At 41.0% G+C, this 72,089-nt stretch overlaps 1 protein-coding gene and 1 pseudogene across 1 annotated transcript; one reads left to right on the forward strand and one right to left on the reverse strand.

Moving 5' to 3' along the window:
* The first annotated feature begins 33,110 nt into the window (after positions 1-33,110).
* On the forward strand, positions 33,111-57,562 carry LOC110585333 (T cell immunoglobulin and mucin domain containing 4). Its single transcript, XM_021695548.2, has 7 exons — positions 33,111-33,128; positions 34,731-34,814; positions 35,925-36,008; positions 53,945-53,991; positions 55,360-55,453; positions 56,213-56,252; positions 57,380-57,562. Exons 3-7 carry the CDS (start codon positions 35,975-35,977, stop codon positions 57,462-57,464), a joined length of 300 nt encoding a protein of 99 aa, XP_021551223.2. The 5' UTR covers positions 33,111-33,128; positions 34,731-34,814; positions 35,925-35,974; the 3' UTR covers positions 57,465-57,562.
* Positions 44,528-44,612, reverse strand: LOC123325336 (annotated as a pseudogene).
* Positions 57,563-72,089: the final 14,527 nt, after the last annotated feature.

The raw sequence follows: 72,089 nt of genomic DNA on the forward strand, positions 1-72,089 counted from the left end.
TCCTCTTAAGTAAAATTTCAATTCATGTCTTTTGTTTATCTTGTGATTGCAATTTTTTGTTTTGTGTACTGAGTTTTGAGAATTTTTCATACATTCTAGATACTAGTCTTTTGTTGGATATGTGGTTTGCAAATATATTCTCCTAGTCTGTAACTTATCTTATTTCCTCTTAACAGGATCTTTCACAGAGAAAATGTTTACAATTTTGATATAGTCCAGTTTATCAATTCTTCCTTATGTGAAGCATGCTTTTAGTGCCTAGTCTGAAAAGCCTTTGCTGAGCCTTAGATCCAGAAGATTTTTCTCCTATAATTTTTCCTAAACACTTAATAGTTTTATGTTTTATATTTAAATTCATGACCCATTTTAACGACTAATTTTTGTATAAGGTTTGAAGTTAGGTTGAGGTTCATTTTTTTTTTTTTTTTTTTTTTCCTTTGGGTTTTAGTTTTTCTAGCACCATTTTTTGAAAGGGTATCTTTTTTCCATTGAATTGCATTCGTACCTTTGTCAAAAAATTTATTGGTCATATATATATGGGTTTATTTCTGGGTTCTGTTTTTTTGTATTGAGGTATAATTAACATTATATTATATTAATAATGACATTAATTTCAGGTACACAATGTAATGGTTTGATATATGCATATATTGCAAAATGATCACCACAATAAATCTAGTTAACATCTGTCATCATACATAGTTACAAAATTTTCAAGGTTCTTTTAGCAGCTTTCAGGTATGCAATACAGTATTATGAGCCACACCATCAATTAATGTGGTCATATGATTTTTCAGTGGATTATATTGGTTGATGTTTTTTTTGTTGTTGATCAGTCCTGTACCCTTGAAATAAATCCCATTTGGTCATAGTGTGTAATTCCATTTATATGTTGCTGAATTCTACTTTCTAATATTTTGTTAAAGATTTGTGTGTCTATATTCCTGAGGGATATTGGTACATAGTTTTCTTTTTTGTATGTCTTTGTCTGGTTTTGGTATCAGGGTAATACCGGCTTCATGAAATGAATTGGGAGTTTTCTCCTCTTCCATTTTCTTGAGAATATTGTGTAGAATTGATATTAATTCTTCTTTAAATGTTTGGTGAAATTCTCCAATGAAATCATCAGGCCTGGAGATTTCTTCTCTCTCTCTCTCTCTCTTTTTTTTTTTTTAAGATTTACCTATGTATGAGAGAGAGAGAGTGAGAGAGAGAGAGAGAGCATGGAGGAAGAGGCAGAGGGAGAGGGAAAGAGAGAATCCTGAGCTGACGCCCCACTGAGCATGGAGCCTGATGTGGGACTCGATCCCAGGACCCTGAGATCATGACCTGAGCTGAAACCAAGAGTCGGACACTTAGCTGACTGAGCCACACAGGTGCCCTGAGATTTCTTTTGGGGAAAGTTTTAAGTTATGAATTCAGTTTGCTTTAATACTTAGAGAGCTAGGGCGCCTGGGTGGCTCAGTCGGTTGAGCGACTGCCTTCGGCTCAGGTCATGATCCTGGAGTCCCAGGATCGAGTCCCACATCAGGCTTCCTGCTCGGCGGGGAGTCTGCTTCTCCCTCTTCCCCTCCCCCTGCTTGTGTCCCCTCTCTCGCTATGTCTCTCTCTGTCAAATAAATAAATAAAATCTTTAAAAAAAAATACTTAGAGAGCTATTCAAATTATCTATTTCATATTGGGTGACTTCTGAAATTTGTGTTTCCCAAAGAATTGGTCCATTTTAAATAAGTTGTCAAATTTATCTGGGTAGAGTTGCTCTTAGTATTTCCTTATTATTTTTTTGCAGGCCCTTCAGTGGTTTCCTGTTTCTTTTGTGATATTGGTAGTTTGTGTCTTCTCTGTTTCTCTTTCCTTTTACATTTTTTTGGTCAGTCTTGCTAGAGGTTTGTCAATTTTACTGTTCTTTCAAAGAATCAGCTCTTTGTTTCATTGATTCCCATTATTGCTTTTCTGTTCTAAATTTCATAGATTTTTGCTCCTTTCTTTTTTTTTTAAAGATTTTATTTATTTATTTGAGAGAGAGAATGAGATAGAGAGAGCATGAGAGGGGGGAGGGTCAGAGGGAGAAGCAGACTCCCTGCTGAGCAGGGAGCCTGTTGCGGGACTCGATCCGGGGACTCCAGGATCATGACCTGAGCCGAAGGCAGTCACTTAACCAACTGAGCCACCCAGGCGCCCTTTGCTCCTTTCTTTATTATTTTTTTCCTTCTTTTGGCTTAGGTTTCTTTTACTCATCTTTTTGCAAGTTCCTGGGGTAGAAGCTCAGATTACTGATTGAGATTTTTCTCCTTTCCTAATGTATGCCTTAGTGCTATAAATTTTCCTCTCCACGTTGCTTTAGCTGTGTCCCACAAGTTCCAGCATGATTTTTATTCCGCTCAGCATATTTTTTTACTTCCTCGAGAGATCGTCTTTGATTCATGGACTATTTAGAAGTGTGTCGTTTAGTTCCCAAGTGTTTGGAGATTTTCTTGGTAGCTTTCTGTTACTGATTTCTAGTTTGATTTCACTGTGGACAGAGAATATACTCTAGATGATTTCAATTTTTAAACATTTGTTGAAGTTTGTTTAATGACCCAAGATATTGTCTATCTTGGTATATGTTCTGTGATAACTTGAAGAAAATGTGTATTCTGCTATTGAGGGGCATTTATAAAGGTTGATTAGATCCTGGTGGCTGTAGTGTTGTGGAATTCTTCTATATCATTGCTGATTTTATGTCCAGTTACTCTTTCAGTTATTGAGAGAGGAGTCTTGAGGTCTCCAACTATAATTGTGAATTTTTCTACTTCTTTTAGTTCTGTCAGTTTTTGCTTCACATATTTTGCAGCTCTGTTTCATGCATATACATTTAGGATTGCTATGTCTGGCTAGATGGGTCATTGTCCCTTCCTGTCTCTGGTAATATTTTTTCGTCTGAAGTGTACTTTATATGATGGTAATATAACCACTCATGCTTTCTGAGATTAATGTTTACGTTAGTGTTTGCATGGTAGTATCTGTATTAGTTTGCTAGAACTGCCATAACAAAATACCATAGACTGGGTGGCTTAAAAAATAAATTTTTGGGGTGCCTGGGTGGTTCAGTCAGTTAAGCTTCTGCCTTCATGGCTCAGGTCATGATCCCAGGGTCCTGGGATTGAGCCCCATGTCAGTATCTCTGCTCAGTTGGAAGTCTGCTTCTCCCTCTCCCTCTGCCCCTCCCCCTGTTCATGCTTTCTCTCTCTCTCCTTCTCAAATAAATAAATAAAATCTTTAAAAATATATACATGTATATTTTCTCATAATTCTGGAAGGTAGAAGTCTGAGATCAAGGTATCAGCAGGTTTGGTTTTTTCTGAGGTCGCTTTGGCTTAGAGATGGCTGCTAAGTCTTACTGTGTCTTCACTTTGTCATCCCTCTATTTTTGTGTCCTATTCCCTCTTCTTATAGGGACACTAATCATATTGGCTTAGGATCAACCCCATGGCCCTTTTAACTTAGTTACCTCTTTAAAGGCCCTATTGCCAAATACTGTTACATTTTGCCTTACTGGAAGTTAATATATGAACATGAATTTGGAGGCAATACAATTCAGCCCATAATAGTATATTTCTATCCTTTTATTTTCAACCTGTTTATCTGTGTACATTTGAAGTGTAGACAGCTGATCATGCTTATAAACTGATCATGCTTTTTATTTATTTATTTATTTATTTATTTATTTTATTTTTTTAAAGATTTTATTTATTTATTTGACAGAGAAAGACACAGCGAGAGAGGGAACACAAACGGGGAGTGGGAGAGGGAGAAGCAGACTCCCCGCCGAGCAGGGAGCCCGACGCGGGACTCGATCCCGGGACTCCAGGATCATGACCTGAGCCGAAGGCAGTCGCTTAACCAACTGAGCCACCCAGGCGCCCTGATCATGCTTTTTAATCCACTCTTCTAATCTCTCTTTTTATGTGAGGTATTTAGACCATTTTCATTTAATGAAATTATTGATACATTAAGACCTGAGTCTCCCATTTGATGTTTCATTTTTAAATTTACTCTGTTTTTCTTTCTCTTTTCTTTTTCTTGACTTCTTGTGGGTTACTTGAATTTTTTTTAGAGTTCCAATCTGATTGATCTGTCATGTTTTTGAGTGTGTCTCTTTGTATAGATTTTTAGTGGTTTCTCTATGTATTGCATAATATATGCATAACTTGTCACAGTCTACTAGTGTCAATATTTTACCAGTTTGGATGAAGTATAGAAACTTAATCTCCCTTCACCTCCTCCCACTCATAATTGTTTTAAATAGTTCCTCTACATTAATTAAGAATTTCCTTCATCTGAGAATGTTTTTTTTAATTATTTTTATTTATTTTTATTTTTTAAGATTTTATTTATTTATTTGAGAGAGAGAGAGAATGAGAGACAGAGAGCACGAGAGGGAGGAAGGTCAGAGGGAGAAGCAGACTCCCTGCCGAGCAGGGAGCCCGATGCGGGACTCGATCCCGGGACTCCAGGATCATGACCTGAGCCGAAGGCAGTCGCTTAACCAACTGAGCCACCCAGGCGCCCTATTTTTTATTTTATTTTATTTTATTTTATTTTATTTTTTTAAAGATTTTATTTATTTATTTCAGAGAGAGAGAATGAGAGAGAGCACATGAGAGGGGGGAGGGGCAGAGGGAGAAGCAGACTCCCTGCCGAGCAGGGAGCCCCATGCGGGACTCGATCCGGGGACTCCAGGATCATGACCTGAGCTGAAGGCAGTCGCTTAACCAACTGAGCCACCCAGGCACCCTGAGAATGTTTTTATTTCCCCTTTGTTCCTGAAGGTATTTTTGCCAGATATAGAATTCATGTTTGACAGTTCTTTTCTTTATGACTTGAAAATGTGTCACTTCCTTTGACCTCTATGGTATCAAATGAGGAATCCACTGTCACTCAAATTAGTGTTTTCTCCCAAAGCAATGAGTCATTTCTCTCTTCTGCTTTTAAGATTTTTTTCTTTGTCTTTAACTTCAGATATGTGACTATGATTTTTCTTGGTGTGGAATGATTTTTTGATTTCTCTTATTTGAGGTTTTCTCAGCTCCTTGAATATATGTTTCTTTCTTGCCTAGTTGAAAAGTTTCTAGCCATTATTTCTCCCCATTATTTCACTTCCACTCTTTCTATCCTCTCCTTCTGGACCTCCAATGATATGAATGTTAACTCTTTTGTTTTAATAGCTCAGGTTGCTAAGACTCTGGGTTTGTTTTTTGTTGTTGTTGTTGCTGTTTTTGTCTTTTTTCTCTTTGTCACTCAGATTGGGTAAATTCTATTAATCTGTCCTCAAGTTCTCTGCTTTTCTCCTCTATTACCTCCACTCTAGTATTGAGCCCATCTGTCAAGCTCTCATTTCAGTTATTGTATTTATTGTATTTTTCAGTTCCATGATTGCCATTTGCTTCATCTTTGTGTATGTGTGTGTGTGTGTGTGTGTATGTATGTATGTATGTATATGTATATATACTGGCCCATATTTGAATTTCCTGATTTCCCCGAAGTGTCTGTTTATAATTGACTCATCCAAAGTAGTATCCCAACAAGACCTATAGAATGTATTTTGTTTTTTTGTCTTTTAGTTTCTTCTCATCTCGAATAGTGACTACTCCCTTTTGTCCATGCCATTGACTTGTTGAAAAACTAGATGAATTGTTCTTTGAAATGTCCCACCTTGCGGACTTTTCAAATTGTTTCATTTCCTGTAAACTGGAAGTTACAATAAGTGCTTGGTTAGATCCAATTTCAATATTTTTGTGAAAAATACTTCATAAGAGGTGTTATTAAAGTGCTGTTTCTAACAGTGAAACACTGAAGGGAAGAACTTAACTATCTAGTAAAGGAGACTTATTTAAATAAATTATGACATACCCATAGTGGGCAATCAATCCTGAAGACATTAAAAAATATGCAGTAAAAAGAGCATTTAAATAAAAATTTGAGAATATGGAGCATGTTCATATTGCAAGAAATGAAAAAAGCTGATCACCAAAGCTAAGATATGCCCTGTGTGATTATGAATGGCAGGATCTACATCACAACACTATCGATTAGTGGTGGGATCAATAAGCTATTTGTCCCATTTTTCCTTTGTAGGAAATAAAGAAAAGAGAGATACATAATGATCATTCATTATTTGGTGATAATACTAATATAAAACCAGTGGATGTCATCTTATAATAAATATTTTAAATACTAATAAAAATAATAAAATCTTAAAAATTAAAAACTTAAATAAATAATTTAAATTTGCACCCCAGAAATAAAATGCTATAAAGTGGGTATAAACTGTGGCTTCCTGCAGGTCCTCCAGTGCTTCCAGAGTGAAGCCAAGCGACACATGCCTGGCTTAGGATCCTCTTACATCAGGAGCCCAGAACCTGGGAAAGAAGGCAGACAAGACAAATTAGAAACAAAATGTAAATGTCCCCCAGTTTAACAAGTAGGGTTGTTAGCTGCTCCTTTTCAACCCAGAGATTCAGGGAGCCTTCAGCACATGAATGCCCCACCCCGTGACTGAGACACACTGGGCAGTCACCCTAGGCACAGTCCAGGCTGTGTCATGTGGGCACCCCTCCCCCATGCCCACGGTAAGGGGCACCAGAGGACAGCCAGGCCACAGCTGTGAAGGGAGGACCTGACTTTGGAGGCCTCACCATTTCCTCTCTGGGCTCCTTCTCCTTGTATCCCCCCAACCTTTCACACTTCTTATTTCCAGAAATCTTCCTCCTCCCAGACTCCCTCACCAGACCCACATTGGTTCTTACTGTATATGTATTCTGCAGAAAGCTTCTCTTTGAGGCAGAGTAGGGTGGTGACCAGGTGTCCAGGCTCCAAGCACGTGGAAGCATCTGGCTCATCCCACTTGCTAGCATGAGTCTTCAAGCAAGTAATTCACAGCTCTGAGTCCGTTTCTCTAAAGTGTGATTAGAAACAGAGAATGTGAGCGTGAAGGTTTTCCAAATATGCGACATCCAGTGGCAGTTTTGGAGGTTTCCAATGGCAGGTTTTGGAGTTGAAACTGAGGATGTTTTTTCTCCTCTCTACTTTCCAACTAAGTATTTAGCAGAGAAAAGAATTAAAATAATTTGAAGGATATATATTTTTCCCCTGAACTGTTACGGAAAATTTAACACTGCTGAAAAGAAAAAGGAACAGACAACAATTATTCTTTTTTCTCTTTGCTTATACCCACTCCCCCATTTATCAAAGGGAAATTGTCATTAGCTGAATATATTCCAAGGTAGTTTCTTTGTGCTTTTTTTAGTTTTAAGAGAAATAAACTTAAGAAAAATTCCTTACATTTCCATAGGGCTTTACATTTTACAATGCATTTTTACATACTTGGCTGGATAGTGTTTCCCCTTAAGTTCTGCTCTGTGCTTTTAAAAGCAGCTAAATGAAGGTATAATTTACATATAATAAAATTCAGTCATTTTAACCATATATCCTATTGGCAAATATGTACGATTATGTAACCACCACCACATTCAAGATACAGAGCTTTCCATCACTCCAGCGAGTTCCCATGGACCTCTTCGCAGGCAGTCCCCTCCCTTCCTCTCCAGCCCCAAGCAACTACTGATCTGTTTCCTTATCTCTACAGTTTTGCCTTGTTTTAGAATCTCATAGAGATGACACAGTATATAGTCTTTTGTGTGTAGATTTTTCACCTGACCTCATGTTTTTGAGTTTCATCGATGTTGTTGTATGTATCGGTAGTTTCCTCTTTTTTATTGCCGACTAGTATTTTGTTTTGCGAACATTCCAGTTTTTGATTACTGGGAATATTACAGGCACTTATGTACTTGTGTGGACAGATTTTTATTTCTCTTGGGTAAATACCTAAGAGTGGAATTGCTGTGTCTTTGGCAAGTGTACGTTTAACTTAGTGCTAATTTTTTGCAGGAAGATGTTTTGCAGGAAGATTTGTTGCATAACAAAAACTCTGTACCAGAGGAAGGCAACTTTTCCTACCTTACGGATAAGAAATTAAGGCACAAGGAAAGTTCGGTGCTTTACTCAAACTTCTCTGCCGTTAAGCTTTGGACTTGCTAAGACTAAGACATAGATATCTGGCGTTCATTGCCTTTTCATTTTTTATGTTTTCTTTCTCTTTGGATCTTTTGTTTTAATGTGAGAATATAAATTAATTGTTACACAGAATTTAAAAATATAGATACGTAAAGAAAAAGGAGCCCAAAATTGCCTGTTTCCTCTGCTCAGAGGGGACCATTGTTCATGATTTTTATATCATTGTGCAGGCTTCTATCTGTGTGTGTGTTTTTTTTTCCTACAAACAGTTAAGATTGTATGTAATCTTTTGTGTCTTGATTACCACATTCAATCATGAAGATCATTTTCCTCACTTCTATCCTGAAGATCTTTTCACAACAATAAATATACACCTCCAATATTCTTTTCAGAGGTGGCTGAATCTTTATATTGATGATGCAGTATGAATTTTTATATTGATGGCACATGACAATTGGTTACATTCAATTTTGTGCTATTATTAGCAATAATCTCTTATTCATTTTTAAGAATATATTTGTATCTCCACCTATTTGCAAAATGTACTTTTGCATTTTGAGATGAATTGTTTGATTTTCAGATTTGCCGTTCTTCAAAAGCATGACTTTGATTTCTTTCCAAGTTACCCTAGAGATGTTGGTGAGGGGACTGGACTCGCTGTGGAAATGAGAAACAGAACACATCTGAGTGAAGAAATAGCTGTTATGTAAGACACTCAGGTGGTAGGTTTTGTACATTGTCTCAAATATTTTTTTTGAATATGAAAAAAATCTCTCCTACCTCACAAAAGAGGAACTTGGAGTAAAAATTTGGCAGCAAAGAGTCTGAGAAGAACAAGTTTTCTTTAACAATGCAACTCCAGAAGTTTCACTTCTCCCACTTCGTCTTCTCTGCCCAAGTGAGAAAAACCTTTAAAATGCACGGAGCCAGTTGAAAAGAGCTTCAACTTTTTGAGGAACCTCCATACTGTTTTCCAGAGCTACCGTACAACCCAGCAATTGCACTACTGGGTATTTATCCCAAAGATACAAATGTAGTGATCCAAAGGGGCACATGCACCCCAATGTTTATAGCAGCAATGTCCACAATAGCCAAACTATGGAAAGAGCCAAGATGTCCATCAACAGATGAATGGATAAAGAAGATGTGATATATATACAATGGAATATTATGCAGCCATCAAAAAACCCTGAAATCTTGCCATTTGCAATTACGTGGATGGAACTAGAGGGTATTATGCTAAGCGAAATAAGTCAATCAGAGAAAGACATGTATCATATGATCTCACTGATATGAGGAATTCTTAATCTCAGGAAACAAACTGAGGGTTGCTGGAGTGGTAGGGGGTGGGAGGGATGGGGTGGCTGGATGATAGACACTGGGGAGGGCATGTGCTATGGTGAGGACTGTGAATTTTGTAAGACTGATGAATCACAGACCTGTACCTCTGAAACAAATAATACATTATATGTTAAAAAAAAAAAAAAAAGATAGCAGGAAGGGAAAAATGAAGGGGGGGATATTGGAGGGGGAGATGAACCATGAGAGACTATGGACTCTGAGAAACAAAGTGAGGGTTCTAGAGGGGTGGGGGTGGGGGGATGGGTTAGCCTGGTGATGGGTATTAAAGAGGGCATGTACTGCATGGAGCACTGGGTGTTATACGCAAACAATGAATCATGGAACACTACACCAAAAACTAATGATGTAATGTATGGTGACTAACATAACATAATAAAAAAAAAAAGAGAAAAAAAAAGAAAAGAGCTTCAATATTAGAGTGGGGGTAGAGCTGATGGCAGGGAAGGGCCAATTCAGTAATCCACCAAAATGACAGTGATAAAAATAATCCAGTTCCTCTCTAAAAGCAGCCAGTCCCAAATTGTCTCTGTTCAGTCACATAAACTACACTTACTCCCCTTGAGTTCCCATAGAGAATAATTCTTCTCAAAATTCTCTTTGCCAGAGAAAATGGTAGAAGAGGAGAGGCAGTAGAGGAGATTAATTCACACTTAAAATTATTTTTCCACTCCCAATGCTTCATTTTCTAAAGGAATATTTTCAGAAACTTGAGGTAGAAGGAAGTTTAGATATCATTTAGTTCGGTCTCCTCATTTTATAGATGGGGAAGTAGGTGGAGAATATAATGTTTAGATTTCATTTTGATCTTGTTTTCTTTTCCTTTGAAGGTCTAGTCCTTCAATTTTGGGCTTCTGTAAGTCTTTTTGAAAAGAGTTGTTTCCCTACTAACTCCTTGATCACCATGACTGGACTGGGTTTTCTAACATAAAGATATTTTCTTTCTTTAGGGGATGTGGTTTAAACCTCTCAGGACTATTTCAATTCAAGAAATGATCTGTTCAACTTCCTTCACTTAATCCATTACATTTTTCTCTATCTTTAACCTTTCTTGTTTCCTTCCTTCCTTCCTGTTTTAGAGGAAAAAATAGCATTTTTCCTACAAAGGCAAACTTTTCATATTACTCTTTTTCCCTCTTTTTGTTTCATAAATTTTTTTTAAAAGTAATCCATGTTAATTGAATACAAAGTAGAAAGTAGCTGTCAACAGCAATCTCTATCTCAGCAATAATTGTCTGGAAAATATAAAAATAAGGCATAAATCACATTAGCAAGAAAAAGCATATAGTATGTAGTAATTAAAGATGCACAAGACCTTTTATTTTATTTTATTTATTTATTTTTTTAGATTTTTTTATTTATTTGCAAGAGAGAATGAGGGACAGAGAGCATGAGAGGGAAGAGGGTTAGAGGGAGAAGCAGACTCCCTGCTGAGCAGGGAGCCCGATGCGGGACTCGATCCCGGGACTCCAGGATCATGACCTGAGCCGAAGGCAGTCGCTTAACCAACTGAGCCACCCAGGTGCCCAGACCTTTTTTTTTTTTTAAGATTTTATTTATTTATTTATTAGAGAGCAAGAGAGAGAGAAACAGCATGAGAGAGGAGAGGGTCAGAGGGAGAAGCAGGCTCCCCGCTGAGCCAGGAGCCCGATGTGGGACTCGATCCCAGGACCCTGGGATCATGACCTGAGCCGAAGGCAGTCGCTTAACCAACTGAGCCACCCAGGCGCCCTGCACAAGACCTTTATGAAAAAAAATGAAAACTCTATTAAGGAACACAAGACAACCTGATGTGCTAAGTTAATGAACGGAATGATTTAACGTATGTAAAGATATCAATTCTTTTTTAAAAAATCAGGTCATTTAAGCCAATTCCAGTAAAAATTCAACAGGGTCTTTTTTTTCAAGTTTTATTGAGATATAACTGACATAAGATTGTATTAGTTTTAGGTTTACAACATGATAAGCTGGTATGTGTATATATTGCAAAATGATGACCATAATAAGTTTTGTCAACATCCATCACGTCATGTAGCTACAATTTTTTTCTTTTGATGAGAACTTTTAAGATCTACTCTTTCAGCAATTTTCAGATATACAATATAGTATTAGTAGCTTCAGTGACCATGCTGTACATTATATCCCAGAACTTATTTATCTTATAACCGGAAGTTTGTGCCTTCTGACTACCTTCACTGCGCCCTCCCCATCCTCTTAACGGGATCTTTTTAAGCACTCAACAATTGATTCTAGAATTTTCATGGAAGTATAAAATAAAAAATAGCAAATAATAATAATAAATAAAAATAAAACTGAAGTAATGGGAGTGATCAAAACCACTCCTCTTAATATTAAATCCTGTTACCAAGCCATCATATTAAATAATGTGATAAGGGCACAAGAACAAGAAGACCAACAAAAAGCCCAAATGCAACAGAATAAATAACAAAGAACACACACATATTCACATATATTTATCTGCCTAATATTCTTTTTTTTTTTAAAGATTTTATTTATTTATTTGACAGAGACAGAGATAGCGAGAGCAGGAACACAAGCAGCGGGAGTAGGAGAGGGAGAGCAGGCTTCCCGCCGAGGAGGGAACCCGATGTGGGACTCGATCCCAGGACCCTGGGATCATGACCTGCCTAATATTCTACATGGCATACGATAGAGATAGCATCACCAACCAGTGAAGAAAGGCTGGAGTTTTAGGAGAAAGTAATGAGAAAACTAGCTTATTACGTAGAAAAAAATAAAGTTAGATTTCTACCTCATATCATATATAATGGAGATCCAGAGGGAGACCAGTTAGAGACCAATTGCAAAACCAAACTATAAAATTAGTGGTAAAGCTATACACAAATATTGTAGTAATCTTGGAGTGGAAAAAAAACCTCAAATAAAAGTCCCCCTAAGTAGAAGTCATAAAGATAAAGCTCGATATATTTTAGTAAAGCATTATTAAGGATTTCAGTTCAGTGAAGTATTCAATGGACAAAATTGGTAGAGGGATGATGGAGCAGAAAAAATTGCTTTTAATGTTTAGAGATGACGTTACACACACACACACATACACACACTAGAAAAATAGGCAAAGATAAGAGAAATCTGTTCACTAAAGGAGAAACATAAACAGTTAACCAGTATGTGAAGAGATGACTAAACTCATAGTAGTAAAAGAAATCTAAAGAGAACAAAGTAGCTCATTACATTCATCAGCTTGGCAAAAATTATAAAGAGGGATATGGTTACTCTCCCCTTGCTGAAGCCAGCTGCTTCTGAGCAGGGCCCAGAGCCACCCAGATGTTTGCCTGGATGTGAAAATCTTGGTTCTTTAGCTCAGGTTATGGGAGGTTCAGAATTTGTTTCTGTTGTGGAGGAGAAAAAGTCTCCCTTTGTTGGTGGCACCTTTGTTTTTCTCCAGATTTCCATTTTATTTCTTCTGGTTAGACCATTAATAAACAACTCTCTAGTATGGATCTGTGACCTGCTTTAAAAAAAAAAAAGAAAAAAAAAGGGAGGGATATTGTTAGCAAGGATGTGGGGAAACAAACAAGACTCTCATGCACAACTGGTAGGAATAAAACTGGTCAGGTGTTTTAGAGAGATATTTGGCAGTACTTATGAAAATTAAGTGTGTGGCTAGCCTATGGTTTAACAATCCCTTTCCTGGATATCTACCCCTAAGAAATCCTTTCTCTGGTCCATGTAGGGATATGTAAGAGATTGTTCATTGAAATATTTTTTTTGTGTGTGTGTGTGTGTTAGTGAAGAGTTGGAGGCAAACTAGGTAGTCATCATTAAGAGAATATATGAGTATAACAGGGGATATACCTACAAGGGTATATTCACCAATTAGAAACTATAAGATTAATGTACATATAGTAACACAGATCTTAAGAACATAGGGTTAAGTAAAAAAAAAAAAAAAAAAGAGAAGCAGAATGAGATCTATAGCAAGATGTTTTGTAAAAAATAACATACAAAGCATTACTCTGCATCTTTCAAGGATACTTACATATGCAGTGACATTTATTCAGTACATTAAAGAAAGGCTGGCATAGTTATGCAGATATCAGAGAAAATAGGAGGAGGTACAACAGACCATGAAGATGTTTTGTCTTAAACTGTATGTTGAACTCCACTCTGCACCTGTGAAGCAACGCACACGCTCACTCACACAAAGAGAATTTATTCATTGAACAAATACTTATTGAGCATCTGCTGGAAATGAAAGAAAACATCCCACCCAGATCTCACCATATAGAAATAACCACTCTTGACATTTTGTACACCGGTCCTCCCCGCCCCCCCATCTCCTTCTTCTATTTCTGAATCTTTGACTAACAAAAATTAAACTCTTCTCCAGAAACACATTTCCCCCTTTGAATGGCATCTTTCCCAATGCTATAAAACCTGCTTTTTGCCCATCCTAAAAATAACCCATTCTCTGGACCACCATCATTTATCTTTCGGTTTCTTGTGTCAAGACAACATCCTCAAATAGATAACCAAACTTACCTTCACATCCACTTCTCAATGTAGAATGATTACTTATTTCTTCCACCCTTCTCTTAGAGCCATTTTCTCAAGGACAACCAATGGTTTCTTAATTTTCATCAAGTGGTCTTTTCTCTGCTTAAATAATCATTTATTGGGGACACACTTTGATACATAGTATGACATGAGGTGCCAGCACAAGAAGATTCTAGTACAGTCCCTGTGTTCTGGGAGATCTAACACTCCATTTAGAAAGTACATCTGGACATGGATAACCTTACTACGATGTTCTAATTACAGAGATAAGGTGTGCCCAACTCGCCACCAAAGCTCAAGTGAGACCTTTGAATTCAGGAAGACTTTTGGTAGAAGATTCAGTCTGACTGTTGAAAGATGAACCAGTTATGTAAAATTAAGGAAGCCTAGACAAGTAGTTCTCAAACCTAGCTGCACATTTGAGCTTAAAAAAATATTAATGTCTAGGTTCCACCTAAGACCAATAAAATCACAATGTTTGGGGTAGAACTTGGGCTTATTTTTCAGAAGTTTCTGTGGGGCACCTGGGTGGCTAAGTCAGTTAAGTGTCTGCCTATGGCTCAGGGCATTTTCCCAGGGTCCTGGGATCGAGCCCCATGTTGGGCTCCCTACTCAGTAGGGACTCTGCTTCTCCCTCTCCCTCTGCCTCTGCCCCCCCCCCGCCCCCCGCTCATGCTCTCTTGCTCTCACTTTCTCAAATAAATAAATAAAAAAATAGGGGCACCTGGGTGGCTTAGTCATTGGGCGTCTGCCTTCGGCTCAGGTCATGGTCCCAGGGCCCTGGGATTGAGCCCCGCATCGGGCTCCCTGCTTTGTGGGAAGCCTGCTTCTCCCTCTCCCACTCCCCCTGCTTGTGTTCCCTCTCTCACTGTGTCTCTCTCTGCCAAATAAATAAATAAAATCTTAAAAAAAAAATATTTAAAAAATAAAATATTTATTTATTTATTTATTTAAGAAAAGTTTCTCTTGTGATTTTAAGTGCAGCCAAATCTGAGAACCACAGATCTAGACTGATACAAGAACAAGAGCAAAGCTACAGAGGATTAAATGGTAGCCATGCAGCTAGTAAGTGTCAGAGCCTCTGATTGTGGACTGTCTCACTTGAATGTTTTTTACCACTCCTCATTGCTGTTTCCATAGAGCTCAGGTGATATTAGGATATGTTATATGATGCTGCAGTTAAACAAATGATTTACTGGTTTAGAACAATAAAAATTTGTTTTTGTTTTTGTTGGCTTTCAGTGAATGTCATTGGGGGAGGGGTTCCTGCTTAATGTCATTCTCACTCAGGGGCCCAGGATTGTGGAACTTATACTATTTAGAGCCAGTTGCTCTGTCAGGGGGAAGGGAAAACAGTGAATTGTATGCAAATTCATATAGACTCCCACCTACAAATGACCCATGACACTTCTGCCCACAGGCACTGGCCAAATCAAGTGATGTGGCCATATCTAACATCCTGAGGGTGGGCATGCTACTCCACCATAGGCCTGGAAGATAACTGAAATATCTGTAGCAAAAACTATCACTAAGCTATATGAAATCAACTTGAACTCAACTGTCCAAAGCCGCCAATTATTTTTATCTGAGTTTCCGCAATATAATGTGACCTGGAAATAATGATTTCTTTATATTTGAGCCAACTAGGATAGCCCCAGGGAAATTGAATGATGTACTTTTTCATTTTTTACATCTAATTCTTCCACTTTCAATTTCTTAATCCAAGTTTTGGTTTTATCAGAAAAACAAGAGTTGGGTTTCCAAGATTTCAGCACTTTCCATGTTATTCAGATAGAAACTCTCTTTTATCTTTAGAGGGTAAAATCCATGTAACAGTGACTTCTTGAACCAGTCAGAACATGTATCCACCCAGGCACCATTTCTCCTTTTCTATTTGTGAGGATGACTTCAAAGGCCAATTGACTCATGCCAGCTTCCTCCTATCTTTGTTTCCATAGCTTATAAATCAAACCAATATCTTCCTAATTCTTTATGATTCCAAGTACTTTGGAAGGGTCTCATTTAATCCCCAAATCAACTTTATGGTGAAGAGATTATTCAATCCTATTTTACAGATGAAGAAATTGAGATTCAGAGAGGTAAGACAAAGTTCTCATGGAGATTTCTGAAATATTTGCATCTCCGGACAGCCACCCTAGTCTTCTTTCTTCTTTGTTATTAGTTTATCCCTTTAATGAGTCAAAATAGTAATTAATTAATTCATTCATTCCTTCATTCACTCAACAAGAACTAGCTATATGTCAGATGCCTGGCATGGGTCCAGCTGCAAGGTGTGTGTATACATGGTCCCTTGTCCCGGAGGAATGCTCTGTTAAAAAAGATACTGTCTGTTGCTTTCCTTCTCTTAATATCCTTCTTTAATTTTTTCAGGAAACCAGAATATTCCATCTCTTGATCTCAGAGACCCCAGGTCCCTAACCCAAGCTCAGCACATGGACCTAATTGTTCTAAACCAGTCATAAATATGTCATAGGATGGATTTGAGGGTTGACTGGTGGCCTCATTCTAGATAATAAGTTATTAGGGGAAATTTGCTTAGAAGGGCTTCCCTTCCCAAATAAAAGTCAAGGAATAATGATGTAAAAGCCTCTATGATTCTCCTTTCCCCTTCCCAAAGATGAATTTGATGTTTGGAAGTATATCAGTCGTCCTGTGATCATGTTGTGACAAACCAACCTGGGCCCAAGTCCTTGATGATACTTTTGAATCCCTGGGTTACCTGCATCCAGACTTCTTGTTATGAGAGGAAAAAAAAAAATATCCTAAATGCTGAGGCTTCTGTTAATTGGATTTTCTGTTACTCACAGTTGAATGGATTCCCAAGTGATTCAATGGACTATTTTGGTGACCAACTCATATGCACATTCTTATTCTTATTTGTATTAGAGTTCTTATTTATTGCCTGTCTACCTCAGCCACTTCTGAGGGACTATACCTCATTCATAGCTCCCATTTCCCAAATTGCAAATGGGATGATTGAGTTCTGCACAGGATCTTTCTCCCCATGGACAAGGCTGATCCTAGGGTAGCCAACTACTGATCTGCCAACGAACTATAGCTTGGACCTACCATGGAAAATGAGAACTGGAGGGACTGGAGTTCTCTTTCAGAAATCTGGAATTTAGAATTGAGAGAATGAGTCAGTGAGCTCAGAGAGTTGAGTTGAGGGTCACAGAGAGGATTTGGGGATGGAATATATGATATAGACCATGAGCGAGTTGAAATCATGAGGAAGCTAGTCATGGGGAGAAGTTCAGAGAGAGGCAGAGATACCCAAGAGAAGAATAGAGCAAGTGATGCCTTGGAGATTCCTGATGGGGTACTGATTCCGGGCCATGTGTGCCCGTGTCATGAGTCAGCTCTTCTTTGGGGCAATATTAGTGAACCTCTGTTCTTGTCCTCAAATAAGCTCTAACATACTAGAGAATAACAGCTATATTTTAAGTTAAATTTTACATATCTTCTAATCCCTCTTTCCTTGTACGTGTAGTGCAAAAGATAATTTTTTTTTACAGATGTGTTGAGATAATATGTGAACAACACCTAGCACAGTGCTTAACACATAGCCACAATTTCGTGACTATTAATTCCTTTCTATTTTCCCTAACAACTGGGGCTACACAGAAGTAGAATGGACTACTTGGAAGGAAGTATGCAAGCAGAAGTGTGACCACATATATCAAGCTTTGTATCGATGGGTAAATTAGTGATCCTTTACTTGCCTTTTTTTCCCCTAAGATTCCAAGATTCCATGGTTCTCCATGTCTCTGATTGAACCAACTTCTCCAAGTAAACCAGTCTATTTTCTTTGCCTTGTATCAATCCCCACAAGGGAATGGGTTAAAATGAATGGTTATACCTAAGGCATATGGCTACCCTACTATATGCCAGACTGGATCCATATAGATTGAAAAAGGGTTGGTTCCACAGAGGAAGGGATGCAGAGCAGGTAACTACAAGATATGTCCACTATAATAGGTCATTCTGTCTTTTGTGTTCTTCTAACTGTCCCTGAATAATACTACTTGAATAATAACTATTTGTTGGGGGTTCACTATTTGCATGGCACTCTGCTAAATGCTTCCCATAGACCATCTCATTTAGTGCTCACAGCAATCCAAGATGTAGGTACTACTATCTCCATTTTATAGAAGGGTAATTAAGCACAGAGACATTGAGTAATTTGCTTATAACCACACAGCTGGTATGTGGTCAAGATGGAACCCAGGTAGTGTGATTTCTCATTCCACAGGAAACCACAAAAAATAAAGAAGCTGATGCAGGGGTCATAGAGTGAGAGGAAGCTTGCTAAATGGACTCCCATGGTTGACAATAAGCAAGGGAGGCTACCCTTCTACCCCCAGTAAAAGAACTCAGAAAATAGCTCCCTCCCAGGTTGAAGTCATTTCCTGACCTAAGAGAATATGTAGTCTTAACCTGCCAAAGCTGGAGGAGATATAGAGATCTTACAACTAGTTAGTTCTAGGCACATTTTGATGAAAATGCTCCCAATTGTGGAATTCTTTATTTTATGGGTTTACTGACAAGCTCAGTAATCATCCATAGAAGATGGATTCCTCTTTGCCCTCAGACAGTGCCCTCCTTCATGTGGCTTATCAGGCCCTTCATGATCTGCCCCTGGTCTGTGTTCCAGCCTTTTCACAAGGCACTTCCATTTCTTCCCTCCTGATTTGACATCCAGCCAAAGAGAAATTTACACACACACACACACACACACACTAATCATAATCCTCAGATCACTACATTGTCTCAGTGTTGGTCTACACATAGCCCTGTTTTTCTTCTTCTTCTTTTTTTAAAGATTTTATTTATTTATATTTGCGAAAGAGAGAGAGAGAGAGAGAGAGAGAGAGCATGAGTTGGGGGGAGGGGCAGAGGGATAAGCAGACTCCCCACCAAGCCGGGAACCCAATGCGGGACTCGATCCCAGGATCCTGGGGTCATGACCTGAGCCGAAGGCAGCCGATTAACCAACTGAGCCACCCAGGCAACCCACATAGCACTGTTTTATTCTGTTTCTTCATTTGCTTGTGTGTGTGTGTGTGTGTGTGTGTGTGTGTGTGTGTGAACATTTAAGTTCTACATTTACTTTTTTTTAAGAGGGAGAGGGAGGGGGAGGGGCAGGGGGAGTAGGGAGAGAGAGAATCTTAAGCAGGCTCCACGCCCAGTGCAGGGCCCACTTTGGGGCTCAATCTCACAACCCTGAGATGGTTGTGAGAAATCTAGAGTCAGATGCTTAACTGACTGGGTCTTCCAGGCACCCCAGTTCCACATTTACTTTAAATACTATAATAAAGACCTGTGAAGCTGAAATTCTTTGGTTAGTCTAAAATACCTCACTGTTACCACCACTGAGATTTTACACTCTCTTTACTCTGCCTGAAATTCTTTCCATGACATCCCAACCCTCTCCATTGTCCTTGAGGTCTATATTTAAAAAGTGTCCTTGATTCTCTTCTTCCATCTTCAAGACTGGGCTAGGAATCTTCTCTCAACACTCCCATACTATTTGTTCTGTCCTTTCCCTATCAAAACATGCTATATTGTCTGTTAACTTGCTTGTCTCCCACTAGGAGGCACTAGCCTGTGAGTTATTGAGGACAAGAATGACTGGTCTAATATTCCTGTCTTAGTGTTTAGCACAGTGCATGGCACATAGCATGAATTCAATATGTAGTTCAAAGGTTGGTGAACTCTTTGTATTAAGACCAGATAGTAAATATCTTTGGCTTTGTGGACCATGCAGTGTCTGTTGCATTTACTCAACTCTGCCATTGTAGTGTGAAAGCAGCCATAGACCATATGTAAACATACGGGTATGGCTGTGTTGCAATAAAACTTTATTTACAAAGATGGGTGGTGGGCTGGATCTGGTCCATGGGCCACAGTTTGCTGATCCCTGCTATATCTGATAAAGAAATGAATGAATAAAAATGAATGAGTGGGATTACAATTAACCTCATTTATCAGAAAGAAAATATTGTTTAACATAAAAAACTTTTTATTAGAAAACCTGGATTCTATTTCCTTCATATTACTTAACAGTCTTTTATCTTCTCTGGCCTCCAATAGCCTTATCTTTAAATAGTAATTTAAATAATACCTCTTTTGCTTAAGATTTGAAACTGTCAGGTCCTTATGAGTAGGATCTATGCCTTATTTGTCTTTATCCCCAGAGCCTAGCAGAATTCCCACATGCCTAAAGTATAATAGATTGACAAGCCACTTGCTGAATGATTGAAAGGTTAGGGTGAAGTAGGTGTTTTGTGAAGCAGGTACCTGGGCCAGATAATTGTGTAAACTCTTATATATTGGAAAAACTTTAGTCATTCAGCTGAATTACCACTATATAGAAGTCTTTCTAGGTTTAAGAACATGGGGTCTTTTGATTCCAAATGACTGAAGACCTTACACAAATTGGTTTAAGCTCAAAAGGAAATTTATCGGCACATTGATGTGTCTTGTTTCAGGGGTTAAAACTTTGTCAAGGACCTAGGATTCTTTATTCTCCTTCTGCCTGATTGGTTCTCTCATCAGGCAGTCTTCACCCATTGGTGACATAATGAATATCTTTGGATTCAGGCTCATATCCTCATAGCTGAAAAATCTGTGGAAAATAGGGAGTGTTCCTACCTCTCAAAAGTTCCAGGAAATGTGTCAAGATTATGTATCCTTGACTTTATTTGGATCAACTGTTCATCCTTGATCTAAACAGCATGGCCATGAATGAAATCAATGCCATCTAAACTGCACTTACTGAGAATGAGGGAGGACTGGCTCTCCAGACACAAACCTCCATATGCAGAGGAAGATGGCAAAGACATGAATTACCAAAAACTGCTATGGCCCTCTCTCAAGAATAATATGCTTTAATACAGTAATACAAATTGAGCATCCAATATTAGGATGTTTGTGAATTCCCTAAAGACTGTCCAGGGACCTTAACTTAGGAAGAGAAGATAACCAAGCTTAGTCTCAGTCTCTCTTTCCAGTGTGTGACCCCTTCCAGGTACTAAATTAACATTTGCATTTCTAAAATAAAAGAATATGTGCACTAGGAAAATCTTTGTTTTAGAATAGCTTTAGATTTACAGAAAAATGATGAAGATAGAATAGAGAGTTCCCATACACCCTACACCCAGTTTCCCCTATTGTTAACATTTTACGCTGTGGAAATGGTATATTTGTAATAATTAATAAACCGATATTAATACATTATTATTAACCAAAGTCCAAAATTTCCTTTGTTTTCACCTACTAGCCTTTTTCCCTTCCAGGGTCCTATCTAGGATACCACATTACATTTGGTTGTCACATCTCCTTAGGTTCCTCTGAGCTGTTCACATTTTTTCAGACTTTCCTTGTTTTATATGATTGTGATGGTTTTGAGAAGTACTTGTCAAATATTTTGTAGAATGTGACTCAGTTTGGTTGTGTTTGATGTTTTCCCCATGATTATACTAGGATTATATTTCTTGGGGGGAAGACTTTACCACAGAGGTAAAGTGCCATTTACACCACATATCAAGGGTGCAAACCATCATCGTAACTTCTCTCTTGATGCTGACCTTGATCACGTGCTCGAGGTAGCGTTTGCCAGATCTCTCCACTCTAAATGTAATCTTTGTTCTCTCTGTCTTTGTTGGATGTTTTGGGAGAAAGTCACTGTGTCCAGCCCACACTTAAGGAGTGGGAGTTACGTTCCACCTTCCCTTTAAGGGTAAGTCTCTACATAAATTATTTGGAATTCTTTTGGACAGAAGATTAGTCCTCCTCTCCCTCACTTATTTATTGATTCAATCACTGTATCAGTATAGACATCTATTTTATACTTTGGGTTATAATCCAGTACTAGTTTATTTTGTTGCTCAGGTTGTTCCAGCTTTGGTCATTGAGAGCACTTTTAGTTGTTTCCGGTGTCCCATTAACAATTGCACCATTGTGGGTTCTGTCTATCTATCTATCTATCTATCTATCTATCTATCTATCTATCATCTATCTATCATCTATCATCTATCTATCTATCATCTATCTATCATCTACCTATTATCTATCATCAATCTATTTATTCAGCACTTTCATACTTTCTAGTATAAGATGCTCCAGATTCATTTGAAGTATTTGTTGCCCTAGTCCTAGAATCAGCCATTTCCCCAAAGAGCCCTGGTTCCTTCTATTGGAGAGTGGTATTTAGAAACTAATATCTGGGTGCTAGGAGTGCTCAATATGTGCATTTTTTAAAAGTAAAATTATTCTAAAAGGCATAACTGAAAAAATAGTCAATTCCTTTCCTATTCTTTCCCATAAAATGTAAACTCTTCTGAGTTTTTTTTTCTGTTTTTTTTTTCCTTCCATATTACAAATAATGTGCTTATACTGGTATTGTTTGATTGATCACTCTCATCACCATCTATTGACCTCCTCTAAGGGTGAGTAGGGTTTGGTTTTCTTGCACCCCTCCTCCACTTCCTCTCTGCCCATCTTCCCAATGTATTCATATCACAGTTTTTGTTAAACTAGTAGCCAGAGTTTACATTATCATGACTGTATAACTATCTTTCACATTGAGCAAATGTACTATAATTACATATTCTTTCTTGTATAATATTTTATCTTTCATCATTGTAATAATTGTCCCATTTTCCTTTTCTTAATTTTCCAAGTGTTTATCAAAATTCATCCCAGTGATTCAACCATTTTCTGTCAAAGACCTATTGAATCTATTTTCAAAATGCCCAAATGCATGAGACTATCTACCAGTTACATTTACCACTGCCACCCCAAACCTTATCCCTTTGCCCTTCTGCTCCAACCTGGTTTGCTTGTTGTGGTAACTAGTCTGCAAAGATGCTTCCCCTTCACCTCCAATGAATTTCCTGATATTCACACCCTTGTATTGTTCCCTCTACTTGAATCTGGGATGGCCTTATAATTTATTTTTTGACCAACAGAATGCAGTAGAAATGATACTGAATCACATGTAGGTTTAGGTCATAACCTTTGCAGGTTCTTCCTGAGCCTGTTGGAACACTCATTTTTGAGAAAGCCAAATACTATGTAAGAAATTCATTTACTTTGAGACAGCCATACTGTAAGGAAGCCCAAGATGCCTTGAGGAAAGGCCATGTGAAGAGAAAGGTTGCCTGTCCAGCTCCTAGGGCTTCTAGTCATCCTATCAATTTGCTATACATGTGAGTAGAAAAAGTCATCTTGGATGTTGTCATCTTTTTCATACTGAAGACTTTCCCCACATGTCTCAGATCCTTGGTTGTCTATTTGTATTTAAAGTGACACACTAAAAACTAATTAGGAGTGCTGCATATAAGATTGAGGCTTATGCACTGGTAACTTTATTGAAGGACAATTGTGTTGATATTGTTAGGGGATACCTAAATATCAATATCTGTAAGTGTTTTATTAGGGCCATTCAGTTTATCCAGAGATTAAACCCCCCAGTTCCCTAGGAAGAGGATTCCACAATTCAATGGGTATTCAATGGGAAGGTTTTCTCCGAGTCCCTCTATTTTCATCCCTTCCCCTTGTTTTTCTGGCTTCTCTGAGTCCAGAGTCTTATCCGATATTTGTATTTTCACCAATACTTTTACCATGAGCAATGTTGAATGTCTGAGGCTCATTTAGTGGGTTACAATCAAATGAGGATTTTTTAAAAATCTCGAGCATTTGTGAATCCTAAATTCATTCTCTGGGCTGGGTGGGATCTGGCCAGCCACTGGTATGGGTGGTCTCATGTCTGTATTACCCTAAGGATCACAGGTCAAAGGAGGGTGTAGTGATTAGGGCATGGACTTTGGGATCAGGGAGACTTGGGCTTGAGTCCTGTTTTCACACCTTCTTAGCTGTCAATGTCATTTACGTAGCTCCCTTAAGCCTCAGTTTCCTCATGTGTTAAATGGGAAAAAATATTATCTATTTCTTATGGTTGTGAGAATTAAATAATACATCTTTATCGTGTAGCAGAGTGCCTGGTATATAACTAAGGATTCCATAACCAGTGATGATGATCTAAGTCTAATTAATTAATTAATTAATTTCTAAGTAGGCTCCAGGCCCAGTATGGAGCCCAGAATGGGGCTTGAACTCATAACCCTGAGATCAAGACCTGAACTGAGAGCAAGAGTTGGTTGCCTAACCGACTGAATCATCCAGGTGCCCCTAAGTCTATTTTAGAAAACACATCTGGTTGATTTGGTTACTTCTCTAACTGGTTCTGTGGTCTTGGATAGATCATTGTATCTACAGAGTCAAGCCTTGTAATCTGGTTCATGAATTATCTTTTATGCTCTTCTCTATCAAGTGGCTTCACTTAAAAAGTGGTAAAATTGGGTCCTGAACTTGGGTTTCTTTAATACCTGAGCCCATCCTGTAATGGCCACAGTATGCTTCTTCTATTGAATTCTTCTTTCCTTGTCTAGTAAACTCTAATGGTGATTTTGCTTATGTGATGGTTGATTGCAGTCCTGCTTTTCTTTTTCCATGGGGTAAAGCAACCAAAGATCTGAGTGATGGAGAACAAGGTGAATCAGATAAATGGAGCAGAGGCAAATTCTAGGCTAACTTTCCTTTGGCCCCTATGAGGATTCTATGTGTAAACAGCTGCCAGTGAGGAGAGTTCATTGCATTTTATTCTGAGCTGCACAGTAGCCAGGAGGACTGTAGCTCGAGCACAGCTCCCACATGCACATACACACAAGCACATGCATGGATGCTAACACACAAGTAGGAAATCCCTTGATATGCATGGACAAAGGAATACAGATGCAACTGCACTATCCATGCACATATTTGTACATAGGCTAGTGGCCAGGAGAAAAGTGCTCAGCACATTTTATCATACATCCCAGATTGAGGGAGACCATTCAGGAGGGGGAAAGGGAAGATTATGAGGCAGAAAGAGAAATGAAACTAAATGGTCCTGCCCTGTCAGCATTCACTGGAGTATAAGAAATGGGCTTTGGACAGACAGACAGACTCCTGGGGCCTGCCAACCATCAAAATGTCCAAAGGGCCTCTTATTCTCTGGCTGCTGATTGAGCTTGGGCGGCTTTCTCTGAGTAAGTGTTCTGTATCCTTCCATGCAGGAGTCCCTGGATAGCTTGGCATCCTGTGATGGATTCCCATGGCTGATCGGGCCTCAGTAGAGCAGAAGCCTGCTTCATTCCTCCTTCCTTCCAGGCTTCCTTCTTTGTAGGGTCTCTCCCCTTCCTTGTTATTTTATCCTGTGACTGGTTTTGGAGTTTTAGGGTGGGATAATTTGTGTTCATATCAGAAATGACCATTTAAGAAGAAACACAAAATAAGGGGTCAGATGAAATGGGGAAAAGAAGTTTCATCTGCAGGTGTTATTAGCATAGTCGGAGCCTGGGGAATTTGTTCTACAAGTGCTTTTATTATAATTCTTATTTTTCCTCTTGATTTTCAGGAGTTATAGTTTGCTTTTTGTTTGTTTTATTTTGCTGGGCATGAGGCTTCAAGGTGAGGTTTCTTTTCTGCGCATTGTTTCCAGGTTTTGGACGATGCGGATGTACACACTCAATTTGGGCCAGCTTAGACTTCTGCATCCTGGCAGCATAGGGCAAAATGCTCTACACTGAGCTGCAGTTGTGTCTTGCTCACTAACCATTAACATTAGGAACCTGTTGAAATTGCTCTGGCTCTTCTATGTATGAAATGAGGGATTTGGTAAGACCAGCTTGAACAATTCATGATTCTAGAACTAGATAGTATCTAATGTCCTTAGCACTTTTAAAAGTTCATAGTTATTTGCACATGATCTTTCCAATATGCTGCGTGAGAAAACACCCACATTCCAAGGAAAACAAATGTGTTCTCTCTACCCTTCAAAACTTTGTCATGCTGATTTTTTTCTGCCTTTCTTTACTCTGAAACTATATGCATTCTCAGGTCTCCACCCAAGTGAGGCTTTTCCTGAGCACCCAGAGCCTTTGGAGTGGTTTAGGTGTTTCTGCTCTGAGTTCCTATCTCCTATGGAGTCATTCATCAGAGAACTTATCTCCCTGTAGTAAGTGATCATTTAATTGCCTCTCTTCCCAGACTCTGTAGGAGTTCACAGAATGAAGGTGTCCCTGTTACTTTCTTTATCTGTGTCTTCACTGGTCCTTATCTTGTCCTGAGTACGTTGAGGTGTGGAGGTTTTATTATGCTGAAGGTTGCTGGAGTCTAGGTCCGCATTCCCTGCTACTGGCTGGACACTGATTGTGTGGCCTTCTCTAATCCTACTTGAAGGAAGCTGCACCTGGAGAATGGTCTGTTGGTGCTGTTCATTTGTGCCTTTTCTAAAATGACCAATTTAGAAGAGAGCTACTGCTCAGAATTACCAAGGATCAATCACGGCTGGAGATGCTCTTAAAAGATGTGGAATAAGGGGCGCCTGGGTGGCTCAGTTGGTTAAGCGACTGCCTTCAGCTCAGGTCATGATCCCAGGGTCCTGGGATCGAGCCCCGCATCGGGCTCCCTGCTTGACGGGAAGCCTGCTCCTCCCTCTCCCACTCCCCCTGCTTGTGTTCCCTCTCTCGCTGTGTCTCTCTCTGTCAAATAAATAAATAAAATCTTTAAAAAAAAAAAAAAGATGTGGAATAAGGGGCGCCTGGGTGGCTCAGTTGGTTAAGCAACTGCCTTCAGCCCAGGGTCATGGGATCTAGCCCTGTGTCAGGGGGAGCCTACTTGTCCCTCTCCCTCTGCCCCTCCTCCCCCTGCTTGTGTGCGTGCTCTCTCTCTCTTGCAAATAAATAATAAATAAAATCTTAAAAAAAAAAAGATGTGGAATGAAACCCTTTATTCTGTAAATGGTGAAACTGAAACCCAAGTTGGTAAAGGACCTTTCTTGAGGTCACTAGCTGGAGAAGGAAACCAGCGGGCACCAGAACCTTCGTTGCACCTACCATCCTGGGTAATTTCCAAAGAGGGGAATTGACTTGATGCCAATGATTCCTGTACTCCAAGATATTTTTATAACAGTAAGGAACAGCTTCTCATCCTATTTCTAAATTCTGAAATGCTTGGTTACTTGTACCAGTACTTCATTAATTTCATGTGGTATTTGATACTTCATTTCATGTGAACCTCAGAACTATTTCTGAAGCAAGTATTACATATCCCCTTTGTCTTTTGATGATAATGAGGGCAGGATTATTGTGGCTTTCCTCCAAGAACACAAAAGCAGTAACTGGCAGAATGAGGTTTACAACATAAGCCTAATGAGTGTTTTTCTGCTGCACCAAATTGCCTGCTTCCTTTTTTTAATATTAATTTTTAATTAGATCAGTGATACAGAAACACTCTTGGTGAAAAAATAATAGCCGTTATAAAGCTAAAATCCCTTTGACTACTACTTCCAGCCCCAGTTCCTTTTCTCTGATCATGGAAGTGACTGGTACAATGAGTTAGGTGTATATCCCACCAGACACTTTTCTATGCATTTACCTTCATTCGTTTGTGCCCACAAAAAAAAAAAAAAAAAAAAAAAGCAAACTGTTTTATTTATGTTAACAGATGCTTTTATGTTTATGTATTGTTATGAATTTACCCTTTTCATACATTAATAAGGCTTGGAGTTTTCATGTCAACTGATATAGATCGCTCTACTTTTACTAACCTTGGAATGGTTACAGGGAATGAATGATTCATTCATGATTCCTTGGAATGCGTATGCCATAGTTTTGCCATTCCCCATGCACACATTGTTCATTTCATTCACATATACATGAAAGCTGCAGCAAACATTTACAAATAGGTTTCCTTTGCAAGTGTGTTTTTCTTGGGTGCATAACAAAACACGAAATTGGATAGGATACACGCATGTTCAGTATTAATGGAAACTGCCAGATTGCCCCACAGTGTGGCTCTACCAATTAACCTCCTATTTTATTCCAGTATACTCCAGTAGTCTATGTCATTTCCTAAGTCCCTGTCTGGCCAACCTTGATATCACTGGCATTCTAAAATTTTGCCTGTCTTCCAGGTGAAATTTACCGGCTGCTCACATTTCCTCATCTATGCCTGTTTTGTCTGCTGTCAATTTTTCTATCTGGTCTTTTCCTTTCTTTTCTTTTCTTTTTTTTTTTTTTAAAGATTTTATTTATTTATTTGACAGAAACACAGCGAGAAAGGGAACACAAGCGGGGGGAGTGTGAGTGGGAGAAGTAGGCTTCCCGCCCATTAGGGAGCCCGATGAGGGGCTCGATCCCAGGACCCTGGGATTATGATCTGAGCCAAAGGCAGACGCTTAACGAATGAGCCACCCGGGTGCCCCTATGTGGTCTTTTCCTCCTGAGTAGTAGGATGCCTCCTTCTATACTATGATACTGGAAAAATAAACTGTCCAATTTCCAGCAGAAATAGTTCCTACACATATTTGTTATTAATTTTCCAAATATAGGACAAGCTTATATTGTAGGAGTTACTAGTTTTAGGAGCATATGTTCTGTGTTGCTAATATAGGTGAAGGTGATGACAATGAATTTCTTATTTATTTTTCCTTGTTTCATGGTGGGCAAAAGAGACTTCCAGAGCATTTACGATCATTGAAACATTTCTACTACGACAAAATGAAGTAACTGTGATTTCAGGGAAGGCTCCAGGCTGCTCTGAATTTGGTGACTCTTAGGGTTTGTGCTCACCTTCTTCTAGAGAGGGATATGTGGACATTCCTGACACCTGAGTCAGAGAGGAACCTGGTACTGCTGGCCATGTCTTATACAACTGAGCCAAATGGGTCCACAAAATTAGTGAATGGAGAATCTCACAGGAAGTTACATTGGAGAAAACAGTAAGCAGGATCTATGTATCCCAGTGGGAGCAGGATGGAGTCCTGATGATCTGGAGCTTCAGCCTGTCTTCAATAGCATTTTTTGGGGGTGGGGAATTAAAACAATTGCTGATACTCTGTTAAACCAGTGGGCTTGATATTTGCAGCAGTGAAAATGTTTCACAGATTCTCAGAGATGGAAGTTATCTTAGAAGAGCTTGTCTAGTGGTTCTCAAACACTGTGAGTAGCAAACGACATCAGAATGACTTGGAGAATTTGGTTATGCATATTTCTTCCATGGGTCTTGGCCTCAGAGATTCTGGTTCAGGGTTGGACAATAAGATTTCCATTTTTAACAAGCTCCCAGGTCATGCTGATGAGCAGCCAAAGCTGGCAAAGATGACTACTTCATTTTAGAAATAGTGATACCTCCCATCTCACACAGCTAATTTGGTAAGACTAAACTTCCAGCATTTCTGTATGTCACAGCTGCCATTCTATCTAATTCCTGTGGTCCCTTCCAGTTCTAACACTAAAAATGTTTTCCTACTTCACCTAACTTCATGTTCTCTAACAATGAATAAATGGTCCAGAGCAACTAATTTCTGTATCCAGTACTGAAAGAAGAGAAGGAAAATAGAATGTAGTTCAAAAGCCTATGTTACTGCCATAGCATTCTCTGAGTTGGAGGGTGGAGGGAGTCCCATTTGAGGCATTTGGGTCTGTAGTACATGCTCACTGCTTATTGAGATACAGCGGGTAGGGTGCTGGTTTTGGATCTGCTCATATTAGTTAGTGGAATTGGATTAAAGAGTTGGCCTTTTCATTGGAGAATTTTTTTATTTATTGAATGGTACTCAAGATCAATTTTTTTGTTTATTGAATGGTATTTTTATTTTATTTTTTAAAAAGATTTTATTTATTTATTTGATAGAGAGAGAGAGCACAAGCAGGGAGGAGGGGCAGAGGGGAGAGGGAGAAGCAGGCTCCCTGCTGAGCAGAGAGCCTGATGTGGGCTGGGATCATGACCTGACCGAAGGCAGATGCTTAACTGACTGAGCCACCCAGGTGCCCCAAGATCAGAGTTTTTAAATCAACCAAAACGTCTTGTTGTGGAGACGAGTTCAGACACTCATGTGGGTCAACTGTCTCCAGTTAGGGGACAAAAGGGTGTGGAGTTAGGGACTCAGCAGCAGCTAAGGGCACATCAGAATTAGGCTAAAAAGATATACACTATAACTCTTTTCATCATCCTGGAAGCATCGTTCTACACAAACACTGTGTAGCATATTTGAGAGATTTTAGAACCACACAGTCTATTTTTCTCATCTTTCCTCACAGCTTCACCTGTACCAGAGACTGTGAGAGCATATTTGGGTCAGACGGTGACTTTGCCCTGTAAGTACTCATCCTGGGCTCACAGCAGGAACAGCATGTGCTGGGGCAAGGGTGAGTGTCCCAAATCCAAATGCAGCCAGGAGCTTCTCCACACCAATGGGATGAGGGTACTGTCCAGGAAGTCACCGAAATATGATCTTCAGGGCAGTATCTGGAGAGGCAATGTCTCCTTGACCATCTTCAACACCAGTGAAGGTGACAGCAGTATGTACTGCTGCCGCATAGAGGTCCCTGGCTGGTTCAATGATGTGAAGAAGAACATTCACCTGCAATTGAGGAAAGGTGCGTGCACGAAGGGGCTTGTGTCTGTGGAAGGAGGGATCCAACAGTTAATGGGGAATGGATTCAGTGGGTGCCACCGTGTTGGGGAGGCTGTAGGTGCTTAAGCATTAAATCTAAGCTGTGTCTCTATGGCTAGAGGAGCCACAGGATGGAGCAAATGCCCATGGGGGCCAAGAAGACCTTAGAAATTAATGAGTGGAGGGTACATGGAGAAAACAAGCAGGGAATTGCAGGGTCAATGTGCAGAGGGCATCTGATTCTTATCTAGGAGATTGCCACTTTGCAGAAATTTATGTGCAGTGCTTTCAGATCTCCCAATGTTTATGGGCATGACATTGATTTTTGCATGTTGGCAAAGATTAAAAAAAGAACTAACATGTAAAGGAAATAAAATGTGTCCATGGGTCAGCTTCAGTCCATCAGCCAATAGTTTGTGACTTCCAGCAGAGGGGAAAGGGCGTGAGATTTGGAGACAGTCATAACAGTTTTTAGGTGGCCTTTCCTTCTGTTACTATTAGTTGCTTTTGATGAAATTGGAATAGGGTGCAACTCTTAAAGATTTGAACTGCATGGAAGGCAGCCTATGGTTGAATTATGCTAACAGTGATCAGCTTTCCTGCTTGTTTGGAATGGAGCCTCTCAGAGTAAGCTCTGTGTTCAACCTGCATCAAAGATGGAAGATTCTTGTGCTTTGTTCCTCACTGGGTAGGCATCTTGGGAGGCAAGGTCATATGCTTATAGCCACATACTTAACAAGATTCTCAGGTGACTCCAATGCACTCTAAACTTTGAGAATAATTTATTTATTTATTTATTTATTTATTTATTTATTTATATTTATTTATTTATTTATTTAATTGACAGAGAGAGAGAGACAGCGAGAGAGGGAACACAAGTGGGAGAGGGAGAAGCAGGCTTCCCACCAAGCAGGGAGCCCGATGCGGGGCTCGATCCCAGGACCCCGGGATCATGATCTGAGCTGAAGGCAGTCACTTAACCAACTGAGCCACCCAGGCACCCCATAAACTTTGAGAATAATTTATATGGATGCTTCTCATTAGAGAACTTTCATACACATTAGTGTATTTTTCTCAAAAAGTGGCTTTGTGATAAAGAGGTATTTTTCTGATTTGTTGAAGTTTTATTGAAGTTAAATGATGCTAATCCAAGCTTTCTCTTTTCAAGCCTGTATAACCAACTATTATTTTATAAAATACTTGTTGAACTCAATATCTATGGGTCATTTCTAAGCTCACTGGAATCTGTTAGAGTTAATTGAAATTTGTCATATTTAAGAGAGGGTAGCACATATAGAATAACAGTGGCTGATGAACCCAAATTCAAATGTTAGGGGTGAGTGGTGTTGGCATAAACTTATCTTTAATATCTGAAAGAGACTATATTCTCACCCCATGTTGCATACTTTGGGCACACTTTTTTTAGATTTTAATTTTATTTTATTGTGGAAAGAACGTCTAAGATGAGTTCTAAGTCAGCAAATTTTCAAGTGTATAATATATTATTGTTAACTACAGGTACGATGTTGTACAGCAGAGCTCTAGAGCTTCTTCATCTTGCTTGACTGAAATTTTATGTTTGGGCTCACTTTTGATGCAATTGTTCATTTGCTCATTGATGCAATGTTTTTGGAAACCTACTATGTGCCCGACACTGGGGTAGGTATTAGATCTGTAGCAGAGAACAAAGTAAATACCAGATTTCCCTTCATGGAGCTTACAGTTTCATGGGAGAAACTGGTGTTAAACCATAATCATCAGATAAAATGTGCAGTTATGAAATGCAATAAATGCTGTGAAGGTAAAGTATGAAAACCAAGGTAAAGTGCAAAACCAAGAAACCTAATTGCGATTGCCGAATATGGGTGACTTCCTTGCAGCAGTGTCCTTTTAGCTGCAACAAGAGGGCTCAGTAGGAGTCAGCCTAATGAAGGGAGAGGCTAGGAAGCAACAGGTATGAAGTCCCTCCAGTGTGAGGTCACTGTTCAGAGAGATGAAGAAAGGTCAGAGGGCTGGGGAAAAGCAAGAAGAGTGGAGTGGAGACATGAGATTGTAAAGAAAGAGCCAGATCAGATAGAGTTTTGTGGGCCAAGGTTGGGGATTGGGTCCTTTATCTCAAGGGCATGGAAGACCAGTAAAAAGTTTTAAGCAGGGTACTGACATAATTATTTGTCATTTAAAAAGATTATTGTAACCAATGTGTGAAGAACAGATCAGAAAGGCCAAGAGTAGAGGTAAGAAACCCAACTTCCATGGGCATTACAGTGGTCCAGGTCAGTGGACCAGGTGAGGGCAGCAGAAATGGAGAGAAATGGACAGATCCCACATATATTTGTATGCTTTCCCTTTTCCTCCGTCTCTGCTTGGTACCAGACGTATCTTCCATTGGTTACAGCCCCAGCAACCAGGCACTCAACAACGCGTCTCCCAACTACCACCACTGCTCTGACGACAACCACAGCTGTGCTTCCAGCAACAGCTGTGACTCTACCTGAGCTCACAACCGGAACACGACTTCAGACAAGAACCACCACTGCCCTCACAACAGTGGCAATGACATACCCTCCAGCAACATCAACCTTTCTTTTTGAAGCCACCACAGTGCTTCCAACCACTGAGCTTTCCATGGAAGGGCCCATTCTCACTGCAGGTACATGGTACATTTGGCCATTCTTTCCCTTCTGCCGGTCAGATGTATCTTGGGTCCCTTGAAACAGGGTTCTTTTTACTGAATGGGGCAGTCCAGAGACTTGCTCTTGGGTCTCAGTGTGTGTGTGTGTGTGTGTGTGTGTATACTGGTTTGCTAACACTGTCATAACAAATGCCACAGACCGGGGGACTTAAACAACAGAAATCTATTTTCTCACAGTTCTGGACACTAGAAGTCTGAGATAAAAGTGTCAGTAGGGTTGATTTCTTCTGGGGACTGTTTCCTTGGCTTAAGATGGTCACCTTCTCCCTATGTTTTCACAGAGGTCTTCCCTCTGTGAATGTGTGTGACCTAAACTTATCTTCTTATAAGGACACCACTCATAACGAATTAGGGCCCATCCATATAACCTCATTTTATCTTAATTACCTCTTTCTCCAAATATGGCCACATTCTCAGGTATTGGGGGTTAGGATTTCAACATATGAATTTTGGGGAATATAATTCAGCTTATAACTGTGTGTGTGTGCACATGTGTTTGTGTGTGGGGGTGTCAGTGAGGATGTGGTTTCACTAACCTGTTCCTTTTCTTTGTTTTATCATTTTTTTTTCCCCCTATTTTTTCCTTTTTTCTTTTTGGTTCTCCACTTGACCTTCCAGGAATCTTTTTTTTTTTTTTTAAGATTTTATTTATTTATTTGAGAGAATGAGAGAGAGAGAGAGCTTGAGAGGGGGAGGGTCAGAGGGAGAAGCAGACTCCCCGCTGAGCAGGGAGCCCGATGCGGGACTCGATCCCGGGACTCCAGGATCATGACCTAAGCCAAAGGCAGTCGCTTAACCAACTGAGCCACCCAGGCGCCCCGACCTTCCAGGAATCTTAGAGATATTTATTGAAGAACCAGGAAATGTCACCTGGGGTCAGAATCCAGTTTCAGTCTGCCAGGGGTCTCTGCCTGGGCATTGAGGAAAGGCCTCTAGATGTCTTAAAATATTCCTTGATGATGAGCTAGTTCTACCCTTATTTCTTCCTTCCTTTTTTTTTTCCCTCCCTCCCTCCCTCCCTCCCTCCCTTCCATTCTGTTCCTTTTTTCCCCCCCTTTCCCTCCCCCCAATTCTTTTTGATCCTGCATCTTGGAACCTCACTGAGTTCCTAGCTCCATTACTTACCGGGCTTACCAAAGCTCCCACCATGTTTCAACCTCTGATTCTGATGTAAGAATATTGGAAAACCATTAAGAGATAGCGTGAAGGCTTTCTTAGGTGTCTCAGCTGCCTCAGTAAGGCCTCAATAGCTTAAATAGCCTGACAATATTGAATTGGCTAATTCTTTTATATTCTGAGTAGTCACCTAAAGTCCATGAACCATAAACCAGTCAGTTTTTGTATGTATTTTTTACTCTTTTGGCCTTTAAAATAATCATCCTAAAATATAACATTTGTAGTTTACTCCCCTTGATCCTAAAAATTACATGCAATCCTTGAAGAAAACCTGAAATATATAAAAAAAGCACAAAGACAACTATAAAAATAGCCCTGAATCCCACCACTCAGCACAAACACTTATTTTTTGCTCCCTTTTATTGAACTTTTTTTCTCTTCCAGAGTCAGAAACTTTCTTTCTCTCCATTGGCCCTGAGAGAAGCACTGAGGTGACTTCTGGAAACACTGCCTTACTTACATCCAAAGGTATGTGGACACTTGGCTTTCTTTTTCTTTTCCTCATTTCCTACATTGAGGACAGTAAAGTGTTGTTGAATTAGATGATTAGAGATGACTTTTGGTTCCTGTGTGCCATGAGCTCTACCTAGGACAAATTGGACAGCATTTGTGGCTCATTCATTCTTGTGGCTTTGAGAGAGAAAGGGAGGTAGGGAGAGAGAGATTGGGACTGACCTTGATTTGTTTGAGCAATTCTTCCTGGTAGCACATCTCTGGAATATTTGCCTTTCTATTCTAGGCAAGCTAGTGCTTAGCTGTCTCGGCCTAATTCCAAGCACAATGATCTTTGTAGATCCCCTTGAGGGATGTTCTCACTTGACTCTAGCTTTCTGTAGTAGAGGGAGAATTCTTTCATTCATGTGACCTTTCATCTATCCCTCAAGCCTTCTTTACGTATTTACTATGGCCCAAGGGCAGAGAATACCCTAAAAATAAGGCATGATTCTCATCCATGGGGGTGCCAGAGAGAACTGCCCAGCCTTGGCTCCCTGTTCTACTCCTTTTTGCCAGGGGTCTCTGGCCTTGGTTTATTCCCAGGTGAGTTGGAGTATTGTATAACTGATGGCTGAAGGTGAGTGCCTGGCATGTTAGTAAGTGCTCAAGTGGTAGATATTACTTAATGGGGCTTATAATCAAGTAGAAGAAAGCAGACATCTGTGGAGTAAAAAAAAAATCAATCAGTTCTTGTGTTAGTACAACATAGGGGACTAGTATGGGTGGGGGGGTCATGTGTGTGCTCTGGTGTCACACTGCCTGGGTGTAAGTCCTGCTTCTTATCTGTTGTGTGACTCTGGGAAAGTTATTTTCTCTCTCTGGGCCTTGGCTTCCACACTGGTAAAATGGGACTCATAATAACACCTCCTGTGTCTCTTTCTGAGGATTAAATGAGAAGATGCATGTAGATCACTTGGAACACTGTCCAGCATGTACTAAATGCTCAGTAAAATTTAATTAGCTCTTCTTTTCTTTTTTATGACAGAAGTTAGTTTAGGGGACAGTGAAGCACCAAAAATAAAATGACAGGTGTTTACTGAAGTTTGTTTTCTCTTTCCCTTCCCCCCCCCCCCCCCCGCCCAGAGTCCAAAGGTTGTTTTCTCCACTCAACATCCCAGGAGTCAACGTGGGAAATGAGTGACTCAGTGACGTTTCCTCAGACAAGAGGTAAAGGGCTATGCTCCCGAGGGTGGTTTTGTCTGACTGTGGGAACGATCTGATCTGTCATCTGCCTGCTTGTCTTGGAATTCGGCTATTTTGGTTCCGTTGTGGTCACATCCTCCATCTACCCACAAGCTAGGATGAAAGCGAAACCTGCAAACAGCATCCGAGCTGACTTCTTCCCTCCTCTGCCTCATTTCTGAAACCCCTCTCTTGGTATTCCCCTTCTTCCTTAGCTGCTTCTGTCTTGAAATTAGAAATGCCAGAAAATCACTCATTCATCTTAAAAATATATTAGTAATTTATGGTAGAATGCACAAATACTGCACTAATGTATTTTTGTTAGGGATACATAAAAAGAGTAGGAAAACATGCTCTTTGACTCCCTGTCTTGAATCCCAGCCCTTCCTCTGAGATAATCACTGTTATTAGTTGAAGATGAGCATTCTTCAGATCTTTTTTCTATTGCTTATATATGTGTATAGATACAGAAAAATGCAGTTTTGTTTTGTGTGTGGATTTTTAAAAAAAATTCTGTCCTAGTGTACGCAGCCTTCTGCATTTTGTTTTATGCACCTAACATTACCTATTGGACCACTTTCTTCTCCAGTCCATGTAGATCTGCATCATTATGTTAAATTGCTGTATAGTATTTTATACTATGGATACTTATGGTATCCATCGCCCACTAAGAGACACTGAGGTTGTTCTAATATCTCATTACCATAAGTACTTTGCAGGGGACATCCGTGTTGTGAGTGTCTCCTTAAGTGTCTGTGCCAGTGTTTCTCTCACTAGGGGGGTGACCAAGAAGGAGAAGCGCTCAGCCGAAAGAAAACGTGCACCTTTAAATTTAATAGTCATCACAAAATTGTCTTCTGGAAAGGGTTTGCCAATTTATTTTCCCATCCATGGGGCGTCGGCTTTCCTACATCCCCCCTGCACTTGAGATGACCATTTGTTTCATCTTTTTCGATCTCCCCAGGAAAAAAAATGTCATCTTATGCTTTTGTTGTTCTGATTAACAAAGAGTTTAACTGTCTTTCTATATGTTTATTAGCCAGAAAATGGTAGTTCTTTAACTCTGTGAAGGAGGCAATGAGACATTACTCACGAAAGCTCAGAAGACAACAATCGGAGGGGAGAGACAAGAGTGAGTGAAAGGGGGATACGTTTTGAAGGAAGACTATAAATCAAGATGAAATGCAAGGGTGATCTAATGTTGAAAAGCTTTGGCACGCACCCCCTCATCCAGCAGGAAGACAGAAAATCTGGACTAGTTGTTGTGACCTGAAGGGAAGCTAGATGCCCAAGATCTAAACTTTCTTTGTCCATGGCATGGGGTGGGGGTGAGGGGCTATTTTCTGGCAGAAGAGAAGGTAGCAACTAGAAAAATGATGGAGGGTGGGCAAGGAGTTTTCAAAATGTTATCTATCATTCAGTCCATTTAAATCTCAAACTATCTTACATTGAATTGCAAGGGAACAAGGGGTCATCTTGATGTTTTACCCTCTTTTGTAATATCCCTGGTAATTTCATTTCTCTCGTCCTTGATAAATTCCAGGGGAGAGAGAATACTCGCAGCCACTAAAGGCTGCACTGCTGGAGAGGAACTTGTTATAAGAAGGTCTATCTCTGTGTTACCTTTACTTATTATGGAAGAAACCAGGATTTATTGAACACGTATTATGTGCTGGTGCAGAGCCAAGCTCTTCTCATGGGTCACTTCATTCAATTTTTCCTTAGCAGATGCTCGTATCCCTATTTTGTGCAACTTTCCCAAGGCCACACAGCTCTCAGGTGCCAGATGCAGGAAGTCTAGCTCTGAGTCCCTGCTCTTAGATATATATTTTTTTGCCTTGCCTTCCATTTTTTTAAATTTTTTAAATTTTTATTTTATTTTTAAATTTTATTTTATTATGTTATGTTAATCACCATACATTACATCATTAGTTTTTGATGTAGTGTTCCATGATTCATTGTTTGCATATAACACCCAGTGCTCCATTCAATACATGCCCTCTTTAATACCCATCACCAGGCTAACCCATCCCCCCACCCCCTCCCCTCTAGAACCCTCAGTTTGTTTCTCAGAGTCCATAGTCTCTCATGGTTCGTCTCCCCCTCCGATTCCCCCCCTTCATGTAAGGCCTTGCCTTCCATTTTGAAATAAAAGGTTAAGTTCATTTCCTTAACTGTCCTCTCTTCCCATTGGTTTTTGTCACGAAAACTTTGTAATCATAATTGCACTTCCCACCTGCTGAGGAGTTAATTATGTGTCAGGTGCTGTATTAAGGGTGTTTAATGTGCATTTTCTGATTTAAATCTCACAGTGACCTTCTGATCGGGTACAGATAATGTCCCCATTTTACAGACAAAGAAATGGAGGGTCAGAGACTATTAGAGAAGCTGACACCCACTGAAGTGTCTCTTTGTTTTAACACTGTGCATGTTAAGTGCATTACTTCATTTGACTTTTCACAAGATCCTAGGAGATAGATACCATTGTCACTTCCGTTTCAGAGTCCATGACAGTTATCTAACTTACCTGGTAAATGGCGGCCTGGCTTTAACCGTGTCTGTTCAACTGTGATGCCACTCTGACACCAGGCTGAGCTGCTTCCCTCCCTGCCACACCCCAACCAGTACCCCCCTCTGGAGCCACTTACAGAATAATTCAGAATGAATCCTACTTCTTCATTCCCATGAAAATGGTTTCAATCCATTTTGGAGCCCACATGCTTCTGTGGGTTTTTTTTCTTGGCTAAATATCCCTGACTCCCTCTTCATTTCTTCATGTAATTTTGGATGGCAAACCTTCCATGGATGAGGGCTGGTTTAAATCCAAAGAAGATCTGGTCAAAATTATTATTGCCTAAAATTAGCATTACCCAGAGTGGCAATTCTTCATCCTCACCCCCTGGCTCCCTAGAATGGAGTTCAGAGATGTGGAGTGACTTGCCCATGATTACACAGTTGGGCAGAGGGAGAGTTAGGACTCACACCTAGACCTCAAAGATTTTAAACTGTGGCCATGGGCTCCTGGGTTGTCTGTGGATTGGCTGGAGTGCGGTATGAACCCCCTGAAATTACATATATAATTCTGTGTGTATATGTGCACACACATTTTTTGGAGGGAATAGTCTAGGACATTTCTTGAGGTTCTCCAGGAAAGCTGCAAAGCTCCAGATGGTTTGGAACCACAATTCAAACACAAACAAACAACAATAAAAACTCTCATAGGTTTCTCCCCTTAACTGAAGAGAGTCTGTTCAAGGAATACAAACTCTGACCCCTCTAGGTGCTTAGGAACTCAAATCATTCTGTCCAGCTTGAGGGTTAATTTCATTTCTTGCTTGGTAGGAGGAATGTGTGAAATGGTCCCAGATTGTTCCCTTAGGACCTAGTCTCTAACTGGGGAGGGACCCTGAAGCTGTCATCACGAGGCCTGGGATTAAGTCTTCCATTCATTATGCCTCTGGTCCTTCTACTGTCTCAGTAACGTCTCCGATCCTTTCTTCCTAGTCTTTTCTCCTCACTGTCTCCCAGGAAGCATTGAATGGGCTTGAGGACTCACCATGGGGTCTGAAGTCTCAGGCTTATATCCCAGCTCTGACATTTTGTGTGTGTGTGTGCAGGGTGCTTTTTTGGGGGGAGGGGGGGTTGTTTGTTTTTTGTTTTTTGTTTTTTCCAGAACCTCAGGTGAGTTACTTGTTTTATCCTTTTCTAAATCTCTGTTTCCTCAAATGTACAGTGACGATAATAGGAGTACTTAGTTCAAAGGACTGTTCAGTGAGGAAATGCGTGAGACAGATGCCTAGGACCTAATTAGTGGCTAGTAAATGATAGTCATCTTGCCGGATTCTATTTCCTCTCTTCTTTCCACATCTGCTGCTTTTCCTACTCACACACCTTCATCTGCAGGCCACTCCGGCAGGATGACAAGAGGCCACTGCCACCAGCTTCCAGCCGCCTAGTTATTCCTTAGAAGTACAGACACTTTCTGGTTTAAGGATTTTTTTTTAACTGCTAACCATACCAGGGAAACAGCCAATGAGTGACAAAATTACAAACTTGGGAAAGTTAGAAAAGCTTTTAAAATCTCACGGTAGTAATTCTCTACTCGCGATTGGAGGAAATCTGAGATTCTGAAATCTCTTCACTGAGGCCCTTTTAAATCCTCCTCGGATTTCCCAATTATTGGTTTCATTCCTGCTTCTGGACACCTTTCGTCTTCTGCTTCTCAACTGTTTTGTCTCTCTCACATTGCTCAGTCTAGGGAGGCTCCACTCTATAATGGAGGCTTGGAAACCGAGTCATGCCGGAAAAAGAGCTGTAGTTGGGTGTGTCGTGGGAGAATTTCTAGATTCGTGTTATTATTCCTTTTATAAGACAACTCCAAGTATGTATCTCCTGCTTCGGTGCCCCCTCCACTTTTAAGGCGTTTGCTGCAGACATCCTCTGAAGAAGCCCCATCCAGGCTGGCAAATCCTCACATCCACCCTAAGGCTGCCTAGAAATGGAGCTCAGAGATGTAGAGTGACTTGCCCAAGATCACACAGCTAGACAGGGGGAGAGCTGAGACTCACACCCAGGTTTCAGGGGGTTTAAACTTGTGTTTCTGAACTCCTGGGGAGCAGTATTGTCTGTGGAAAACCAGGAAACTGAGAAGATGGGAAACTGAGACCGAGGAAAGGCTTGTGAGTTGAGAGGCCTTGCAGTGACTTGGGAAGAGAGCTGAGACCAGAGGCCAGTTCTCCGATCCCATGTGTAGTTGGCCTTTGTTCCAGGATTGGCAGCCACTGTCTCTCAACAGAGCTTCCCCAAGGAGGGATTTCATATTTTCTCCTAAAGTATTAGGATTCACTTTTTCTCAGCCCCCAAATAGATCATTATACCCATCACTAGCATGAAGTCAAAGCTACCAAACCATTTCAAATTCAAGGCACCCATATATGCATGAGGACTTTGCTGTCAATCCAATAAAATTAAGAAAAAATGAACATGCTTTGATAATAATAACATTTTCCCTTTCTTAAGATTCTTACAGTAACTTTTTCTTGGTCCCAGGGTAGGATGGTGAGAGAATGGGGAGGGAACGCTTTTAGAAAGATCTGTTCTATTCCTGGATCTTTCTGTTTTACAAAGTCCTCCCAAGCTTCATGGTCCAGAGCAAGCTGGCCTTTCCATGGAGTCAAAGGAGTCTCAGAGGACAAAGTGGTTGGAGATAGGATCTTCTGTCTTTATCTTGGCATTTGGTTTGGAAACATGGAAATAGGCAGCATGATTTTTGGTAAAAGCTTTTCAAATGTGTCATTCATTAAACATGGCTGATTGAGTGGCCTCTCTGTGAATAAGTTGTGACATCGGCTCCACAAGGGGTCACACTTTAGTGGGATGGACAGGCCATGCAGAGCAAACAATCATCCAGTTGTTTTGAGATCGAAGTATAGAAAGGTTTCCTCCTTGGATGAGAACATTTCATTGTGCAGGGAAGGGTAAACAGGCAAGTAGAATGGCATGAGCAAAGAGAGGAGGACTTGATAAGAGCATGAAGTCTTTGGAGATTGTCTAATAGTCCAGTTTCATCTAATGGAGATGGGAAGCGGGGAATGGCCTAGGTTCTTAAAGGACTTGACTGATGGGCTGAAGAATTTAGATTTTATTCCAGGGTCATAAGGAACAATTCATGTTTTCTGGCTAGGGAATGATATTTCCAATTCTGTTTTAGGAGACACTGCTCTGGTAAGAGTGTGGAAGATGTATGAGAGAGAGCAAGCCTGGGGGCAGAGAGGCTACCCAGGAGGCTCCCGTAATAATTCAGGCCAGGGATGAGTGTCTAGACTAGAATGATGGCAGCAGTAACTACAGAGAGGAGACAGAGTCAGAGGCACTTCAGAGTTAAGATCCAGAGGACTTGGTAACCCAAGTAAGAATGAAGGATGACAGATTCTCTGTACTTGGGAGATTAGATCGATGTGACAGGTTAACAAGTGAAGAACCCCAGGAGGAAGAATGAAATCTGTTTGGGAGAGCTGGAGTTCAAAGGGCCCCTGAGGAATGTCTAATGAGCAGCTGGAAATGTGGAGCTGGGTTGACGTATGGATGCCTGGGTGGGGATGGGTGTCTTTGATGATTGGCCTCTACTTCTGATCAAATAATAATTCCTGTGATTCACATTAAAATTGCTGAACAGGGACTTGCTACTTAACCAATATTTTAATACATATTATCTCATAAGGGACAGTTCAGGGCTGTAGATACAATTTGGGGAATCACTGATAATAAATGGCACTTACTGAGTGCCTATTATATACCAGGCCTGGGTGCATTGTCTCATTGTTAGGCATTGTCTGGATCTGTGAGAAAGATTCTATTATTATGTCCATTATAAAGGAAAAGTAACTGAAGTTTGGAGACATTAAAAAATTTGCCAGAGGGGTGCCTTGGTGGCTCAGTTGGTTAAGCATCTTGACTCTTGATTTCAGTTCAGGTCCTGATCTCAGGGTCCTGGGATTGAGCCCTGGGTCAGGGTCCATGCTCAGTGGGGAGCCTGCTTCCCCCCCCCTCCCTCTGGCCCTTTTCTACCTCCCCCCCCCAAAAAAAAAAAATCAGTCTTAAAAAAAAAAAAAAAAGAAAGAAATTTTCCAGAGTTTGGACCCTGGGTCTTTTGGCTCTTGAAACTGAACTTCTAAGCACTTTATTATATTGTCTCATTAGCACAGGGGTAATTGAAGCTCCTGTGGAATCACCTAAAGATATTGTGTGAGAGGAAGAGGGAAATGAAGAGGTACAAGCCCATAAAGTAACAACTACTTTGGGAGAGGAGGCAGAGAGGAAGACAACAAAAGTAGGAAGGGATCCAGGAGAGCAGGAGTGCAGAGAGGGCTGGCCTGACAAAGATTATAGAGGGTGTAGTCAAATATTAGGAAATTCAGAATGCTGGTCAAGTAGGATGAGCACTTAGGTGGCTGTGAACTGTGACAGGGGGACCATTAGGTGAGCAGTGTTAGTTCTATGGGTGGAGGCACTGAAGTCCAAGATGAGCAATTGTTAAAGAATGAATGTTAGGTATTCTTTCAAGAAGTGTGAGGATGAATAATTTAGAGAAGGGGATAGTGAATGGAGCAAGGTTGGTCCTGGTGTAGGAGAGGGGGATCAGTCAAAAATGAGGGTTTGGTCTAGAAATGGAGGTAAGAGAAAAGGGAGTGAGGCTAGAATAAATGAAGGTGTGGAGCAATCTGATCTCATGTTGACCTCCCAGGGGGACAGGAGAACAGAACCAAGACCTTGAACTTTGAGGTCATCTAGTCCATGTATACCAGGCCTGGCCATGGCCTGGAACCCAGGGCGCTTAGTAAAAATATAGATTGCTCTCTAGTCTACCCAAGACTTACAGAATTAGAACCTCTGGGGGTGGGTCCAAGAAATTGTATGCTTACAAACTTCTTCGGGAGATTCTTTTGAAGCCAGCCCATCCCTGGCCCCAAGAAGGCATTTAGGTTTCACTGGTGTTGTGCACACTCCTTGTTCTACATAGAAGGAAACTGAGGCACAGGCATAAAAAAGTTCAAAGAGAAGTGGGAACGAGGCCCCGGGTACGACTCTCTTCTGACTCTTAAAGCAGAACTCTTTCCCCTACACTGTGCTATTTCATTAAAGACACAATCGAGCCGTGTCAGAACTTGACACTTTTCTGGGTCCTCGGTTGATCAAGGACATAAGGAAGTTGTAGGGCGAATTACCATTTTCAGTACAAGTTCAGTGGAAGGACCAGAAGAAGGCAGGGGAATGAAGCAAAGCTCATTTTCACTCACAAATGCCATTTTTTAGGAGGAAAAAAATTGGATGCAGTTGATTTCAAAGTCAACATTTTTCACGAGGCATTAGCTGATTTGTTTTATCTCTCATGGCCACACTGTCCACAGGCTCGAATCAGTTGGTAGGCCGGCAGTCTGGAGATAAAGGCAAAGGACAAAGAATGGATTCTCATGATTCTTCTCACAATAGCATTTCTATTCTACCAACCGTACAAATGATATCTTTTCATTAATAAAGTTGGGATTGAATCTGTGTAATTCTAACATCTAACCGCTCACCTTCAAAAAGGTCAACCAAATAAGAACAAAGAGTGTTGCCAAGCTTTAAGAGATGTACGACCGTGGTAAAGCAAGCAGAGTGGAAAAGAAGTAAGATGCCAGCCACTGAAATAGAACAGGGAGCCAGTCCTAAGATGGGTCCTCGTTATTGGATAACCAAGTGAGCTGGGTGACCACTCTGACCAAAATGCTCCTCTGACATGGAGCTAGGCACTGGAGAGATCTCTGGTCTCCCAGCAGGTAGGATAAATGGCACACTTGAGCAAGTTCTGTGAGGAGGTGAAGCATCTGTTCTCGCACTGTGATCAAGCCATTGACTAAAGGTACTAATACCCTTTGGCAAGAGCCTCCCTGCACTTGCAACCTGTGAACCCTGGGATGCTCAGCAGCAGAGCAGAGGGCGGGCAGACGTGGGATGTGGAATCAGATATCACTGGGAAAAGTTTTCAATCAACAATAATCATGCCTCAGATAAACCTAGCTGGCTATGATACCGCCACTGAGCAAAGCTTTACCGTTTGCTAGCAATCATTACTAGCTATGCAGCCTTGGGCAAGATATGGGACCTCTCTGAGTTCCAGGTTCCTCCTCTTTCAATAATTTTGCCCAAGTTTACTTACCTCAGTAGATTTATTTTTTTAAATACTTTTTAAAAAAGATTTTATTGATTTATTTGAGAGAGAGAGAGAAAGAGGGAGAAATCATGAGCAGGGCAGAGGGGCAGAGAGAGAGGGAGAAGCAGACTCCTGGCTAAGCAGGGAGCCCGATGCGGGGCTCGATCCCAGGACCCTGGGATCATGACCTGAGCCCAAGGCAGATGCTTAACCAACTGAGCCACCCAGGCGTCCCATCCAGTAGATTTCTTTCGAAGTTCAAAAGTGATAATAAATGTGAAAGTGTTTTGTGCACATTCAGCTGCTTACATTGTGCTCATCATCATCATCATCATCAATAATAATAGAATCTCCTTTCCAGAAACTGCATCCACCAAAGCAGCCAAAGATTAGGGTTCCATTCCAAACGGATCCTTCCTACTGTGCCATGAAATAGCAAGATCATTCACTCTCCAGCACTGATCTTTCCATAGCGAGTGTGTGTGAGCACTTGCCATGTTTTCCAAAGGCTGTAAAGTTCAGAGGATAAGAGCTTGGGCTCTGCGAGTAAATAATCCTGGGTCTGAGATTTGCTCTCTCCTCTCCTAGCTACATGACTTGAGCAAGTCACCTGACATCCCTAGGCCACAGGATTCTCACTGTGCAGTGAGAACAATAATGGAATCTACTGCAGAGCATTTTTTGAGATCAAACATGGAAGTCCTTCACATTGTGCCTGGCATGTAGTATAGTTAAGTGCTTGATATATGGTGTCCATTTATTATTATTGTTCTTGTTGTTAATGCTTCTGAGGTTTCTTGGTAAAATGAGGACTTTGCCACCTTCCTCAATCAAGATTTATTGATCAGCTGGGTGTAGGAAGAGCCATGCCAGACACTGCCCTTCAGGGAGGAGTCTGGGGCGGAAGGATTAGGGATGGGGTCTTATCTATGCATCACTGAGACCCTCAGATATTGGTACATGAGAGCAGGAGCCTGAGGTGACAACTCTGGGCTCTCAGAATGATGACATTTTTGTTGGTGGGGAATCCTTGGAGGCAATGGAAGCTTGAGGCCAAGTTTGGAACTCAGTGAGTCTTAATGGTGTTCTACAGTCCTTGGTTTCCTTCTGTCACCTCATCGGCATGAAATGTGAAATCATCTTACCATTCCTTCTGCTTTAGGAACCACATTGGGTGCCAAAACAATTTGCCCACTGTTCCTTTTCAAAATTAAAAAAAAAAATGGTCCTCACCCAATTTTGCCCCTGGTGCTAAGGAACATCTGACTCAAGTATGTAATAATTGATTTATTTAAGTATATAGTGCTCTTCTTGATCATTGAACATATTAAAAACATTCAGGGGTCTCCAAAATTTAAGGGAAGTCTGTGAACTCAATAAATGTGCGTTTCTATTTTCAAAAGGCTTTTTGAAATTCCAAATCTGCGGGAATGCTGCCAGGCAAGTTCAGAAAATATGGGTTCTAGTCATTTCCTTTCTTACTCATTGCTATGAAACCTTGAGTAAGTGAAACTGTCTCTAGATTTTAATTTTTCTCTTGATGATGAAAAAAGAGGGGGGTCTCAGAGGAGATAATTTCTAATTCTTTTCAAGTCTAAAATACTCAGACGGATTAGGGGAATCTTTTTTTCTTTCCTTTGGCTTTTTAAGACCATACCACCAGTGGTCCAGAAGGGGGCAGCATAAGCCAGATGCTGCCGTGGAAAAAACCACTGAAGGGTTGAAGTTGTCACTTTTTTTTTTTTGCCTAGGGACTTGAATTTATTTATTTATTTGTTTGTTTGTTTGTTTACTAATTAAATTTTATTTTATTATGTTATGTTAGCCACCATACAATACATCATTAGATTTTGATGTAGTGTCCCATGATTCATTGTCACTTTAAAAAATTCTATGATTACATTAAGATTGTATCGAGTTGACTTGTATCAAAACTAAATTTGTTTTAAAAGTAGAGACAGATGAGGGGCGCCTGGGTGGCTCAGTCGTTAAGCGTCTGCCTTCGGCTCAGGTCATGATCCCAGGGTCCTGGAATCGAGTCCCACATCAGGTTCCCTCCTCGGCGGGAAGCCTGCTCTCCCTCTCCCACTCCTGCTGCTTGTGTTCCTGCTCTCGCTATCTCTGTCTCTGTCAAATAAATAAATAAAATCTTTAAAAAAAAAAAAAAGTAGAGACAGATGAGTCCTTGTATCTATGAATTTAATGATGAGTCAAAATATGTACTATCAGTTTCAAAATGTACCCACTGAAAAGATAGAGTGCTTTTATTTCCAGTTGATTTCTGGCATGAAGCCCACTGGCTAGAAAGTTTATATTTTCAAATAGGATTTTAATATGCTCTTTTTCTTTTCTCTCAGAGTGGTTATAATCATGATTTTTTGAGTCATTCAGAGTTGGGTTCAAATTTTCTTTTATTATGTATGGTTACCTTGAGTGAGTGATTTAAACTCTTTCAGCCTCAGTTGATATGTCTGTAGAATGGACTGTATAAGCATTAAATGAGATCATTTACATGAAGTGCTTATCACTATGCCAGGCACACTGTAGTGTTCAATAAATTGATTTTGATAGGGAGTACCTAGTAATTTTGAAGCCAATTTCTGCCCAATGGGATGGGAACAGGGGTGATAATTTAAAATGGATTTTAAAAGATTTTCTTATCTAAAAATTCAATGCCATTCCAGATCTGCAAAGAGCACATAGTTTTATTTTAGTGGGTGGGTTCCAGTCTACCACCTTAGGCATAACCACCTTGAAGTGTAAGTCTCATCACCCTAGGGTCTGAAGGTCTGAAGGTTTTAAGATTAAAATTATGCTCTGATAACTACACCAGAAGTCAGCAAACTTTTCCTGTAAAGCGCCAGATAGTACCTATTTTAGGCCTTACAAGCCATGCTGTTAGTCTCAACTGCTCAGCTTGGCCCTTTTGTGCAAAAGCAGCCAGAGGTAACGTGAACAAATGGTTACCACCGTGCTCCAATAAAACTTCATTGATTGACATGGAAAATATGAATTGCCTGTAGTTTGCATGTGTTATGAGTTATTCTTTTTTCTTTTTTTTTTCTCAACCACTAAAAAATATAAAAACAATTCTTAGCTCTCAGGCTATACAGAAACAGGCAGCAGAGCGGATTTGACCTTCAGGTCATAGTTTGCCAACCCTTGATCTACACCATCCAGAAACAGGACACATTCTTTAGAAGGAGCAGATGTGAGTCTCTCTCAACAGGACTCTTCCAGTACAGGCCCTGAATATTGCTTCCTACCCTACCCTGGATGGTAAGCCCTTTAAAGGCAAAGGGAGTGTTTTTATGTTACGGTCTTCACATTTGCACTTTTTAAAATTTTTTAAATTTTTAAATTTTTTTTTAAAGATTTTATTTATTTATTTGAGAGAGAGAGAGAGAATGAGAGACAGAGAGCATGAGAGGGAGGAGGGTCAGAGGGAGAAGCAGACTCCCTGCCGAGCAGGGAGCCCGATGCGGGACTCGATCCCGGGACTCCAGGATCATGACCTGAGCCGAAGGCAGTCGCTTAACCAACTGAGCCACCCAGGCACCCTACACTTTATTTTTATATGTTCTAAAATAAGTACATGCTCTTGTGTTGTTGTTTTTTTTTAAATATTTTATTTATTTGACAGAGAGAGAGACAGCCAGAGAGAGAACACGAGCAGGGGGAGTGGGAGAGGGAGAAGCAGACTCCCACTGAGCGGGGAGCCCGATGCGGGGCTCGATCCCAGGACCCTGGGACCATGACCTGAGCCGAAGGCAGACGCTTAATGACTGAGCCTTCCAGGTACCCCAAGTACATGCTCTTGTAAAAGAAAACAGCAAAACAGTATAAAGTGAAATTTCCTTGCATTCCAAACATTCTTCCCAACCCCTCACCCCAAATGACCAAGAAGAAGATATAATTACTCTAACAGTGTGGGCTATATTCTTTCAGATCATTTTCTTTTTCTTTTTGAAAAATATTTATTTATTTTTAGAGAGAGAGCAAGGGAGGGGCAGAGGGAGAGGGAGAGAGAGAGAGAGAGAATCCCAAGCAGGCTCCATGCACAGGTTGGAGCCCAACATGAGGCTCAATCCCAGGATCCTGAGATCACAACCTGAGCCAAAATCAAGAGCCTAATGCTTAACCAACTGAGCCACCCAGGCACTCCGGATCATTTTTGTTTTCTAATGACATAGTAACATCTATCATTATTTTTTACAAAAATTCTAAAATTTTTTACAAAATAATTTTAAAGCTTGCTTTAACATCTATTGAACAATTTTTGTTAAACAAATCTTTATTGTAAAGCCACTATGTACCATGCATATATTAGATTGAACCATATGAAATGCTGATATTTAAACCACTTTTTAAAAGCTTTTTGTTTTGAGACAATATTAGAATCAACACAAACTTGCAAAAATAGTACAGAGAAATCTATACATTCCTCCACCTTCCCCCAAACATCTTACATAACTATAGCACATGGTCAAAGAGGGAAATTGACATTGGCATCATACAATTAACAAGTCTACAAAGGTTACTTGGATTTCCCTGGTTTTTACATGCATTCATTCTTTAAAAGCAAAAAAACAAAAAAGCTCATTATATATATATATTTATCCTGAACATCTTTGTATGTCAGTACTCATATCTAGGGGTGTGTCTTACTAATAGCAACACCCAGCTCTTCTTTAGCTGAGAGTTAATGGGTTTCTAACAGCGATCTTCAAAGTTTCACTTAGAAGGTCACTGTGGCATTGCTTCAGAGAAATGATACACACCCCAAGGGTTTGCTCTTGACTCAGGCATCTTGCAAAGTTTCCAGTGATTAACACGTGGTATATATTTTACAGTTAAAATTCTCTCATTTGAGAAAATTTAGAAAGTAGACAAAGTATTGAAAAAAATTTTAATTGCCTATAATATTTCCACTCAAAGTCAGATGTATTTAGTCTTTCAGTATTTTTAAATTTTCTTTGTGGAGCAAGAGGTATGCATGTGTTTGTATGTTCTTAAGTATTTACATACTCAATTCCTATACTAAGTATAGCTTTTCATCCTTTTTGAAAAATTACTGTGAAATGATCATTTTCTTGGGTCATTCAAATTCTTTGTAAAAAGCCATCCAGAAATATAAAGGATAAAAAGGACATAGGAGATCAGTTGTGCAATACCAGCATTTTCGGATGAATAAACTGTGGCTCAGAGAGAGGTGATGTCGTGCCTGAGGTCACGCAGTCAGGAAATGTGGGATACACAGACACTCAGTGAAGGGTGGGGGAGGCCCAGGTGTAGCTTCACAGCGCTCCAAGGTCTGGGGTTCAGTTTTGCAAGAATTCCATTTTGCCAGAATACCCATGCCTATCAAGAACTCAATCAAGAGCCTAAAATTAAACCGGTAAGCCAACTTACTAATTTACAATGAGAACTCTGTCAAGAGGGTCCATATTTTGGTATTTTTTAATGTAAATATGTTCTCACCCCATAGGCAAATCTAATTATTAATCAAGTATTGGTGAATCCATAGAGCTGGGAAAAGTATAGTTAAGTTGAAGATTCTTTTATTGTTATTACATGTTAATTTCTTTTAGGTAGAAAACATATATATGGTGAAGGTACAAAGTGTATAAAAAATTTTTAAGTGCGGGGCGCCTGGGTGGCTCAGTCATTAAGCATCTGCCTTCAGCTCAGGTCGTGATCCCAGGGTCCTGGGATTAAGCCCCGCATCAGCTCCTTGCTCAGCAGGAAGCCTGCTTCTCCCTCTCCCACTCCCCCTGCTTGTGTTCCCTCTCTCTCTGTGTCTCTCTCTGTCAAAATGAATAAATAAAATCTTTAAAAAAAAATTTTTCTTTTAAATGAAAGGTCACTCTTCCTTGCATCCCTTGTGCCCATCCCCAGGGGAAGATCTTAATGACTACCGTGTCTCTGTATTATTTTCCCAGGGATGCTGTAAATAAAAACTTACCAGAAATGTAGTGATGTGAAATGACACAAATTTATTATCTTATGGTTCTGGAAGTCAGAAGTCCTAAAACTGAGGTGTCAGCGGGGCCATGCTCTCTCTAAAGGCTCTAAGGGAAGATCCTCCCTTTGCCTCTTCCAGCTTCTGGTGCCCCTGGGATTCCCTGGCTTGAGGCCACATCCCTTCAATCTCTGCCCGTCCTTACGTGGCCTTCTTTGTGTGTGTCTCTCTGTGTCTTCTCTCCTTATAAGGACACCTGCCATTGGATTTAGGGCCTATCCTAAATCTAGGATGGTTTCATCTCAATATCCTTAAACTAATTACATCTGCAAAGATGCCCTATTTCTACAAGTTCACAGTTGGAGGTTCTGAGTGCACATACATTTGAGGAGGACACTATTCAACTTACCACAGTTCCCCTCCCACAGAATTGCTTTTCTTGCAAGTCTGGGGTGGGGGGCACTCCTGTCTTTGCCTGAATGTGCTTGTTTAAGAGTTCAGGGTCTTAAGAATGTAAGGGCCACGGTAGCACAGAAGACCCAGAAACGAGTAGTCTTCACTTGTCTACCCCATCCCCTAGCTGTTAGCATCGCTCTTCCACAAGGAACAAAAATCACCATCCACTTGTGTTCCTTGTTGCTATTCAGTGTCTAATACCGTCTAACACTGTGGCTTTGGAGTGCTTCTCATTGGGGCTTTTGGCATTTTCAGAAGAAGAAGAGGAAGAGGAGGAGGAGGAAATGAGGAAGGGGAGGAGGAAGAGGCGGAGAAAGAAGAGGAGGAAGAAAAGGAATAGGAGGAGGAAGAGGAGGAGGGAGGAGAGGAAGTAGGGGTCGGTAACACCCCGCAGTGTTTGTGTTTGCAAAATGTCTCTGCCATTAGACAATTCCAATTTAAAATACGGATTAGCTCTGACAAAACTGACCTAGGCTGGCTTTTCTCTTGGATGGTTTCCAATATCGGTCTTATCCATCACAAATGATTTTAATAGTATAGGATTTTGACAGAACAGGGGTAGGAGTTTTGAATTCTTACCTGCAATTCCCAGCTCTAGGGAATAATAGCGGAGAGAAAAACAACAATAACTGAGTTGTAGGATATGAAAACATGCTGAATTTTCCCCTCTGAGTTTTATGCTCGTAGGCATTCAACAAGTCACTTTCCTGTCGAACAAATAAGCTCTCTTATACCAAATTATGAGCCTTAGAAAACCTATCACATTTTTTCTTCCGCCTCAAGTACAAGGAAACGGGAGAAACAATGATCAATTTCAGTAATTATTCACCTAGATTTTTACGATACTCAGTCCTTGACTAGGTGCAGCTTTATGTTCTGTTTCTATCGGCAGGTTTTATTGCACATACGATTTCATATCCTTTCTAGGCATTTTCTCCTGCCCTGGCTTCCATGACACTGGTCTCAGTTTCTGCTCCCTGCTGTTTGTTTCTTCTATTTCTTTCTCGTTTGCCTTCTCTGTCCACCTTTCAAGTGCCGGGGTTTCTTAGGATTCCTGCTCTTCTCTCTCTGGACATGCAACCCTTGGATTTCTTATACATTCAGTGGATGTTAACTGCTCCCTGGAGACTGATGACTCCCAAACCAGTATCTGCAACTCCAACCTTTCCCTGAATTTGGTTCAGATTCGAATCCATCGACTGCGTGTGAGGCGAGTGGTGTTTACGTGTGTCTCTCGGGTCCCTTACGCAATGACTATGAATTTGAACCCGGCACCTTTCTCCCCTGGACTGACCCTTCTGCTCTGGCTGTGCCTAGCCTAGGAGGACAGTGGGACAATGGCCGAGAGTCTCAAGAAGGAACCTGCGAGTTATCTAAGACTTGTTTCTTTCTCACCCCGACGTTCAGTGTCCACATCCTCCTTGCTAAGCATTTCTAAAATCTGTCTCTCTCCCGTCATTTCTGTTAGCTCTGAATTTCAGACCTGGGATCAGATGGTCATTGATCATCTCATCTTGGCTATTTCCTTATCCTCTTAACTTGACCATAGCACGCTTAAAATGTTTCTGTGGTGTCCCACTGCTTACAGAATTAAACGGAGACTTACCAGCATGAAACATGACCGGTTCCTGCCCGTCTCTGTGGTCATCCCTTGCCACTCCCCCCACCCGGCTCCCCCATTTTCTGCCTTCACGGCTGCCTGCCATTCCACTCAGAAGCACACTGTTTCATGCTTCCACGGCCTTGCTGATGCTGCGCTTCCTAAAAGGCCTTTACCATCTTTCTTTGCTAATTCTTACACAACCTTAACTCAGCTCAAATGTTATTCATTCAACAAACACTTATTGAGCACCAAGTGTGTGCCAGGCTGTGTTAAGGTTCCCCTGTTGAGCAAGCGGAGGGGGACACTGTCCTCAAGGAGTTTAATCCTAGCAGCTCTCACTGAGCTACGACACTGGGCTACATGCCTCTCCCCCTTCCCGCCCTCCCTAGCAACCTCTCACAGCCCATCGCTACCCTTGGCCTATGAGGCCGGAATGACCTTCTGGTCCTCATTCTCTAATGTACTGTGAATTTCATGGTTGCGGGGGGCATGCTGTATTCATCTTAGTATTCTAAGTGCCTGGGACTGTGCTTAGCACAGTGTCTCGCTTGTTGAACTCAACTATCAGTTATAAATAAATGAGCCCATGACTCAGCTTAAACTTTACATTCTCAAGGATACCTACCCTTGATCCTCCAGAAGAGGTCAGTCATCCTTGTGATGTGTCCCTATCCATATCTATTTATTGTACTTATTGTACTACTTATTCCCAGAATGTTGCACAATTGTAACATTATTTTTTTCAACTATTCACCTTATTTGCTTAAATTTGGTTTTCTGCACTAAGTTGTAAATTTCGTCAACAAGGTTGATGGTACAGCTAGCAGAGTACATGGCCTATGATAAATGCTTAATAAATATCTGTTAACTGATAGACACGTTTTCTTACTGGGTAAAAATCCCGGATGCATTGCTGGTACCTGCTGAAAATTTAGACCCAATTGCCTGCTGGCCTCGTACCCCGTTCTACCCATCTATAAAATGGAGATGTTCCTGTGGGATAATGTTGGATAGCAGATGAGCTTCAGATAAAATCATCTCAAAACAAATGTCTTGTAAATAAATGATATAAAAAAAGGAAAGATGGGATTAAAAGATTAAACACCTCAACTAAAATTCCAGATGAGCTTTGAAATGCCTATTGCAGGATGTGGTATTTTATTCCCCGACAGGAAATATAAACATTTCCCCCCCTTTTTCCTTCCCAGCAACGGAGACAGAAATGTCTGTGCCAAATGGAGTAGAATCAGAACAGGTAAAATTTTTGTGAAGTATTTGAAGCATATGACTTCGATTTTTAAAATCCAGAATAGAGGTTTGCAGAAATGAACTGGGGAGGCAAATATATCTGAGCAGCAACTGTGGGGAAATAGCTGAGCAATTCGTAGGCTGGCGCCTTGTGCTCTTGGCAGAAATAACGTTCCCATCGTTGCCTCTCTATGTGCAGACACTTTGAAAAACAAAAAGAAATAAAAAGGACAAAATCATGGCAAAATCATTCTGTGTGCCTTCTGTGTGGCCCAGGATTAGTGACATCCTGCAAGATCGACACTTGCCACCAGCATCCTTCTTATTTGCTGAGTGTACCCTTCATTAATTTTTATTATCACAAAAGTGATTCAAGCTGCTTTAAGTAAAAACTGCAGGCAGAATCGACACCTATAAGGGAAAAGTGAAGGCCCCCCCCCCATCCCTTCTTTCTTCTTTCCCTTCTCCCTCCTGAGAGGAAGATTGTTGCCCCTCCTTGCTGCTGTGTCAAGAAAAGGTGTCAGGACCCCTTTATACTCATAAACATTAAGACAGAAATTAAAAACAATGTTTATTAATTCATTTAAAAGCAAGAATAACAAAACAAACCCATGACATGTTGACGTAAGTAACATTTTATGAAAAATAACTATATTTTCCCAAATGAAAAAATATTTAAAAAATGGCATTAGGTGGCATTGTTTTACGTTTCTGCAAATCTCGTGAATGTCTTACGTTTTACGCAAATCTCGTGAATTGTTTTACGTTTCTGCAAATCTCGTGAATCCCTGACTGGGAGGCAGAAATTCTCTTATCTGCCTGCATATTCTAGCATTGGAAGGATGACCTCAGCACATTATTTGTCAAGTCACCTCGGGGAAAACTCCACTGTCCATCTCATGAGAGTGACAGTGAAAATGGCAAATAATGTTTCGTGAAAATCATTTTGATCTCATGGGTCCCCTGGCTACACTTTGAGAACTTGTGCTGTAGAAAATTTGAAATTGAGTTCCATTTTCTTTTGAATCTTGTTGCCTCCGGAGGTCTAAGTCAGCTGTGAGGAGAGCTGCCTGGGACTGGGTAGAAGATTTCCTATCTTCAGACCCCTGAACATATGCCTGAGCATATGCCTGAGGTCGAAGACAGGAAAATTGGGTGGTCTGGGTAAATGTTCCAGGTTTTCAGAGATTTTCCAAGAAATTCTGATTTGTAAGGCTGTTTTGTTTTGATCTTGAGCCCTATGGGGGCAAAGTGGGGCTGGGGGGACAAGCAATGAAGCTACTTGGCGAGTGGAAGGTATGACTGGGACAGGAAAATCGTGCGGGGGTAATATTCATAAAGGACTGGCCCACTCGCTTTCCCCGTGTCTCACCAGGTAAAAAGGGCCATCAGCTCCGCCCTGCTAATGATCATCATTCCCTCCCTGGGATTCGGGCTGTTGGTGCTGCTTGTGGCGTTCTTCCTTCGAGGTAAGGAGGGCAGGCCCCAGGTGGGATGGTGCCCTTTGGAGCTGTGGAGCCTCTAGGAGGATCTGGGAGTGGACTGATTCTGCTTCCTGCCCCTGTCTCCTTCCCTCAGAGTCCCCTTTCCATCATTGTCTCCATCCTGGTCAAGGAGGTAACAGGAAAACTCATTCTCCCTCGGATGCTAAAGCCTTCATGTATCATCTTCCTGATGGAGTTTATATTTTGGAAAAGAAAAACAAGAGCACCTTCATTTTCTGGAAACTCAATCTCTGGCAGTCCTGCTATTATACTCCTGATGTGTCTAACTGCTTTCCTTCTCACGACTGCCTTAAGTGAAAAGTGCTATTATTACCATCATTGTCTTAGGGCAGGGGAAACCCTGGCCCAGCCTCCTCCTCTGGCTAGGACTGCCCTAGGAAGAAAGCCTCCCTCTGCTGCTCCCCCTGCTTGTGTTCTCTCTGTGTCTGTCTCTCTCTGTCAAATAAATAAATAAAATCTTAAAAAAAAAAAAAAAAAGAATGAAGCAGCTTAACACTATTGCCCACAACATGGGAACAGATGTGTAATTGATGGGCACTGCCTTGGGGCCCGAAGAAGCAATCACTTGATCTGATTAAAGGAACAGCTTTCCCTGCCAAAACCATTCCCTCAATTCTCACCTTTGGTCCAACTCCGCTCTTGGTAAGGCAGCTTTGGGCTTTCCCAACATTTCACATGTTCTAGCACAGCTACTCTGCTTATCCCATGGCCTTGTCTTTTCAGGGAAAGTCATGAAAACCAGTTGGTTCCCGAAACACACAAGGTAATTCATCTTGCATGACTGATTGTTGTAATGATTGTACAAGCTGTTACAAATGATTAGATACTACTCAGTGGTTTAATGACTTGTGCTCGTGTTCTGATTAAATACAGGGTTGGAGAAGTGTGGCATTAGAGGTGAAAAAGATGTGGGATTTAACTCACTTTAACCTCTGTCTTGGTTAACACTATGTTATGTTCGTCTGAAATACAAATATAAAGGCAGGTTGCATTAATAGAAGCATGGCATGCAAAAGAATGAAGGTGATATGTCTCTGTCCTCTGTGCTCAGAATTTGTTCAACTCTGGGCAATTAATTTTATTTATTTATTTATTTATTTAAGATTTTATTTACTTATTTGTGTGTGAGAGAGTACAAGCAGTGGGAGCGGCAGGCAGAGGGAGAAGCAGGCTCCCCGCTGAGCAAGGAGCCTGATACAGGACTTGATCCCAGCACTCTGGGATCATGACCTGAGACAAAGGCAGACACTTAACTGACTGAGCCTCCACGGCATCCCTGGGTGATTCATTTTAAAAGGACATTGTTAAACAGGAGTTTATGGAGAAGAAAGTTGGCAGTATGGAAAATGAGAAACATGTAGAATATCATTCCTGGGATTTGGTTCCTCAGCCCAGTATTAGACCATAAGAGCAGTTTTTTGTTTTGTTTTGTTTTAAATAGTTTGAAGAGTCTTTGGAAAGAGATTTTGGATATCTGTCCCGTTCTATAGCTTTTTGGGAAGGAAATGAAAAGATCTGGTGTAAACTGTGATGAAGACTGTGGCTTCACTTAATTGCATCAATACGAAAATATTAACAAATAAATATTAACAAGTAGGAGAACTGAGACTCAGCAAGGCAGCTTTCCAAGGTCATACACACATTTTGATCTTGATTTTATATTTTGCTAATGTAAATATAGAAATCTTTAATTCCCTTATTGGAATAGACTGGCAAAAGCCCTTTATTTCCCGCGGCGTCAGTTTTCCCATCTGTGAATGGAGAGGCTTAGGTTGGAGTCTGAGCCCTTTTCACTTTAACAACCATGGTTAGTTGCGTTGTGAGTTAGCAACATCCCATTCTTTCTGGTCCTGGTGTTTCCCATTCTCAGCCTCTCTTTTCTCCTTACAGGCTAGACAATGTTGGAGAATGTAAAAACAACTTTGATGACATGCAGCATGGAAGAGAAGACGAAGATGGTCTTTTCACGCTCTAATGTGCCACTTTTTCTCAGGATTGAGGACCGGGGCATGATGCGGGAATTGTCAAAATAAGTCTTAGAATGTGTTGTTTTGTTTTGTTTTTAAAGCCCCATCTATTCCATTGGTGTCATGATCCAGTCTTGCTTTAATGTCACAAGTGAAAGTACTTTAGAGACCTTTAGCACCTTCTCTGCCAGGTGCTTTAATCTCCTGGGTAGCATCACGCTAAGTGATCTTTCAGACTGTGCTTGAATAATTTCAGTGATGGTGAGCTCACTACCACATCTAAAGGAGATCATTCAATCTCAGGTAGTTCTGAGACTTAGAAATATTTAAAACAAAGTCTGTCTCTGGACAGCATCTGCCTATGGATCGTAGTGGAACTCATTGTGTTTACACAGAACATGTGTAATCTCTCTTCTCTCTGGCAGCACTACAGATACTGGACGGAGGGCCTCATGTCTCTCCAAATTGCCCTGTGTCAGGGACACGATTTCTGGTTCCTTCTCTACCCTAGTTGCCTTTGCCTCCTATGCATTTGTATCTCGCTGTTTATGCCCAACTTTTGGAGTGCAGCGCCCCCCTCCAGGGATGGTAGGAGCAACCCTGGGTCTGGGTCTCATCAATAATGCCAGAAGCGATGTAGAACCGCACCATAATTTTGGCTCACCTTTTCTTTTTTGAGAAAAAATTCTCCCTTAACCAGGGCTCTGTGGGGCAGGTGTGGTGGCCCAGAGTCAGGAGTTTCCTGTGGCAGTAGGCAAAGGTCCCGGTGGAGGTGGGTGTCAGAGACCTCACTGAAGCTGGCATTTGCCTGGACTCCCCGTCTGCAGTCCTTCCCCTCTCCGATTTGTTCTCCAAGCTGTGGCAGAGATCTCCTTTTCTAAATGCAGATCAGAGAGCCCTGTCTCCCGACTTCTGCTGTGGAAGAAGCACCTGGGCTCAGTCTGAGGCCCCAGGCAGCTGCCACAGATGAGTGAGGCAAGGGAAGTGCCGGGGCTGTTCTAAGTGCAACATGCCTGTGTCCACTTGAAGACTTTACCACTCCAACTTAGTTAGGATAACGTCCTGGGCAAGCAACACGTGGCCACGGGCTGGAACAAGGCAACCAGTCTGAGACTCCAAAGTCCAGGAGGTAGGGTGTGGGTTTTACCAACTGATGAATTAATAAATACATAATTCTTACGATGAGACTTCCTGGTCAGGGGAGATTGTTGGTCTAGTTCTCTCTTTCCCTCTCCGTGTAATCAGGATGAATTGGTAGTCTCCTACAAATAACTTCCTAGTATCTAGGGCCCAGGAGAGAGGATCACTTCACTTAGAGAGCTTAAAAACCTAAATGAGATGGAACACACATGGGAAATGCGACAGAATGGAATCAGTGTTGATTTTCCATTTGCACAAGGAAGGACTTTGATGGAGACGTGGTTCTTACAGCTGATTTTTACATGGTGGGTCCACAATCCAACCTTGAGGGTTTAGAACAACCTATTTCTGCAACCTTGACCTTGGCCTTTCTAGACTAAATCAGAGATAACATCCAATCCTTAAACAGCATTTGCTATGGTCTAGGTATCCTACTAAGTGTTTCAAGGCAATTTCTCGTGGAATCCTCACAGCAGCCCAGTAAAACAGATATATTACTCCTGCTTTTGGAGTGGAGAAAACAGAAGCAGAGAGAAGCGAAGGAACTTGCCCAAGGTCACATGGACCAACCCCCTATGACAGAGCAGGGCCTTGAACCAGGCTGGAAGGACTCCACACTCTTAACCACTACCCTGTACTTCACAGCAAGGGCCTTAATTTAACATTCCGTGCATACAGAACTGCAGTATTGGCCTCCGTTGGGTCCAAATGGATTTTAGTTTGCTCAAATCCATGGCGGCCTGAGTGTTTTGATGGTTCTCCAATCCCAACCCCTTTATAGCTCAATCTTCCCTTGTCCCCATATTATTTGCTCAGAATCTTATTTGCATTCGCAGAGAGAGCCACAAGTGGAGAACCTGGCAGGAACCTTAATGAAGCCAGGTGGGACACATTTAAATGGGAATGTGTTGAACCAACTCATGAAGAGCTGGAGCCAGCTGTCAGCAGGCTTAATGAAAGGTTAACAGGAATCCGGCAATGGGTGGCTGGAGAGACTCTTTGTCTCTCTAAAGAAAACAAAAATTTGAGAAGTGAGCTCCCTGGGTGAAGGCAAGATCAGAAGGAGGAAGCCACTTGTAACCAAAAGGCTGGGTCTCAAAATAGAATTTCATTTGGATTTGTAAACATGTTATAGTCGTTAAAAAAAAAAAAAAGGCATTGTGAGTTCTCAGCTCTCTGAACATCAAAGAACAGCGAAGAGAAGGATGCTGGAATAAGATGAATGCTAATATTGTTATGAGGGTCTTGGAGTGCGCTGGAGATAGCTGCTCACGAAACAGAAGATGCGTTTACTTTCCATCTGAGCTGGAAAGGTGCTGTTCGGCGGTTGTATGCTTTATCCGTGCTGCATATGGAGTGGGGGTTGGGTGTCCAGGAAAGACCCTGACTCATCCAGCAATTCAACTCCCATGTTTTATCTGATGAAACTGAGGCCCAGACTGAGGGGGACTGAGTTACCCCAGGCTACACAGGAACCCAGTGCCAGAGCACAGACCTCAACCATGTCTCCCGAACTTCTCTCTGTGGCCATGTCATAAACCTGTTCTTGGATTTTCTAGGTCCACCTGGATCTGCCTGATTATTTACCCTTCTGAGGTCACATTAAGTTCCTGGTGCATGCAACTCAGCATTTCTTTCCCTTGAACCATCTTTCCCAGCACACCCTTGGCCCTGTGGTGGACTGCCGTTCCCAGAAAGAGGAATGAGAATGTGGAAGTGCAAAGCCTGGCTGTTCTGTTGCTTTATGAAGAACACCGCCGTAATGAGGGTGACCAAATTGTCCCGTTTTAAAACTCAAAGTCCCACATGCTGGGAACCCCTTCAGGAGCCCCTAATGACTGTAACATGTTTACAGATCCAGGCAAACTGGGATGATTGGTCCACTTAAGTCTGTAACTAAACCAGAGATGGAAACAACCACCCTCTGAGTTCTTGACTCTCTTGCAGTGATCATTTTTTTTGCTGCAATAGTACCCAAGTGGAATTTAATTTGTTTAGATCCAGTCTTAAAATAGACTACTAAATCTAGATGCTAGACCCTTATTAATCAAAACATGGGGCTCAGACCATGCCATGGATATCACCTGGGAGCTTGTTATCCATGCAGAAGGTCGGTCCCCACCGTAGAGCCCAGAATCAGAATCTGCATTTTAATGAGGTTTCCATGTTATTCGTATGAACATTAAAAATTGAGAAATACTGGCCTAAAGCATTGATTTTTAAAGTCAGCTGCACATGGAAATCATATGGGGATTTCAGTGATAAAAAATACTGATGTTTGACTCCTCTCTAGGATCCTGATTTTAATGGGCATGGGGGAGACCTGGCTCTCAGGAGTTCTTAGACCACCTCGGATAACACTAAGGCACAGCAATGACTGTCAGCCACAATTCTAAAGGGAGGGCAGCTTCACACCAGAAGGAATTGTTGCTAATTCATCAGGACAACTTTTGGCCTAAGTTACAAGTTTATGTGGGTCTAGTACCCCACATGATTTTGCTCAAAGAGATGATCAATAAAATTGTTCAAGAAGAGCTGAGGAGACATGATAATGACCTAAATGTCCCAATTACTATGGATGAGGCCCATTAAAGTAATTAAAAACCAAGATATAATATTTGGTCTGTGGAAAGTGATAATGAGAAAACAGAAAAGATAAACGGAAAAAGAATGTCTGGGGGTCAAAGGGGTGCTATTAATCTTTCAGAGACATCAGAGGGATAATGAGATTATGCTAAGATTATAAGAGAAACATGGAAGACTGATTAAGTGGAAACCTTTGTTGCAGAATAAAGAACTTGGTAAAAAGGCAACTCTCTGTCCTTTTGTACCTAAAAATAATGGGAGACCCTTCTTAGGGCACAGTTATTCATTGTCTTAGAAAGATGGTATTCAGCTGCAAGTAAGAGAATACTAAAAAGTAGTGACTTAATTAAAGACTTTTAATTAGTTCACATAACTGGAAATCTGGATTTAGGCTGTTTGATGGTTGGTTCAGCAGCTTCATGGAAATGAGATATTAGAGTCTTTGTGGCTTCTTTTGGCTTGTCCCCCAAGGTTGCAATATGGCTGTCATAGCTCTAATGTGCCCTCACACAAAAAGATCCCAAACAGGAAGGCAGGAGGTGGAAGGGAATGGAACTTTCCCCCTAATATGACTTTTATCCTTTATCAAAAAGGGAAATCTGCTATAGAAGTTACCAGAAGACCCTCCCATGTGCTTCAATGGACATGTACTTCACTGGATCACATGCCACCCTTTGGCCAAGGGGAATGAGAGATCTGGGACTAATTTATGCCAATCATGACTCAGCCCCCGGGGTGTACACATGGCCACTTAGCCAAAACTTACAATCAATCAGCATGGGAGAAACTGAGAATGGCTCTTGGGTCAACAACCTTGATTTCCGGCACACTCACTCATCCAACCAAAGTGTCTTGGGTGTCTCCTATGTGCCAAAGGGCCCTGTTGGGTGCTGGGCTGTAGGAATGAACTAGACAGACTGAGTCCCTCTTCCCTGACAGCTTATAGTCTACAGAGCCACCTCCATCTGTATTACGCATTCTGTGATTCCAAATGTTTGGATCATTGTTAATGTACCTGAGAGGCAAAAGAATGAAGGGATTTAAACAGGATAAAAGTTTAGAAATTCTGCATACACACCTTCTTGAAGCTGGGGAACTGAACCTCTCATGCAAGTGTCAGGAGTCAATCGAGGAATGAGGCAGAAATATTCAGCCCTGGTAGATGAAGAAAATTGTAGCAAAAATTCTTAGCCACAGTGAAACTTTGTAAGTATGGCAGAGAGTAGGCAGCTTGGGGTAAAAGCGCAATGGTAGAGTAAGGGAAATAACCTCTTCTGTGTTTCTATGCGGTTTCCTACTTTTTAAGAGTTTCCAAACCCGCAGTACTCTGAGTCAGAGCCAGAGAATACCCCATTTGATAGGGGAGAAAAATGGAAGCCCAGACAGGTAAAGTCACTGTCTGTGTTCTCGCTAGGGTGAGTGAGACAGGACTAGAAGCAAATGTCCCAATTCCCCCTCAATCCAATGCCTACTATGTGCACCTAGCTTTGTGCTTGGGCCCAATAACAGTGCTAGTAGTCATCACTAATAACACTTGAGCCCTTTCTGGATGTCAGACGCTACCCTAAGCACTTTACATGCATTATTTTATATAATCGTAACAATCTCTCTATGAGGGAGTTGCCAGTTTTATCCCCGTTTGACAGGTGAGGAAATGGAAGTTCAGATTCATAAAGTAGGTAGCCTGCAGTTGAGCTGGGATCCAAACCCTGTAGCAGCTTCAAAGCCCATGTCCTCGACCCCAGCACTCTGGCCCTTCCAGGTGTACAAAGTGCCTTAGTGATCTCTTCTTTGACTCTACTCCCATGTGAGGTGGACGGGATTGCACTGGGGGTCCTAGGTTTGGTGTCCTCCTTCTCTAAGTCTGTCTGATTGGGCCAACCTGGAAATGGATGGGGGAGTGTGAAGGGCACAAAGCCAGAGGGTCTCACATTCTTGAAGAGACTCAAATTTAGCTTTACTTTCAAATGGAACTATCTATTCAGGCTCAGAGACTGAATAATGAGGATCTGGCACTTAACATATTCTATGAATGTGGCTCCCTCCCCCTTTAAAAATATACCTGAGGAAAGAGAAAGCAAAGGGCCTGGGTCCTACTCTCCTGCAGGGCCCCTGGTCCTGTCTTCCTCTTCCCTGCCTCACCCTCATGCTGCCACTTATCTCTTCTCTCTACCCTGTTTATCTCTGTTCCCTCCTCAGCTTCTTTTCCTTCCCTTCTCTGAGATGCGTCTTATCTCCCTTCAGCAGCTCCATCAACAAAGTCCTGTCATTTTTTCTCCTGCTTCAGGATGCCTCAGCACCATTTTAATCTGTCCCTCTGAGCTTTGCTTTTCAATCTCTTCCCAAACTTAATCTCAGCCCCTTCTTCACGTAGATGAAGAAAAGACCCAAACAAGATTACATTACCTGACAATACCTTCTGGCTCCGGATCAAGATGATTAGAAAAGACAGCAGAATCTTGCTTCACCACTGTGCCCTGGGTATGCTGTGGTAAGAAAAGTTTTTTAATTAACCTAAGACTCACCATTAATTAATGCTATAACCTCCACCACCAGCGCCCTGCTTTCCTGCCTTTTTTTTTTTTAAACTGTTGTTGAAAATTTTGCAACACGTTGGTGTGTTGGAAAGAACACAGGTCTTGGAGTCAGACTGGCCTAGAACCCAAAGCTGCTCTTGCCCAGCTGGATAGCCCAGGACAAGTTGCTTGGCTTCGCTTAGTCTCAGCTTGATCATTTGTAAATATGGAATAGTCATGGGACCTCATAAGTAAGCATTAAAGGTAGCAATATCAGTAAAGCAGTTAACACAGTGCTTGGCACAGGGTAGATGCTCTATGCCTAGTAGGCTCACTGCTCACTCTGCAACCCCAACCAGTTCAGAGTTATAAGTCTATGTTAATTGGAAATTGTTGGCAGGACTTGCGGAGTCCCCCACTGAGGATACATACAGTGCACTTGCAGAACTGGAATGTTGAGCCTGTGGACTTCCGGTCTATCTCAGGAGCTGCACGTATGTCCCCTGATCTGGGGTTCTCATACTTTAGATGGCCTAAGAATCATCTGAGAACATGTTAAAATGCATATGCCTGGGTCCATCCCCCAAAGATGCTGATTCAGTGAATTGGAATTGGGCCCTACTACCTGAATTTTTAATGACCTCAATAGAGTTCTGAAGCACTGGACAGTGGATCCTCTGAGAGTGTGGCTCAGAGGCTGACATTTAGAGAGTGTTCATGGTAGCTAGCCTGATTCCTAGCCACTTTGCCCTCCCATCCTTTCCTGGATTCTGACCCTGCTTTTTACCTTTCTTTGTCTTCGGACCCTGTGCTCAGCTCTAGTTTGGCTCTGATTTTGTTCTTTCCTGGTTCATCATGGTCAGCCCCAGGGCATTCTTACCCTCTGGTTCGTACCCTCAGCTACCCCTACCTGCCTGAGGTTTGGCTTGGCTTAATCTTGTGTTCCATGTTAAACTGTCCTGAAGTGACCCTGTCACTCCTGAAGCTTCTGTGCACCAGTTATGGTTGTCATTTGTCATCCTTTCCTGCCCCTCTTGTACGCCTCTGGGACTCGCCACCCCTTTGGACTTCCAAAGGGATGAAGATCTAGGAATATGGCAAGGGCACCCTTTTGAATTTGAATCATAATTTTGAAGCACCAGGAATGTGGAGAGTGGACCCTGCACTGAATTTTTATTGCCCCTAAGATATATGCTGAGTTATTTTTTTTTTAAGATTTTATTTATTTATTTGACAGAGACACAGTGAGAGGGGGAACACAAGAAGGGGGAGTGGGAGAGGGAGAAGCAGGCTTCCTGCGGAGCAGGAGCCCCATGTGGGGCTCAATCCCAGGACCCTGGGTTTATGACCTGAGCTGAAGGCACACGCTTAACTACTCAGCCACCCAGGCGCCCCTGCTGGGTTATTATTTTTTTTTAATTTTAATTTTTTTTTAAGATTTTATTTATTTGCGAGAGAGAGAATGAGAGACAGAGAGCATGAGAGGGAGGAGGGTCAGAGGAAGAAGCAGACTCCCTGCTGACCAGGGAGCCCGATGTGGGACTCGATCCCGGGACTCCAGGATCATGACCTGAGCCGAAGGCAGTCGCTTAACCAACTGAGCCACCCAGGTGCCCTGGGCTATTTTTTATTTCAGTTTTAAATCCACCTCATTTATCTTGGTTCATTGTGGGGGTTTTCCATCCCTGCCAAATGGTGAAGAATATAAGGAAAATGCTCTGGGTTCTATCTGGATTCTTTTTTTCTTTTTACATTGTGGATATACAGATAGATAAATAGATATATAATTTTTTAAATTGTGGAGATATATATATATATCTCATGAAATTTTTCATTTTAACCATTTTAAGGTGGTTAACCATTACAACTCAGTGGTATTAATTACATTTACACTGTTGTACAACCATCACCATGATCTATTCCCAAAATTTTTCATTATTCCAAACAGAAACTCTCTAACTACTAAGCAATAACTCTCTATTCTCCCTTCCCCCAGCCCCTGGTGACCACCATCTACTTTTTTGTCTCTATGAATTCGCCTAGTCTAGATATTTCATATAAGTGGAATTCTATAATATTTGTCCTTTTATGTATGGCTTATTTCACTTAGTGTAATGTTTTCAAGGTTTGTCTGTGTTGTAGCATGTATCAGAACCTCATTCCTTTTTATGGATGAATAACATTCCATTGTATGAATATACCACATTTTGTTTATCCATTCATCTATTGATGGACACTTGGGTTGTTTCTGTTTTAGCTGTTGTGAATAATGCTGCAGTGAACATTGGCATACAAGTTTTTGTTCAAGTACCTGCCTTGAATTTTGGTCAGTATATATGCCTAAGAGTAGAATTGCTGGGTCATATGGTTATTCTGTGTGTTTAGTTTTTTGAGGAGCGACCCTGCTGTTTTCCACAGTGACCTCACCTTTTTAAGTTCCCACTAGCAGTGTATGAGGGTTCCAATTTTTCTATATCCTCACCACTTGTTATTTACCTATTTGAAAAAAAAATATTGTCATCCTAGTAGGTGTGAAGCGATATCTCCTGGTTTTGATATACATTTCACTAATGACTAATAGCGTTGAGCATCTTTTCATATGCTTACTGGTCATTTGTAAATCTTCTTTGCACAGATGTCTATTCAAGTCCTGTGCTCATTTTTAAATTGGGTTGTTTGTCTTTTTGTTGTTGAGTTGTAGGAGTTCTTTATATATCCTGGATATTGATTTCTTGTCAGACATATGGTTGGAACATATCTCCCAGTCTATAGGTAGTCTTTCAAATTCTTGATAATGCCCTTTGCACAAAGGTTTTTCATTTTAATCAAGTCCATTTTGTATTATTTTCTTTTGTTGCTTGTTATCTTGGTGTCATATCTAAGAATCTATTTCTAAATCCAAAGTCATGAAAATATACCTCTGTTTTCTTCTTCTTCTTTTTTTTTAAAGGTTTTATTTATTTATTTGAGAGAGAGAGCACATGAGAGAGGAAAGGGTCAGAGGGAGAAGCAGACTCCCCACTGAGCGAGGAGCCCGATGCGAGACTCGATCCTAGGACTCCAGGATCATGACCTGAGCGAAGGCAGTTGCTTAACCAACTGAGCCACCCAGGTGCCCCACCTCTGTTTTCTTCTAAGAGTGTTTTGGTTTGGCCTTATATGTAGGTCATTGGTTCATTTTGATTTGTATATGGTGTGAAGTACGGAGTCCAACTTTATTATTTTTTTAAATTTTTTATTGTTATGTTAATCCCCATACATTACATCATTAGTTTTAGATGTAGTGTTCCATGATTCATTGTTTGTGCATAACACCCAGTGCTCCATGCAGAACGTGCCCTCCTCAATACCCATCACCAGGCTAACCCATCCTCCCACCCCCCCCAGAACCCTCAGTTTGTTTTTCAGAGTCCATTGTCTCTCATGGTTCGTCTACCCCTCCGACTTCCCCCCCTTCATTCTTCCCCTCCTCCTACCTTTTTTTTTCTCTTCACATATATTGCATTATTTGTTTCAGAGGTACAGATCTGGGGTTCAACAGTCTTGCACAATTCACAGCGCTTACCAGAGCACATACCCTCCCCAGTATCTATCACCCAGTCACCCCATCCCTCCCACCCCATCCCCCACTCCAGCAACCCTCAGTTTGTTTCCTGAGATTAAGAATTCCTCCTATCAGTGAGGTCATATGATACATGTCTTTCTCTGATTGACTTATTTCGCTCAGCATAATACTTTCCAGTTCCATCCACGTTGTTGCAAATGGCAAGATCTCATTCCTTTTGATGGCTGCATAATATTCCATTGTATGTATATACCACATCTTCTTTATCCATTCATCTGTCGATGGACATCTTGGCTCTTTCCACAGTTTGGCTATTGTGGACATTGCTGCTATAAACATCGGGGTGCACGTACCCTTTCGGATCCCTACTTTTGTATCTTTGGGGTAAATACCTAGTAGTGCAATTGCTGGATCATATGGTAGCTCTATTTTCAACTTTTTGAGGAACCTCCATACTGTTTTTCAGAGTGGCTGCACCAGCTTGCATTCCCACCAACAGTGTAGGAGGGTTCCCCTTTCTCCACATCCCTGCCAGCATCTGTCGTTTCCTGACTTGTTAATTTTAGCCATTCTGACTGGTGTGAGGTGGTATCTCATTGAGGTTTTGATTTGGATTTCCCTGATGCCGAGCGATGTTGAGCACTTTTTCATGTGTCTGTTGGCCATTTGGATGTCTTCTTTGGAAAAATGTCTGTTCATGTCTTCTGCCCATTTCTTGATTGGATTCTTTGTTCTTTGGGTGTTGAGTTTGATGAGTTCTTTATAGATTTTGGATACTAGCCCTTTATCTGATATGTCATTTGCAAATATCTTCTCCCATTCTGTCGGTTGTCTTTTGGTTTTGTTGACTGTTTCCTTTGCTTTGCAAAAGCTTTTTATCTTGATGAAGTCCCAATAGTTCATTTTTGCCCTTGCTTCCCTTGCCTTTGGCGATGTTTCTAGGAAGAAGTTGCTTCGGCTGAGGTCGAAGAGGTTGCTGCCTGTGTTCTCCTTTAGGATTTTGACGGACTCCTGTCTCACATTGAGGTCTTTCAACCATTTGGAGTCTATTTTTGTGTGTGGTGTAAGGAAATGGTCCAGTTTCATTCTTCTGCATGTGGCTGTCCAATTTTCCCAACACCATTTGTTGAAGAGACTGTCTTTTTTCCATTGGACATTCTTTCCTGCTTTGTCGAAGATTAGTTGACCATAGAGTTTAGGGTCCATTTCTGGGCTCTCTATTCTGTTCCATTGATCTATGTGTCTGTTTTTGTGCCAGTACCATACTGTCTTGATGATGACAGCTTTGTAATAGAGCTGGAAGTCTGGAATTGTGATGCCGCCAGCTTTGCTTTTCTTTTTCAACATTCCTCTGGCTATGTGGGGTCTTTTCTGGTTCCATACAAATTTTAGGATTATTTGTTCCATTTCTTTGAAAAAAGTGGATGGTATTTTGATGGGGATTGCATTGAATGTGTAGATTGCTCTAGGTAGCATTGACATCTTCACAATATTTGTTCTTCCAATCCATGAGCATGGCATGTTTTTCCATTTCTTTGTGTCTTTCTCCATTTCTTTTATGAGTATTTTATAGTTTTCTGAGTACAGATCCTTTGCCTCTTTAGTTAGATTTATTCCTAGGTATCTTATGGTTTTGGGTGCAATTGTAAATGGGATCGACTCCTTAATTTCTCTTTCTTCTGTCTTGTTGTTGGTGTTGTTTATCTCTCTTTTTCTCAGCTTCTTTATTTTCCATCATTTGGTCTTCTATATCACTGATTCTTTCTTCTGCCTCATTTATCCTAGCAGTTAGCGCCCCCATGTTTGATTGTACCTCATTAATAGCCTTTTTGATTTCGACTTGGTTAGATTTTAGTTCTTTTACTTCTCCAGAAAGGGTTTCTCTAATAACTTCCATGCTTTTTTCAAGCCCAGCTAGTATCTTTAAAGTGATGATTCTGAACTCTAGATCTGACATCGTACTAATGTCTGCATTGAGTAGGTCTCTGGCAGTCGGTACTACCTCTTGTTCTTTTTGTTGAGGTGTTCTTTTTGTCTTGTCATTTTGTCCAGAGGAGAATCGATGAATGAGAGAACAAAATGCTAGCAGGGTAACAGTGTCCCCAGAAAATATACTCTAAACAAATCAGAAAAGACCTGAAGCAGTGGGAAAAGGGAAAGAGAGAAAAAAGAAGAAGAAGAAGAAAAAAGAAAAAGATAAAAACAAACAAAAACAGAACAAAACAAAACAAAAAATAGAATGTGATCAAATATGATCAGGCTGGTATATAGATCAGTGCCACACACTAGATTTGGGGTGTATTTTGGTCTTTTAGAAGAAAGTGCCTCCCAAAATTTTAAAGAAAGAAAAACTTATATATGTACAAAAATAAGGGTTGATATGATGAAGGGATGGAATATGACTATAAAGATGGAAATTATAGAAAATTTTATACAAGGAATTGATAAGAAGTTGTTTGAAAAAAGAAAGAAGAGGATTTAAAAAAAAAAGAAAAAAAAGGGAGAGAATGTGATCAGGCAGGGGAGTAGGAAAAAACCATACACTAGAGATTTAGGGTATATTTTGATCTGTTAGAAGAAACTATCTCAAAATTTTAAAGAGAACAACTTATATATATATGCCAAAAATACGGGTAACTACTATGAAGGGATAGAATATGACTCTAAAAATGAAAAATAAAAATTTTTTAAAAAGGGATTGATAAGAAGTTGGTTGAAAAGGGAAAAAGAAAAATTCAAAAAAAAAAAAAGAAAAAAGACAGTTAAAAAAAATTAACCTTGGAAGACTAAAGAATCATGGTAAAAAAGCCATGAATTCTATGTGCAGTATTCCCCTAGCACTGGAGTTCTGCCGTTCTCATTGATCGGTAAACTTGGTCTTGGCTGGCTGTTCTCGCTGATCTTCTGGGGGAGGGGCCTGTTGCCGTGGTTTCCAAATGTCTTTGCCGGAGGCGGAATTGCCCCGCCCTTGCCCGGTCCAGGCTAAGTAATCTGCTCGGGTTTGCTCTTGGGAGCTTTTGTTCCCTTCAAGCTTTCCATACAGCTTTGGAGGCTGAGAGTGAAAATGGCGGCCTCCCAATCTCTGCCCCGGAGGAGCTGAGAACTCGGGGCCCCGCTTCCCAGTGAGCCCCCAGAGAAAAGCTGTCAGTCACTCCCGTCTCCCCGGTCTCTGGCTGCACTCCGTGCTCACCCGGCCTGTGACCGAGCGTTTCTATCTCTGGCACTCGACCCCGTGTGGAGTCTCCAAACCCAGCAGATCCCTGTAGTGTGCTCCCATGCCACTCCTCCCGGGGGAGGAAGGTGAGTCTCCCCGGATCTGCCTTTTGTTGGTTCCCTGCTGGAGGAGCAGTGGCCCGACTGTGCCGCGGATCACGGTTTATGGCAACCCCGAGCTGAGAGCCCGCGCCTCAGCTCCGTCTCTACAGCTGGCTTCCCTGCTCCGATACCTGGGAGCTCTGCTGCACTCAGGCACCCCCGGTCTTTCTGTGACCCTGAGGGTCCTGAGACCACACTGTCCCATGAGGGTTCCACCCCCCACTTAGCCACCGGAGTGACGTCCCTCAGCAGAGCAGACTTCTAAAAGTTCCGATTTTGTGCTCCGCGGCTCTATCACTTGCCAGAAGCGGCCGACGGAGGCCCCTCCCCCGCCGTCTATCCTCCCGAATATCGCCTCAGATTCACTTCTCCACACGTCCTACCTTCCAGAAAGTGGTCGCTTTTCTGTTCAGAGAGTTGTTGCTATTCCTTTCTTCGATCTCCTGTTGGGTTTGTAGGTGTTCAGAATGGTTTGATCCCTATCCAGCTGAATTCCTGAGAGGAGACGAAATCCAGGTCTCCTACTCCTCCGCCATCTTGCTCCGCCTCCTTATTTTTTTTTTAATGAGGACATCCAGGTGTGCTGGCACCATCTATTGAAGAGATGCTCCTTTTCTCCTTGAATGGACTTGGAACTCAAGCTTAACTTTATTTCTTTGAAAATACTAAGCATGCTTATCTGATAATTCCACTCTTTGGGGTCTTTTGGGCTCTGTTTCTGTTGTCCTTTGTCTCGTCATGTTCTTATTCATGGTGTCTTAATTTCTTGGGTGCCTGGTTATCTTGATTATATAAAGGTTATTGCATTTGAAAATTATTTTTAAGAATAATTTTAGTCCCAGCATAATGTGATCTTTTCCAGAAAGAACTTGCATTTGCTTCTGTCAGGCACTTTTGTGTGTCATAAGTCTAGGACCACCACAACTCCACGTTTACTGCTTAAAGTTCCATGAATTACTTAGATGACCTGAAGTCAGGTTGTAAGCTCATGAGAGACCAGAGTTCTTACTGGTTCACCCTTATCCTGAGGGTATAGCCCTTTTTGACCTAGATAATACTGAGTATAGTATCAAAGTCCCTAAATTTGATGAATTCTACACCCTGACATTTTTCGTCTAACTTCACGAGGCAGCCAAAATCACAATTCGATTTTGCAGATATTTCTTCCAGATTAGAAAACACTTCCAAAACAAAAGCAACTTTAAGTTCTAGACTTACTTTTCTGATTTAGCATGTTCTTTGGTTTTAGGCCTAGAGATTTTTCATTATTTTGTTAGCTCTTTAATATTTTAAAGAACATTGAAAGGTATTTTGTTCAGGCTTCTGTGTCTTCAATGGTTAGTCCAAATTACTTAATGAACATTCTCAAAACTCATTGTTCTTAAAAATGTCAATTTCCCCAATAGCCTTGCCAATGCTAATCATTATCAAACTTATTAATAAAACAATTTTCTTTGAAGCAAAGATGAACAGAACAAAATATATATTTAGTTCCATAATAAGATCCTAGT

Source organism: Neomonachus schauinslandi, chromosome 7 (genome assembly GCF_002201575.2).
Source record: "Neomonachus schauinslandi chromosome 7, ASM220157v2, whole genome shotgun sequence".
Classification (NCBI taxonomy): domain Eukaryota; kingdom Metazoa; phylum Chordata; class Mammalia; order Carnivora; family Phocidae; genus Neomonachus; species Neomonachus schauinslandi.

What these genes read in the sequence shown, in the direction of transcription:
- LOC110585333 (XM_021695548.2), top strand. Translation starts at nt 35,975, where the DNA reads ATGAGTGACTCAGTGACGTTTCCTCAGACAAGAG. An exon ending in GACGTTTCCTCAGACAAGAG is followed by an intron (nt 36,009 to 53,944) that starts GTAAAGGGCTAT and finishes TTTCCTTCCCAG; the next exon opens with CAACGGAGACAGAAATGTCT. An exon ending in ATGGAGTAGAATCAGAACAG is followed by an intron (nt 53,992 to 55,359) that starts GTAAAATTTTTG and finishes GTGTCTCACCAG; the next exon opens with GTAAAAAGGGCCATCAGCTC.